This window comes from Nuphar pumila, chromosome 15 (assembly GCF_984573655.1).
Source record: "Nuphar pumila chromosome 15, dmNupPumi1.hap1.1, whole genome shotgun sequence".
Taxonomy (NCBI): domain Eukaryota; kingdom Viridiplantae; phylum Streptophyta; class Magnoliopsida; order Nymphaeales; family Nymphaeaceae; genus Nuphar; species Nuphar pumila.
The window spans coordinates 11,131,792-11,203,880 of NC_143263.1; the positions used below are offsets into that span (position 1 = coordinate 11,131,792).

The 72,089-nt window shown below is 38.0% G+C and overlaps 2 protein-coding genes across 2 annotated transcripts; both read right to left on the reverse strand.

The window, feature by feature from the left end:
* Positions 1–8,653: 8,653 nt before the first annotated feature.
* LOC149814477 (glucan endo-1,3-beta-glucosidase-like) lies at positions 8,654–10,773 on the reverse strand. The gene is made up of 2 exons (XM_089989917.1): positions 10,701–10,773; positions 8,654–9,847 (listed from the first exon to the last, which is right to left on the reverse strand). Exons 1-2 carry the CDS (start codon positions 10,702–10,704, stop codon positions 8,901–8,903), a joined length of 951 nt encoding a protein of 316 aa, XP_089846043.1. The 5' UTR covers positions 10,705–10,773; the 3' UTR covers positions 8,654–8,900.
* Positions 10,774–14,464: 3,691 nt separating this feature from the next.
* LOC149814478 (cytochrome P450 93A3-like) lies at positions 14,465–19,471 on the reverse strand. Its single transcript, XM_089989916.1, has 2 exons — positions 17,484–19,471; positions 14,465–15,263 (listed from the first exon to the last, which is right to left on the reverse strand). The coding sequence occupies exons 1-2, from the start codon at positions 18,381–18,383 to the stop codon at positions 14,640–14,642; spliced, it is 1,524 nt and encodes a 507-aa protein (XP_089846042.1). The 5' UTR covers positions 18,384–19,471; the 3' UTR covers positions 14,465–14,639.
* Positions 19,472–72,089: the final 52,618 nt, after the last annotated feature.

Sequence of the window (72,089 nt, forward strand, 5' to 3'; positions counted from 1 at the left end):
TTGAATCCACCCCACATTGATTTTCTTCAAGGTCGACTCCTGCCCTAACTAAAAAATCGGCCAATTTTCCCTTGAATAGACAGAATTGAGCTGAAACGAGCCTAGTTCTGGGTTGAATTGACCCTCCTTATTTTCTTGTAGTTTTTTTCTCTTTTTTAATGATTTGTAATTTTAAACGGATCGATTCAGCCCGATCCGAGCCCAGATCAGCCACTTCTCTGAATGTTTTTGTAAATAGATTCGGTTCAAAAACCGAATTTGACAACATTGGACGATATGTGACCTTGCAACAGGCAAAAAAAAAAAAAAGAATAGTGAAAAAACGGGAAGCAATGCAGAGTGCAAAACAGCAACAGTAAATTAAGAGGACTAACGATGTAACATAATACGAGAGAGCTGCAAACCGAGTGCTCTGGAGTCCGGATCAGGTGCAATACGATTGCACAAATATTTGTGCCTTAAGCACCTGATCACCCTCCATCTTGAGGATAAGGACACACACACACACACACACACATATATATATATATGTGTGTGTGTGTGTTCTCAAGGTGTGGCCCATTGTACATAGATATATAGATGAAGAATTATGTTCTTGACGAGTTTTCATTAAAAAACTTTTATAAAACATTGCACTTATAACTGGAAATAGTATTGACATTTTCTCAAAAAATGAAATAGGGTTTTTTCCAAAGTAGTCCCTAGTAGTTATAAGCTAATCCCAAATCCGTCTCTTGGCCCTAACTAATGTCAAAGTCATCCCTGCCCTTTACTCAACCATTCCAAATCCACCATCCAGGTTAACTCCCATGAGTGAAGTTCACGGAAGTTGTTTAGGCATCATGAAGCGACTTTGTGTTGCACTGGAGTGATCCAATATGTGGTTCCGCACATTTCATCACTTCTCTATTCATTTTTAGTACTAATCGTGAAACACCTTTAGCAGTAGGACGTTGAAGTTTGGAATTTGAAGAGAATTTCTTGATTTGCCTATTGTAAGCCATAATCACAAATGATTGGTTTACTGTAACGTCTCAAAATTTTAACTTAAATTTTTAGATTTTTTTTAATACATCATTTAAGACAAGGTTTCATCTAAGGCATTGCCTTAACTAAATCAAGCTCTAAGTAGTCAGTGCGCAAACACTAGCATTTAATAGCTCCTTAGAATAAAATTCGACAAAATACACGAAAGATAAATTCAAAAGGCATTGTTCTATTGAACTAAGTTACAAGGATTTAGCTTGTATGCAAGCGCTTATTCTACCCAAGAGGAGCACCGTAGAACTTAATTCATGTAAGGAACTACCTTAGACAAATAAATTGACAGAAAACAATAGAATATATTTTCTGTAAAAAATTGGCTGCAAATCTTCGGCAAGTCACAAGTAATATAACACAAGAGAATGGATCTTAATTCTTTGGACTTCGATCCATATCCCAACTCAGAATCCAATTCCAACTTGAAGAACCAGAGTTCAAAATATAATACTAACGTATGAAACATATCATATGCCAACCAATTCAACATTAAGCAAATTCAAGTAAGTTTTTACATCCATCAAATGTTTAATGATTTAAAGTCTAAAATCTAAAATTAAACTAATGTGAACCCAATTAAGGACTTGGTTCAATGGCCTCCCATCCTTGCACTCTGCCACCGCAACTACTCCTCATCTGCAGAATTGTTAAATAAGGGGCCAGACTCATCGTGTAACATCTACGATTTTTAAAAAAAATTAAATAACCAAAAAAATAGTTTTTTAAATATTTGATTTAAGTAAAATTGAGATTTTATTTAATTTCAACTTGAAATTTAATTTTTATGATAAATTAAATTACCATTAAAGTAGGGTTTGAAATACAATTTAGATTAAATTGGACTTGAATTACACTCAAAATTTAAATACAATTTAATTTTTGGATTTTGATTTTTGAAATTGAGTTCGGATAAGTTTATGGATTTTGTTGAATTTCTTAATTGGGTATGGATCCCAATTAAATTTGGAATCCAAAAGATAAACCCTATAAAAAATAGATTCTAATTAAATCCATAGAATGAAAAACTGTAATAAACTAGGTTTAATGGGAAGATTGGAGTCCATAGGTTGGAGATCCCCCTATGTGGGCCCAACCCAATTGATGCTCTACATTTCCAAAAAAAAATGTTATGCTTAGTTGGTTCAGTTTCCTCGAACAAGAGACATAAGTAATTCACGAATTTGACCCACTTATGGGTCAGTTCTGAAACCTCGTGGGAACTTGTTAGACCAGCCCTGAAGCAGGCTGGGCCTATTTTGTTTTGAAAAAAAAAAGAGCATGTTAAATATATATATATATATATATATATATTACACATTGGAAGAAAAAAAATATGGTGCTTAGATCATTGGGTTTGATCTATTTATGCATCAGACCTGAGCCTAGATCTTGAAATGGATTGTACCAGTGCCTATTTGGGGAAGGGTCTGTCCAGTTTCATGATTTCTGGTTCAACGATAAAAAAATAATAATAAATATAATAACATTAACACTATAGGAAATGGTGCTCGAGTACAAGAACATCATTGACTGGGTTGAGAGATCGATGGTGTGAACTTATCCCTTTATGGATCAGTCACATTCAGGTAACATGGAAAAAAAAAACAAATGTAGGAGGCTTTCTAATTAGCTTCCCTTAGGCTATGTTTGAAAAAATGTTATCGGAGTATTTGTAGTGTAATCAAAGACGATTACCTGATGTGACACTCATCTCATAGATTTGATTGTCGTTTGGGACAAGGAGTTGGAGGGATTCAACTTTTTAGACTAGGAGTCAACCAACTTCAACTCCTTTAAAATACCCATTCGAACTCCTCTTAAAAAGAGGAGGTATTTGCAACTCCTTGAATCACCAGGATTCCAGTGAGTTCCTAAATTTTTGATGGTTCAAAATTTTTATCTCATTTACCTCAGTAAATCTTATATTCATCTATTTTACCTCAATAAATAATAGGATTTTACCTCAGTAAATCTTAATTTTTTATGTTATATATATATATTATATATATATGTATGTATGCATATATATTATATATATACACATAATATATATGTATACATAATCTATATAGTATATATATATATATATATATACATATACATAATATATATACATACAAAATATATATGCATACATATTATATATATGTATATACATATAATATATATGTGTATATATATTATAGAAGATATATATACATACAGGCCAAGCTAAGGACTAATTTATAGAGCCTAGCACAACCCAAATATCATGCTACGGGTTCTCAAACATAGTGAGGAGTCAGAAGTAGTTACAAGCTTGAACCTTCGAAGGAAATGTTTATGCTTCCAAACAAAAGAGGGAGTCCACAAATCCTCTCAAATCCATTTTTCTTGAATTCCGGTAGTTCTACTCTCCCCGACTCCTTGAAATTCCCTCCAACATAGGTTCAGTGTTTTTGGCTTACCTGAATTTTATTTCTCTGAACCGTTATTTTCAATATGGTCCAATTTATGGTTCTTATTTAATTGATTCCCATAGTTGTTATGTTGCTAGATTTTCCTCTTGTCAAGTGGCTGAAAGGTCTTTATGTCATTCTGTTACCAATTCCATTTTTGCGTTTATGATTCAACCATGCTGATTCAACTCTTCATTTTTTCAATAATTGTTGAGTGGGCAATGACATATGAGTGAGCTTGGTGTTAATGCTCTCTTAAGCCATCTACTTGAGCATCTGTTTGTGCCATAAAATATTTTTCTAATGTGGGTTCAAAACAAACATTTTTTGCTGCAAAAAGAAAAATTCAAATGTCATGCATGGACTCATTGATCCATGATTGCTTAACACCACATCTTATTTTTGGGTCTAGTGATCTTAGTTATATTCATTTGCAAAGCTGTTTGCTGAAGAATATCTCAAACCAATGGTTTTTATTTTAAAAAAAAATGAAACAAGGTTATAATGATTCTTGGGACTGATCCAGTTATGGATCAGACTCAAATCCAAATTTGATATGGGACAGACCAGTCGCCAATGGGACTGGGTCTGTTTAGTTTAAATAATAATAATAATAATGAGCAACATATATAGCATGGCCATTAGGAATCGGGGATTGATCCAATTGTGCATCAGACCTGAAACAAATTTCAAACATGGACCAGACCAATCCTTCATGGGGCTAGGTCACTCTGTTTCCAGAAAAAAAAGACAGTTTTATAAATATGTTTTAGCAAGCATTTTTGGGTAAGTAGACATGCAGTTTACTACCGACCCTCACCCGATAAAACACTTGTAACTCCCTCATTCTAAGAAGTTTTTACAAACGGTTTGCCACGTATGAAAACTGTTAAACACGTGCATTTGTGATAGTAGGATGAGCTCAAACTTCATCCCGTATATAGTGTGGGGTTTGCTATAACAGCAGAGCAAACCTCGCCTAACTGGTCCCAAACTGAATACGGGCCGGTTAAGTTATACAAAGTATGAACCTATGATGTTTATACATTGTTTTGAGTGATAAATTAATATAGATTTGTAACATGTAATGTTATGTAAATGCTTGTTTTAAATTTTACTGAGCATAACATCAGATGAATTGTTATTGCATGCCACTGAATGAATGTTTTTACTGAATTTCAAATGCATGTGCATTAAAGTGTGTGGCATGTAACAATGTATAGATGCATGATATGAATCATATTCAATGTCTATGAAAGAATGTGTAAATGAATGCTAATGTGTTACATTTAGCATGCATGGTGTGAACATGATACTAGCATTGATTCGTGTATCAAGGTGCCCAAATTAGAGGCATGAAACTTTGATATAGATTCATTACGTGTGTACATGAAAAATAATAGAATTAATGTAAATAAAAGAGTAATATGTGAACATTAATTCTATTGAAGCTTACAATGAGAGAGTAAGCAATACTCTAGGCTTCGTGAGACCAAGTTTTAAGCACGAAAGGTTAGTTTTTTCTAACCATAAAAATAGAAAAAACCTCCACAGTAGTTATAGGGTAGTAGGTAAAGAACTCATGAGTAAATTCTTATGCATCAGGTTAGAGATGTTGAGAGCTCTCTCTTAACTATGTCATCCCTCATTTAGTACTGGTGAAAGGTATCCGGCTAGGGTTAAGCAACAACTTGTTTAAAAATATTCCTCTTGAGTTGTTGCCCTGATCCAAGTTAAACATGTGTTAGTACCCACAGAGCTAAGAAGTTGAACCCTAAGTATGTGTGCATTAACTTAGTCATGGCATACATCATTTAAAAAGAAAAGTTAAATAAAAAAAGTTAAAGTCACTCATGCATGAAAGAGTTATTGTTCTGCATTGGTAAGTGCATGCATTATTTACCTGCTCATACATAAAGTTATTATTTGCTTCTAAAGTTATTTTTGTTATGCAATTGTGATATAAAGCATATCTAAAATAAATATTTGCTTAAATTAGTGTTTAAAATAAATTAAGTATGTTTCATGTATATTAGTTTTAGGTTACCTATGTTAGTCTAGTACCTTCTACTGAGGCTCAATGAGATTGATACTAAAATTTTATAAAAGTACTGATTGAGGAGTCCTTGAGATGGTGGGATGTTGTGGTGAGTCGAGAGACAATCTTTTTCCTTTCCCAGAGATTTTTGGAATGACATTAAATTTAACTTTGATGTTATTTTAAACTTATGAGACTGAATTAAATTATTTATGTGATTGATAAATTTAATTTAATTTGGTGAGTGGTTTGATAGGTATGTAACCCGCTCAATTTCTTTAACCGGCTTTGTTCTTAAATGATTTTCTCTATTAATGTTTTAAAACATGTTTAAAAAAATTCTCATGAATTTCGAGTTAAAATTTTGAGGTATTACAGCTTTGGTATAAGTGCGGGAAGAAAATTTTAGCTTAAGACACGTCCAACAGACTGACATCACTTGGTGAGTGCGTTCTTTTTTAATTTTTAATGCAATAATAATGATGTAATTTGTAGACTATTTTTTTCAAATTGTATAAATCAGAACTTAGATGCCAAGTAGGAACATCACTTATAATTTATGCCAATGAACGTAGAATTTATGCAAATATATTTTTATTATTATTTTTAGATGATTGGATGACAACCGTAAGGTTGAACCTCGAAGAGTGATTTTCTCTTGGAAGCTCTTAATGTGTTGACCACCACATGTCAGAATCTCACGAATAACAGGGGTAATGGTAATAACGACCACAGTGGCAATAATGTTAGAAACTATGGAGCGAGCTACAAATGCTTTATGGACATGGATCCCCCATCCTTCTTAAGGAATGAGGACCCTGACACAACAAAGGAGTGGATTTGTGCCATTGGTGAGATTTTTCAAATAATGGAAGTCCCCGCCAATAGATAGGTTACATATGACGTCTGTCGTCTCAAGAGAGATGCCAAGAGTTGGTGGGAGATTATATAGAAAGTGTGATATACTTTCAAGGAGGTGCAATCACTTACCTGAGCACAATTTTCTAAGGTGTTTATAGACACCTACTTTTTGTAGTATGCTAGATATCTAAGATGCCGAAATTCTTGGATCTCAAGCAGAGTGGTATGAAGGTGGTAGAGTATACCATTCTATTATGATACCTTGAGAAGTATTGCACTCATACCTACACCACTGACGAGTCCCACACAAAGAAGTATATCAACAGGCTACGAGATGGGTTGGGGACCAGAGTTCTGACGAGCCACCAGTAGAATCTGAACTAGGCCATCGAGATGACTATAATACTTCATGTGAGAAAAAAAGAAGACTTTCAGAGTAAACTTAAGATGACCTTATCATGATTGTAACAAATGTTTATGTATCACAAGATGATTAGGAGTCTTCCAAAAAGACACAACTCAAGCGATTCCAGAAGTCAAAAGGCACTAGGAACAAGTCCCAAAAACCCACTGCATGTCTGAGCAGGACATCACTAGCCAAGATGCCTCATGTACAACAAGGTGGAGCTAACCATCCATAATCATCCACCGGAATATGTTCGAAATGCAAGATGCAACATAAAAGTGTCTGCTACAAAGATACAGGAGCTTGCCTATACTGTGGCAAGATGGTACATTTCATCATGGAGTGTCCCAAGAGGTTGGCACTGAAGGGACTGAGCATGGCACAACGAGGACAACAATAGGGACAGAGGAGAGCCTCGGGGTGCGTATACGCGACATCATAGAAGTGTTTCAAGAGGATGTTGATGTCATCGAAGATACTATTTTCATTGCTAAATATGATGATGAAGTACTGTTCAACATTGGTTCTACACAATCTTTTGTGCCAACATGTTTTGCTACTATGATAGATTTAATACCTGTTATGATGGGATACATTTTGGAAATGGTCATGCCTTCGAGCGATAGAACCATCACTCACACCTACCTGCCATACGTGGAAGTTGTTATTTTTGGTCAGAACCTCTCTGTCAACCTGATCATGTTAGACATGATTGGTGGGTACAATATTATTTCGGACATGAATTGGTTATATGAGCAATATACTTGTATGGATTGTCATGAGAGGTAGATAAACTGCCGCTAAAGGTCCGAGACCCAGTGAAAAATGAAACCTTTAGCGTCAATAAAAAATTATTGCTAAAAATGCTAAAATACCTAAAAAATGCATTTTAGCATTTTTTTAACGTTTTTTGCATGTGATGGATGGCCGTGCTATGCTACCACTTTATATATATATATATATATATATATATATATATATATATATATATATATATATATATATATATATATATATATATATATATATATATATATATATTGGTTCACCCAACAACGCAACACAAAATCATTAAGGAGAAAGCCATCATAGAAGAATATTGAAAGATCTTCCTAACAAGAACCTCCATATTCTCAAAATAGTAGATCGAGTTGTGAGTTTTTGCTATTTTATCATCCTACCAACAACTTGAAACCCACCAATTATTTAAGGGTTTTTGTTGATTTATTGCCAACTTTTTTATCGATTTGGCACGCACAGAGAGGGAGAGAGAGCTTTTACTGGTAGTGCACTTCGATCAGAACTCTCTAGCAAGCCCTGTAAAGACGAGGTTCTGGCTGGGTGGAGCCTTCAAACCCTTGATTTTACCTAGGGACGCAAGAAAAACGAGAAAAAGCACAGATGGTAATTTATCAAGTATAACTACAGTTGGACCATGGTTAAATTACCTAAGATCAAGCACCTATTTGAGAATTATTTTCTAAACTCAGCAGCCCATTTGTAAATTAACAAACGTTAAGCGGATGTTTGTAATTAAGCCGAGGGTTAGGCATGTATTTATAAAATTTTCTTTTAATTAGATACTTAAGCCATATCAATGGAAAATAAAAAGATTTTTTTTCTGATGTGGAAAATAACAAGATTTGGTTGTAAAATAAGGGGTAAAATTTGCTACCCCTAGTCTAAAAATGTAATATTTTTGACTTTTGCAGTTTTTTTGCACATCTAACTGTCCAAAAATGTAATATTTTGAATGTATGGAGCTCCACCCGAGGGTTTTCCCTTCGGTGAGGGTTCCTCAAAAAATAAAAATTGATTCACGCATGTGCACTCACACACACAAGAGAAAGAGAGAGAGAGAGAAGACAGAGAGCCGAAAGAAGATCAACATTACCACTCATGAAGATCAACAAAAAGTTGAACCCCATGAACCGAACAATATAGAAAACAGAGAGAGAGAGAGAGATCTTATTCAACCACAATCCTACAAGCAAGATCTTTTTCAAGGACTTTTGCTGATTTATAAACCATTGCTTTATTTACTGATTAGCAATGTCTTTGGACCCTGACATGAACTTCATCATATTATGTACTTAGACTATGTCTGTTCAACACCCTAAGTGAAGCTGATCGGATAAACTGGCTGCTTGTTTGGATAGAAGAGGCCCCAATTCTGCTCTATACCAGCTGGTTTCTGGTTCTCATTGAACAAAGCAAACAAGTAAGTTTCAAGCATCCCTGGCCTCTTTGGTGTACCTTGTAACACATGTGCCACCAGGTTCTGGTTGTAGGTTCGCGCGTTGTCGATTGTGGTGACATCGAGGTCACCACCGGCAGACGGCCATCCGGTCTCTGAGACTACAAGCCCGACACCAGCACCACCAACCTTTTCCATGGCCGAATAGACCGCATCTACCATGGCATCAAACAGGTTCCTGTATCTTAGTTGTCCATCAGTGACCACATCCCAGTTAGCTGTGAAGAGGGCATAAGAGGGGTTTATTTGGGCACGGTTGTCCACATAGCTAAAGTAAGGATACACATTGACCATGAGTGGGGCCCCGGTGCTAGCAAGGAATTGGACGATGGGGCCCATAATTGGAGCAGATTGCTGAGAAAAGGAACCTTGGGAGGGTGGGAAGGAATTGCCAAGGACCCCCATGAAAACGGATGTGGATACCTTGATCTGGTCTTGGAGACCCGCGGACCGTATGGCATTGAGCATGTTTTGCATGGCTGGGAGCACATACTGGGCCAAACTGCCTGGTATGACTTCATTGCCAACGGTGACATACCGGAAAGTAACTTCCGGCATGTAGGCCTGGATGTTTGCAGCAACCCAGGAGCTCGCGTAAGCTGGATCCGATGCGAGGCCGGGGAGATCTTGGTTGAAGGTGCCTACATTGACTTCGATGCTGGTGCCCCTTAGAGCATTGAGCGCATTTGGGTTCGGATCATACAACCGGACTTTTCTGATGCCCAGGGACTGGATGAGTTGCACAGTTTCCGGTGGCGACGGCAAATTGTTTCCTTGCATCCCGTAACAAACTCCAAGTTGATTTCCTGTGATGTTTGAGCAGCAATGTTGATTTTGAGAATAAACGTTGGAATTACAATTTGGCTTAGAGTTTTATCTGAATTTTAGCATTAGATCTCTTAAGTTATTGTTTGTTGCCAAGCCTTTCCTATCATTTGGCTTGGAGGGCCTGTTTGTTTCATTCGCATTCGCACGGATGGGAAGGCTCTTTCGTGGGAAAGGGCATGAGTTTTTTTTAAAACTCCCAGAATTTCTACTTTCCCATGGACGTGCTTTTGTATAGGTGAGGGGAGGTTCAGGAATCCCACAGATACATTTTGTGCGGTCCATTTGCTGTAATCGATTATTAGATCATCGTAATTGGATCAACAAATGTGATTTTTTATGTTTGAATATTTACAAAAATTTTAGGCCATTGATTTTCAAGCATTAAAAGATCTTTCTTATACATTGTAATCGGATGATTTAAGATTTGTTTCTATAAAACCAAACATCTAGATCTCATCCGTATGGTAAAATTTTAGAAGAAAAAAAAACTTTGAAAATCTCTATTCATACCAGTTTACATATTTTGCTAGTTTACTATATATATATATATATATATATATACTAGAATTCACATTTTTTTGAAGGTTTTTTATTTTTATTTATATTTTATCCTTTTTCTTATAGATGTGATCTATGCAGTTTATTCAGTAAAACACAGGTTTTGGATCATATTATTGCTAACAAGTTAGTTTTACAAGAGCTTAAAAAATTAATGGTCTACATTGTAGAGAAATTTCATGCTCAAAGAATCATATTTTTACATCTAAGCGTGATCCTTAGCAAACAAAACATTCATAAAAACATCTTGAGAGAGAGAGAGAGAGAGATTACCCATGACTTGAGCAAAAATCCTGGAGTCGTGAGGAAAAGTATAAGAGGCTGAAATGTGGTGGTGGTGGTGTTGAGCTCTTGAACCAGATGCCCGTGGCCGCTTTAAATAACTAGTTGGAGGAAGTAGCTGAAATTTGACTTTTTTATTTCTCCAACTCTTTTCAAGAATCTGTCATTGTCTCCGACAATAAAGTCTTCAACTTATATATATATATATATATATATATATATATATATATATATATATATATATATATATATATATATATATATATATATATATATATCACTAAAATACGAGAACTAATGTGTGAACAATTATTTTTATGAATTTTTTATTTTTTTTTCTTGAATCTAATCGTATGAATGTGATCAAAATAAAAAGCTGCTCATGAATCATCCGATTTTGATGCATAAACTTGATTTTTTTAGGTTTTAAAATCAATGGCTTATAATCTTCAAGCATTCAAAATTCATTTTTTATAGAAAATACACGATTCAATGGTTGATTCCTAACAAATTCATTATGTGCACATCCATATGGTTGGATTTGCAAAAAAAAAGTGTTAGAAATGTTTATATTTCTGGTTCTCATATTTTAGGTACTATATAAAATTCATTATGTGCACATCCATATGGTTGGATTTGCAAAATAAAAATGTTAGAAATGCTTATATTTCTAGTTCTCATATTTTAGGTACTATATAAAATTCATTATGTTCACATCGTTGGATTTGCAAAAAAAAAGTGTTAGAAATGCTTATATTTCTGGTTCTCATATTTTAGGTACTACAGATATATAGATACCAACTCAAAGGCAGTCGGTGAAATTTGACTTTTTCATATGTCCAATTCATTTAAAAAATGCCACTGTTTTCACATCTGCGGCTACAAAGTCTCCGACTTTTATAACATATCATGACGGTTGTGCATTATATATATATATATATATATATATATATATATATATATATATATATATATATATATAACGTTCCGACGACCTCCTAACTAATTAAATTGACAGCTTACTTTTTCTACGAGTGCAACCTACGTGTCAAGCGAGCCTCCACAATTTAGTCGTTGGTAAGAAAGAGCAGTTCAAGTTCTAATATCCGATCATATTCGGGTGAGATGCGGTTTAAACAGGTCGGATCTGGTTCGGATCTAAGTAGGTTCTGACTTTAAGGTGGAGCTGGTATTGAGTTCCGATCCATATTTGATCTGACCCATGATAAGAAAAACCATACCCGGTTCTTATAAGGATTACAGGTAAAATACCCTACAAGAAAAATAGACTACACCGGCCGAAAAGTAGGTGATATCGTTATATATATATATATATATATATATCTTTTTTACACAAAATATGTAGATCGAAAGCGAAAGTTTAGTCAAACCTGGCCTGGTATGCAATTTCGTAAACCGTACTCGGTTCCATCAGTTTTTTGGGGTTTAATACAGATTCTAATCGGATCTCTTTAATTTATTACCAAATCTTACACTATAGGGTTTGGTATGGGTGAGGTTCAGGTCATACCCAACCCATTGACACCGGGGGTAAACCCATTCAATAAGAAATTCAATCCTTTCCAAAACTTTTTTTTTTTTTGATAACGAATGAAAACCCCATGGACAACCGAGTAACTTAGGTTCAGTTTGAGAACCCGTGTTGGAGGGAGTTGCAAGGAGTGTGAAAAAGTATAACTAACAAACTTGCAGAGAAATGGATTTCAAAGGAGTTGTAGACCCTTTTTTGTTTGGAAGCATGAACAACTCCTTTAGCTTTCAATTACTCCTGATTCCTCACTATGTTTGAGAACCCTTAGAATGGTATTTGAGTAGCAAAGAATGTAGAAACTACTAAAATCATATTTAATTATATCACTGCTGCACAATTGGCGTTACATACTCTCCATCACTGAAAAGCAGTAGCAAGTTTCAATTTCAACTAATTAGCTAGAGTTATTTCTGATTTAATGGGACTTGGATCTTGTATTTTGTATTACATAAATTTTGATTTTTTTTTTCCTTTTTTCTGTCTTTCATTTAGAAGATGTGTTTATGATACAATTCTTTTTATTGCTACAAGATGAATTTATTTTGAACTCGTGTTTTTTGGTATAGTAATGACCTTAATATTTCTTACATATTATTTTGTTCCTTGTCTGTGTAGGTTGTTGGAATGCTTAAAGACCAGCACCAAGGACGGTTTCTTATGGCAAATGATAAGGTGCTGGATCCGAGAGATGAGTATAACATCGGATAACCATCTCTGATTACACTACAAATACTCTGGTAACGTGCTCCCAAACAAAGCCTTCCTACCTACAAGGTAAACGTCCTCAGAGGCATGGCAAAAAATAAAATAAAAAATAAAAATGCTCAAATTAAAAAGGGAATCATAGGAAACAAGCTTATTTCAATAAATATGAAATTTAAGATAAAAGAGAGAAATAATACCTATTACATGTAATAAGAATAGTAAAAATAATGTTTATTTAGTCATCATAACTAGGGCCGGACAACATGTCTGGCAGCCAGTGGGCCCAGCCCAAAAGGGTAATTTTTGGAAGAAGGCTCGGACCCAACCCCAACCGAGCCTAAACTGACCTGCCAAAATCACAGGTCTGGTCCAGCCAAACTCAACTTTCATCAATGAAACTAAAATTCACCTATACGCCAAAATATTGAAACTCACAATTTTTACAAAACTTCACTTTTGGTAGTGAAACTAAGATTCATCTATATTTTTGCTAAGCTCAGTTGCAGAACCTAGTTGCCATGGAAATAACGAATCTCAATTGATAGACCTATTTTCTTTTTCACAACTAACTACTTTTCTTTTGCTTCACCCCTCATCACCATCACTTTTTTACCATCACCTACTTTTAACAGATTCATTTCTCTTTGGCCTAGTTTTTGAGTCTTTTCAACTTAAACTATATTTTTGGCTTTCAAAATAAAATTTTCAAGATCTTTTTTTTTACAAAATTAAAATCAAATAAACCAGAGACTCTCATCTTTCAAACAAGATAGAAACATGAGACAAGTTGTGATTGTGATTGCTAGCTGTGATTGTTTTTTTCTTGAATCTTCTGAAACTTGTATACAAGATTGATGTCATTTGTACTTTATCAACAACTGTGATTCTTCGTTCTCACTTATGACCATAGCAAACATGCCCTTCACGCATTAAATTCTGTCTATTCATGCTGAAATAGATGGCTTCATGGAGGCCTACCCATGCAATTGGCCTCATAGGTTCTGGATATAAAAATTTATTTTTAATTACTCACTCTTCCCATACTAACTTTTCACATTCTTATGCACTTTTAACGGACCCTTCACATACTAGCCTTTCACATGCACTATAACATTTTTATATACATTAAATAGATTAACATGCTCATGTTACCCACACACATAATTGTATAAATATCAATTTTACCCTTAAAATCTGAACACTATATTCAGGCTCCCGCAGAGTACTTGGATTTGGTTCTTCCTCAGTTCTACACCTATAAATAAAGGTTCAGTCCCCCCATTTTAGACCATCTATAATCCAAGTTTCTCTCAAATTAATCTCAGCTTAGAGCACCCATACATAAAGAGTCTGGGGCCCTTACTCATAGATCTAGATCCTTGTCTGATCATCATAGTGCTCGTTATCTTTGTAGAAATGGCTACTTAAGCCCAAGGTGAGACTCATTGGATCCCAAATATTCACAATATGCTAGTAAAAATAACAATAAAACTAACATGAAATCATGTTTTTTATTTAGGTAACAAAGATACTTCGATAGATTTTATCACAATCATAAATATTAAAGTACATCACAAGACATTATTACGGAGAACATTAATACAAGGTTTTTCCCATGCATCCATTCATTCCCTGGAAAATGCAATTTAAACAAGCAAATGTTGGTAATTAAACTAGATATAATCATTTTTCACAACACCAACGAATGGATTGCAGCGTGGAATAGGACGACAGATCAGAGGATGAGCCATGGGCATCGTCAAACCATGCCCTTCCTCCATGTCAATTCTGTCAACCTTCCAATCAAAGCACTGGACCAAACCAGCTAGCGTACTATGCACCACATGCAAACCAAGAGTGGCCCCCGGGCACATTCTCCGGCCGCTTCCAAACGGAATCAGCCCAAAATGCTGTCCCTTGACATCTATGTCACTGCCAACAAATCGTTCCGGTCGAAATTCCAATGGTTCGTCCCATTCATTGGGGTCTCTCCCAATCGCCCACACATTGACAAAGACTCTCCAATTAGCTCCAATGTGGTAGTCGCCAACCTTGCAGTCTTCAATGGTTGCCCTATACAGCAAAGGCGCCACAGGGTGAAGTCTGAACGTTTCTTTGACAATTGCTTGGAGGTAAGGGAGGTTTGGGATGTCTGATTCCTGGACGACTCTAGATCTCCCAATCACAGAATCTATCTCTGCTTGAGCTTTCGCCAAGATGGCAGGGTGGAGTATGAGTTCGGCTAGAGCCCATTGGATTGTCATGGATGAAGTGTCCATACCTGCAACATACATATCCTAGATCCATATACTAAATAAGTCAAAACGTGATGTTCTAAAGAACAAAAGGGACTAGTAAAGACTGTATCATACCATGAGATTAAACTTTAATCAAGCAAATAGTTATAGAAGAGACGAGTGAGTGATGAAAGGTGCATGCATGGTTCTAGTAGTACCTCTAAACATGCACGCAGACAGTTTATTTACAAACAAGAACAGTTTAGAACTAGTTGTTGACATGTTTTGGTTAATTATGAGCTGTTCATTTTAAAATCCCTTTATAACATTTTAAACATCAAACTAACCCAACATAGTATGTGTTTTCTAGTAAATGATCAATTATGGAGATCACCTGCACAATATGATTAAGAAACGGTTTATTAAATAATTGAAAAATTGATGGAGATACTAGGTAGTAAGGCATAACCAGTTCAAAATATCATAATTGCAGTTATTTTTTTGCCTAATCTGAACTGCAGATGCCTTTATCAATGCTTATTTACTCAAAATATGTTTTGGATCAAATCTACTTAAAAAGACATGAATTTCTGATCACAAAAGTTTTAGTGCAGTATGAGCCACCATTCATTTCATTGATTTTGGTCTCTCTAAAAACACATTTCTACATGAGAGATTGTACTTGGTAAATGATTTTTGCTAAGTTATAGTACCAAGTCTAACGTTTGTTTGAACTGTACTCTGATGACGATGTTCAGACAACATGGAGAGTCATAGATAATGGGTCAGATTACTTTATTTTGGATCGTATGACCCGATTTGTTTATCATTTTACATGTTTTGACAAGTTTATTATGGATTATTTATTCGGATATAGATCGAATTACTAAATTATGTCTAAACCTATGATTTTTTGCCTCGAATATAGTTTTTGAATTGAATTTTTGCCCCGAATATGGATTTTGAATTGGTTTTTTGCCTCAAATATGAATTTTTGCCCCGAATATGAATCTTGATATGGATTTTTGCCCAACCATATGGGTGTTTTAACATGTTTATTATGGATTTTAACGTCGGACAAACCAAAAACCTTAAAATGCATATTCATATTAATTTTATATACAAACCAAAATGCAACATATTTATATACAAACCAGAAACCAAATAAATAACCTCCCTAATCAAAGAAAATCAATGAAAATCAAAGAAAATAAAAATAAGAATTCATATTTTTTTATGTACAAACCAAAAACCCTAAAATGCATATTCATATTCATTTTATATACAAACCAAAAACCCAAAAATGCAAAAAAATAAATCATATTCATATTTTTATATAGATTTGATTTAAAGCCTTAATCAATGAAAATCAAAGAAAAAAAAGCCCTAATCATTAAAAATCAAATAAAAACCTCCTTATCAATGAAAATCAAATAAGAAGAAGGACCTAATCAAAGAAAAAAAATTCAAAGAAGAGGATCTAATCAAAGAAAAAGAAAAGCCCAAATAAAAAAGAATAATAATAATAAAAAGAACGAAGAAGGGGAGAGACAGAGAGACCCTTTAGAGAGAGAGACCAATCCAATCACCAAAAACCCATCCAAAACTATGCAAAAACAAATTGATTAGGCCTCACGCCACTTCTCCACCTGTCTAAACAAATCCAAACATCCATTTTTCGTCAGACACTTGGTGGGCACTTCATTCATTCATCGATGCAATATATCATCAATCCTTGCTTCTCTCAGAGTCTCTGAGGGTGTTTCAAAGAACTGTTTTTGGGTCTTGGATAACCTGTACAAACTAACAATTGAGCTCATTGATTTTACGTAATGAGCGGATGATGAATGAAAACATTGGGTTTTCGTGTGTCTCAAGACAAAGGGATCATGAGAGAGAAGAGAGGTGGGTCTCATCATACCATGGGGTGGATGGTGGAGGAGGAGACCATCTCTCGTTGGGAATGGATCAACATCGATGGTAAGTACAGCAAGCAAAGCCAGAGGGTGTTGCGCGTGCATCCCTGACAGTACGTGTTCTAGGGTTCTCACTGAGTGCCGGGTTTGGGTCCCTGAGGGCGCACTGTAGCTACAGTGCGTGCGTGTTCCTGGAGGAACATATAACCTGCCCGCGTTTTCTGAGTGTAAATATCTAAAGAAAAGTTCTGCCGACACTTGGAAGAATCTGAACCGGCCATTTCCTACGTTACTGCAAGATATTTTAAAGCTTATTTAAGTTTATTATGCATAAAATGAAAAAGTTTCATCATCATATTTTTACCTGGATGAAAGCCTTGATATTATCTCTGCTCAGCTTGACGTCAGCCTTGTCGTCTGCCATCGCAGAAAGGAGGACATCGACGATGACTGCTTTGTCGTCTTCCGTCCTCATCCTCCCTCTCCTTTCCTCGTGCTCCGCGAGGATCGCCTCCGTGAGAGCATCGAACCTTCGGTACAGGGCACGGCACCTCTTTTGGTAACCCCAAGGGTCTAGCTTTTTCAAGAACCCCAAGAAATCACCAATATAGAACTCCCCAGTGATCTCAAGGCCTTCCTTCACCACGCTCCACCACTCCATCGCCTCGTCCAGCCTCTTGTTTATGGTCATCCTCGACATTACGTTGCCAGACATATGGCTCAGCCTCTTCCCCATGTCCAGAGGCTCTCCGGCACTTTCCATGATGGAGAGGAGGAAGGAGCGAACCTCTTGCTCCCTGATGGGGCGGAAGCGCTCGAGCGAGCGGGCACAGAAGAGCTCGGTGACGCAGAACCTCTTCATCGACCGCCAGAAGGAACCCATCGGCGCCAGGACGAAGCCAGCAGGGACCAGTATGTCGCTGGCGGTGAATCTCGGGCGGGTGGAGACGGCGTAGTCATGGGTCTTGAGGAAGTCGCGCGCGAGAGACGGGGAGGAGACGATGATGGTGGGAACGGAGCCTAGGCGGAGGTACATCAGGGGACCGTAGCGGGAGGCGAGCTTCTGCAGCGAGCGGTGGGGGAGGTCGCCGGAGAGGAGGTGCAAGTGGCCGAGGATTGGGAGGGAGGGTGGGGATGGTGGAAGCTTGGAGGTTGAGGAGGAGTTGAACAAGGTCCTTATTACGAGGATTATGAGAAGAGAGGCGAGGAAGAGGATGAAGGCAAGGGTGGGGGAGGACGCAAGTTCTTCGGTGGTGGTGGCCATTTCCTTCGTGGAAGAAAAGGAAAAATGCACAGTGATGATAAATGAGGCAAACGATACAAAAAAGGGTTCAATTCGCACAACGCTACCTAATTTGTATGGAAAGCAGATCAGGTAATGCTGCCAACATCGTGGCCGTTAGTTTTGTATTTTGAAAAGTTAAAAAAAGTCAATAGAACAGTTATATGCTACGTGGCATTCAGACGGCCACGATGTTGGCTTTAGCAAAAAGCTCATGTTCAGCATGAGCTGATCTGCTTCCGGGGTGGTGATGGGAGTAAAGAATTAAGAGATCCCATCGTTTGACATAAGATGAGTTTTATTCAATCAAATGATCGATTCATATTTTGTTACGGACCAAATGGAGGTTGGGTAATGATGGAAGAGCCAGGGTGAAGAAGGTGATGGAAGACAGGAGGGTCGGCTAGCTTGGGAAGCAAGTAAGGGAGAGGTGAGTAGGGGCAACTTTGGGAGAGAAGTGGAAAGTTGGGAAATGGTTAGGGGTTTGAGCGCTTAGAAAGAGAGGTTATGTTATTTCACTGGCGCAGCAACAACTGTGCCAGTAAAGCCCCTCCCTTTTTTATCGCTCACATCTATCTTCCTTTTTTTCCTCTCACAGCCTACTCCCTCTTATGCCCTGAATCTTCAACAATAGCGACGAGCAAGAAGGTGTTGCTCCTACACGCTCCAGGTCGAGAAGATCACGAAATCTGGCGATCGAAACACTGGCGGCAGGCAGAGGTCTGGCCAGGTGGCAATGATCTTAACCCTGGTGGATGAGATCAAGGGATGGATGGAGGCCTCGACAGCAGCTCATTTATCTGATTGCTTCGTCCTGCCAGGAGCAACGCGTGATGGTGAACCCTCTACTCGCTTCTCTCCGTCGATTCTAGGGTTTTGATCCAAAAAATTGAGTTCTTAATCGCTATTCCTAGGGTTTTGCCTTAATTCTTGGACAATATCTATGCTTAATTCTGGTTTTTGATGGATTTTGCTGATTTTGGCACATCTTAGTAGCAATTTTGTGAACTTTCCGTTGATTTCTTTTAAATTTAAGGTTGGATTCATAATTTGTAAACCTTGGCTTCGTTTTTCTATTTAACAAGTCACTTTATTTAGTGTCTGATTGAATAGTAAAAAGACAAAACTACCCCTAAAAGAGATATTTATGTTGATGTATACATGTTGTTGTAGTCAACAAGAACGATATGGATGATGCCATATATTGTTGAGCAAGAAGTATGTTGGTTATGGATTTTGTTATTTAAAGATTAACCAAATGAAATGAGAGGAATAGGAGAGCTACACGGTAGCAAGGTAAAATGATAAACATATCTCTATATGAAAAGACAATAACATGCATTCATAATGCAGTTTACGACAAGATGAAATGTGAATGTCTTTGACAATTACGTGGCCATATAAAATAAGAAAAATATGAGAGCTACACGGCATTATGACAAACCTATCATTATATGAGAAAACAATATCAAGCCATTCATAATACCATCTTCAACAAAATGAAATGTAAAAGTGCGAATGACAAGATATGATCTTCAGTTACTTATTATCCTTTAAACTATATCTATATGATGTTTGTGGGTTTTTACATCATTAGCAAACTTAGTAGGTCGCTCGTCTCCAACAAAGACTACAAGATGGTCAAAGAAAAAAAAGACAAAACTCCCCTTAAAGTAGATATATATGTCAATGTATACATGGTGTTGTGGTCAACAAGAACGAGTGTGAAAATGTTGATGATATAATATGATATTAAGCAACAATAACATTGGTGGTGTAGAAAGACAAACCTATCCTTATGGTGGTGGTGTAAAAAGATAAAATTATCCTTATATGAGAAAAAAATAACAAGCCATTTATAGTGTCATCTTCAACCATATAGAATATAAAAGTTTGAGTGACAAGATACGATGTTCAGTTACTTATTATCCTTGTAACTCTAACTATACGACGTTTGTAGGTTTTCACCAAACTTTAATTATCATTAGCAAACTAAGCGGGTCTATCATCTCTAATAAGGACTTCATGATGGTGGGTGTAAAAAGACAATACTACCCCTAAAATAGATATCTATGTCGATGTATACAAGGCATTGTGGTCAACAAAAAAAAGTTTGAAAATGTGGATGACACGATATGATATTAAGCAACATGTACGTTGGTGATGAATATTATTAGAGATGATCAGATGAAATGAGAAAAATTAAAAAGCTACACGGTGATTGGGTAAAAAGATAAACTTATCCCTATATGACAAAACAATAAGAAAGGCATTCATAATGCCATGCACAACAAGATGAAATGTGAAAGTGCCATTGACAAGGTACGATATTCAGTTACTTATAACTTGAAACTCTAACAATGTGGGTATTCACATACTTTAATTTTAAAGTGATTGTTTCCAATGAGTACTTTTATTGCTGGCTAGTATGAAAAAAAACATGCGAAAAGTGATAAATAGCAAGTCTACACATCGGTGGAGTAAAAACACAAAACTACTCCCGAACTGAAAAACGATGTTGATGTTTACATGATGCCATGTTCAACAAGATAAAGCATAAAAGTGTAAATGATAAAAGATGATGTTCGAGAACAAGTACTTTGGTGATAGCTATTGTTAGTAATTGATCGAGCAAAAAGAGAGAAATAAGGTGGCCACACGAAGGCAGGGTAGAAAAACAAATGTACCCTATGTGCAAAAACAATGATAAGGTATTCATGATATCTTCAACAAGACGGAATGTGAAATTATGTGTGACAAGACATGATATTTTGTTGACGAAATGTGAAATTGTGTGTGACAAGACACAATGTTCTGTTAGTTATAATCAATGAAACTCTAACAATATAACACATGTAGGTTTTGAGTATACTTTAATTTGGTAGTGTGAATTAAGTGAGACTTTCGAATCCAACAAGTACTTTTATAATAAGTTGCACGTGAAAAAGGTCTGCAGAAAGATATAAATACCACAACTACAGTGTAGTGGGGTAAAAAGACAAAACTACCCTTGAAATAAATATGTATGTTAGATAACCTTTATTGTCACCCATGAACTTGTTCGAAAATAACTATGTATATGTATTATGATTGTGTTGCTCGGATTAATTTGCACCTCTTATGGAATAGGTCAAGGTCTCGGTCACAGAGCAATAACTCAACAAGACCCGGCCTATCCTTATATTTAGACCATCTTAGCCCATATATCATAGCCACAAATCACATTACCAAATTTTTCTATGTAAAGGAAAGTCTTGTGATAAAAAGAATATTTGTTGTTCTAAAAAAAACTTTAAAAACATCTATACATATAAAATTTAAAAAATATAAGAAAATATATTAAAATACAAGCATAACATCAAGGATATTAAAAAGATAGATATTACATAAAAAAACATGTTAAGAGATTATATTTTCAAAATAAATAATAATTTGAAATAAAATATTTGTTTTTCTTGAAAATTTTACAAAAATAATCTCCAAGCCAAACATATGATATAAGGAATTTAGATAAATAATTTCTATAAATATAGCACCCTAATTCGAAGAAATATTAAACACCATGAAAGCCAAAGAAATGCATCCATAGATGCACTTTCAAAAGCGAAATGGGTCTAAAGAGATAGTCATGGCAAGTATAGGTAATCCAACCAAAGAAATAGAGCAATTGGGAAAGATCAGATCACCACTTGTGATAAACAAAATATTTGTTTTTCTCAAAAGTATCTAAAAATATCTATACATTTATTAAAATATAAGAAAATATATTACAGATATAAGAAAAGATAAATATTGCATAAAAAATATCTAAAAATCGATATATTTCTTAAAATATATAATAGAATATATTAAAATATAAGAAAATAGTGAAGATATAAGAAAAGATAAATATTGTATAAAAAACATGTTAAGAGCATGATATTTATAAAATAAAAATACTTTGAAATAGGATTGTAGACACTCATTTTGACCAAGTTATCTTTTGTCAAAAGCCTTTTGCCAAAATCCAATGTCTTCAATACTTTTTCAGAGTTATTCCAACTTCAACTTTATCTTTAACCATCAAGACATCCTTAAGACTTTTGTCCAAAAGTTGACTTAAGATAGAGGTTTCAACTTTCAAACAAGATAAAAATCAGATCAATCTGACATCAAAATTAAAAGTTATGACCAAAATAAGTTGACTTTTTCAAGATAAATCTTGTTTTTCAAGTTGGCCTCACTTTGAGTGCATTTTTTAGCACTAAATAATTGAAATGGTTTTGCACCAAAATAAATAAACTAAAATAGAGAACGTTAGCTTTTCAATTCATCTTAATTTGTCATCCATATATGAAGTTATGGCCAAAACAAGTTAACTTATTAATACAATTTATCTTGTCTTCTAACAACAATTCTGAATTGTCATTAAGAGTACTGAATTATCATTAAAGCTACTTGTATTATTGTTAGCAATTGTTTAAATTGTCATTAGAATGGACAAAAAAATAATGAATTATCATTAGGAAAACCTTATGTGTTGTCAACATTTTGGATTATCATTATCACTACTTGTCGTTAGCATAATATATCATTAGCGAACCATTTGGCTCATTTTGTCTAGATTCACATGCAAAGATAAACTTCCAGAAAGTCACTATTCTTATCCCTAATCTTCAAAACTTTTGACCATTGAACTTACCTTTAACTTAGGATTTCAGAAAATCATCCTATCTCTTTATCACAATTTCTTAGCTCCTAGGCTTGGTAACTCTAGTCAATCAGGAGACCTTAAAATCTCCAACTAATAGCATTTCATCATGTTACCCTAACTCAGATTTGGATTTTTATACATCAAATCTATAAGATTGAGACCTAAATCTATTTTTAAAAATATAAATGGGGATTACCTCTCCCCTAACCCAGCATGGCATATGAGATCTAGAAGCAAAGAAGCCTTGATGCATCCATTACCCAACCTAGCTTTTTAGAGGCTAACATCCTGACTCTACCCATAAAAGTCAAGCACAACTGAGCCTACTAGGCCTAGTCTGGGTCTTAATCCTTTGTCTCATATGTCTTCATAGAGCATGTTCCTAGTCAAAGTGCTATTAGAGACTCCACACGCTCGTCATTGTCATAGGAAAGAGCTACCTAAGCCCGAGGTGATATTTGATTTTCATATACTTTTTATTGTATTTAGTTTATTTATTTATTATAAAAGTATAGATTTACCTAGTGATTTCATATTTGTTTGCTTTCGTATGTTTTTGAGTCTTGATGGTGGCTCTCTAATGCTCCAAAATTTTACCTCAAAAATAAAATAAATTTTTTATGTAAGGCCTTATTGAGGACAATGTTCCAAATAGACCAGACACTAAGAGCTCGCTTGTGCGAAAGCGCTAGCATATATTAGCCCACTAGAACTAAGTTCAAGAAAGAGACAACCAAGAACAAGAACCATTTATCAAAGAAAACAAAAATTTAGTGGAAACAATCATTTTGGTTTTTGGTTAGAATTTCAAGCGGGTTACAGGTATGGTAACATAGCATGAGACTAGATTCAGTTTTTGTATTAGACTTGGGTCTAGGTCCAAATCATGGGTTGATTCCAATACAAGAATTCAAAATTCAAGATAGAAACAAGACAATACCATTTGTGAATTAATTAAATTGTTTGAAAACATGATAAATAAAAATAACAAGTCTTAATACATCATAAATTGTTTCCAAAACAAATATCAAATCTAAATAGTTGGTTATTTAGCATCACCCGCAGTATCTCGCCATCACTCTAGCTAATTACTCATTACTTGTATAGATGTTATATAGGGGTCAAACTCATCAAGTCTCTGTAAGAACATGATAACATTGTATGTATATACATAAGCAAACATATATAAAATCATGCATATTTCAGAACACATAATCATATCATAAATAATTCAATTTGACAAGTACCACAATTAAGTTCATGCATTCAATTGGATAAGTATAGCAAATCAATTCATGCAACATGCTACCTAACATAATATCCATGATTAAACATTTATATTATTAGGGCATGTTTTCAATACAAGTTTTCACATAAAATAAATGTGCTCAAGTGTAAGACTTTTGTTTTTCTTTTTATCGTTCTTGCAGGCATGCACAATACCATCGTCGAATAAGATGAGACCACTCAGGTGTTTGTTATGTTATGTATTTTAATTCCCTGAGTAACTTGCTGAAATGTTTCTGCTAAGGGTGGTCTATGATCGAGAGAAAACCCATAGTGGGTGAGTTTCTCAAGATGCACCCTAAACTTTGGCATAAGACATGAACCTAGCACCTATGACACAATTAGTAGTTTGGTGCCCTAACTCTGAGGACCAATGAGATGCTCTTGCTCTCAAAACATATAATGGTCAAACAAAGCTTTATACCACCTACCTTCTCCAAGGTAAGGCCAGATATGAATGGGTTATTAGGTGTTTTTATTAAAGCAATAGTTCATTGTAATTCATCGCATGTGCCTTTAATTCTTCAACACTCTCTAACTCAATAGCTCAAGTACTCCTTTAGGGTAACTTTCCACATTGCCTTTCATGGCATGAACATCATACTACCCATTCATAGCAGTCACACAATTATATAAGCTCATTCATATTGATAACTCATTTGATATGTTCTTATTGCCTTTAAACCAATCAAGTATTTGTACGCCCTGGTACCTTTAAACCAACTAGACATTTATTTTGTTATGTGTGCATATATTTTTTTTTATAATTTTGTATACTTTTAGCACCCCATTGGTTTCTTTTAATCACTTACTTAATCATGAGCAATCTCGTGCGCAAGCATGCTTTTCATGGCTTATAGCAAATTTTAATCACATGCCACACAATATATTCGTGCACTATTGACATCACATAGGTTCCTTTAAACCTCAAGCTCATTTATGAGCATTTACATGTGCATGCAAACATTTCATATCTTATAATGTATTATAACATCATGTTGCATATCATAACATCATTCTTCTTATCAAAACATCATGCTTTATACTATCACATTATGACATGAATTTACAATATAACATTCAAAAGATATACACAAGTGATTGGCATAACCCCACAACATCACTAGGCCCACCTACTATATATTAGTAAGTCATGGGTCCATCTTGTTCACGTCTGAAACCATGCTATGTGCATTTGGTTCACTTTTAAAACTATGACATGTATTCAAACACAAGTTTTCAATTCATGACTGTTATCACAGAATTTACCAGTCCTTATAAATTCTATCATAAATCAACCATAACGATTTTAGATCAAAGAATTTTAAAGTAACTTCATACACATGTTAATGCATACTAGAAAAAATTCAAACCTTAACTCATCGCAGATTAAGAATTAAAAATTTAGTAAGCATAAACTATTTTCTTCTCATAGAATAGTCTTGCCCATAAACTATTTTCTTCTCATAGAATAGTCTTGCCCAAATCAGTCTTTCCAATGAAAAAATAGTCATAAATCATACATAATGAATTAAATGTTGAGATTTTTATAGTGGGTGACTTGATATGTTTGATTCAAGTCTCCATAAATGTAGACTTAAATTTCACTCCAGAAGAAAAATAAAAATAATGTAATATCTATTGTTTATGTTATTTGATAAAACATGTTCTAGAAAAATAAAAAATTTAAAGCAACTTCCTCGAATTTTCATTTCTAAACCATGAGGAACTAGCCTCAAAATTTTTAATCATGTGTTGTTAGATATCCAAACCAACAAATACTTAAATTCCATCCATAGATCCTGGGTATTCTTAGAGATATGATTTTTACAAAGCTTTTTTGTCTCTACAGAATCTCTATCGTGACAAGATTCTTGTGTCCACTTGCAGAGGGCATATCTCCCAAACCACGACTCATTTGAGTATGAGATTCAAACTGAGATCCCATATGTCTAGAACATCTTTGAAATTTTACAAGATTTACGGGTTCATGATTTTGGATAAACAAATTTATCATTAATACTGGTCAGATTAAAATACATAGAACTGCATGCAATTTTCAAGAATCAACAAGAACTTCATTATTTTTATCAAAAACATAAAGAAAATACATCCAATGATTTTGATTCTTCAATAACACATTAGATTTATGCATACAAGCATCTAATCAGGTTATAACCATAAAAATATCATACATAATAAGAATCTACATATGAAATCACCTGTTATCCCAAAGAGAACACATTTTTCTCAAAATTGATTTTCGAAAAAGGATTTCAGATTTTTAAAACCTTCATATACAAAATAATATCAATACCTATGTGAATCTAAGCTGATATGTATGTTGATACACATCCGGAGATCATCTCATGACATGCTCATGTATCTAGCCTTATGAACATGTACAAAGTTATAATGTACCTACCTCAAAATTAGTAAATCTACAAATACTCCTCCCAAAACATTTTCACCGAACAACTCCTTCCATCACAACTGCAGCCTCTAATGAAGTTGTAGCCACCCCCCTAGACCACCCTTGGGTTTCTCTCTATTAAGGAGGGGCGTGAGGGAGGAAGAAAAAAGTGGAAGAGAGAGAGAGAGGGGAAAAACGAAACAAAGAGAAGGGAGAAAGAGAAATAGGGAAGAAGAAAGGTTAAAATGTGTGGGAGGGAGAGGAATGCCTTCATCTATATAGTTTTTTCAAAAGTCTTCCAAAAAGATAAAGAAACCTATCTAATTTGGTTTTCTAATTAATTAAGGAAGCAAACTATAAATCCTTGCTAATTATGATTTCTATCCAATTAAGAAATTAAAACAAATTAACAATCTTAGCTAACTATGTCTATTAATTAATTAGGGAACAATTAGACTAATTTTGACTAAGCTAAATAGGTGAAAAAATGAAAGTAGGTGGGGACGTCCGACCCTCCTTTGGGCATTGACTTCTCATTTCAGAGTGCCCACCTCCTATTGGGCGTCCTACCTTATGGGTCCCAATTCCATATCCAAGGTCTATTTATGGATACAAATACCAAAATACAATAATTCAAATTCAAATCCAAATATTAGAATTATAATTATCTAAACCCAATTTGAAATTTAAAACATGAATTTCATCTTTATTATGCAAAAATCTTAGGTGTTGCCGGTTCACACCATCAAGTTTACATTCTTTTAGAACCCACATTCGAAGTACGAGTTACTTGCAAGCTAGCGCCAACCATTGAAAATTCTAAAGTTCCTAAAGTGGTTGATCCTTGCTCATCGAAGGAAGAAAGGTGTGCGGGTTGAAGAGTGGACCCCACATCTATCTCTTGTCATAAATTCAGACCCATTTTTTAATCTAAATTTGTTTTCAAACTTAACCTTATTTCCCTTTCAAAATTTGGGGATCCACAAAATTATTTTTTTCTTGAAAAATATAAAAAACTAATGGTATGTTTAGATTTTAAAAATATATAAAGATTAGGAAAACTTTCAAATACCCCTCAAATGTTTCAACCTAATTTATGCGCACAAAAAAAACTTTTCAGAGTTTGCAAATGCCCACCAAAGTTATTATTTGGGTTAATCAAATGACCCCAATCACAAACTAACGTTGAATTAATCTTGGGTTAAACTAACTCATGTTTTGAAGTTACCATTTTACCCCTATAATTGGCAAAACAAAGTTACTAGTTTACCCTTATTCTAAGGGTATGTCAAAGTAAGTTTGTAGGGCTATCAAGTGTATGTTTTCAATGAAAAGTTATTAGCTACAACAAAACTTTGAACCCTAGACCTACCAGTAAAAACAAGATACTAGCCATTACACTATGAAACTCATAGTTGATTATTTGAAAGAAAAAATTATATAAAGCTTAATTGCATTAAAGAAGAATCGAGTATGGCTCTAGACAGGATCATGCCAAGATGCCTTCAATGGCTTGAAGAAAGTCTTAGTGAGGGAGTTAGTGCTACGACTGCTAGATCACTAGAGACCCTTTGAGGTCTACACAGACGCCTCAGACTTTGTTATTGGCGGAGTTATTATGCAGGACGGTTATCTGATCGCATATGAGAGTCGTAAGCTAAAGGATGCAGAGAGGCGTTACACAGTTCATAAACGTGAGATAACAACCATCGTATATTGCCTCAAGACCTGGCGGTATTACCTTCTGGGTACCCTGTTCATCGTCAAGATGGACAATGTTGCCACAAGCTATATATTTTCAGACATAGAAAAAGCTTATGCCTAAGCAAGCTCGGTGGCAGATATTTTTGGCTGAGTTCAACTTTGCCTTAGAGTACAAGGTTGGGAAGACCAATGTAGTTGTAAACGCTTTGAGCCGCAGGGCTGAACTGGCTACTGTGTATGCAGAGCCTTTCAAACTGCATTTGGAGGGCGATTTGCTGAGTTGCATCTATGAAGGTACGCAACAAGATCTGACGACATAATACTTTATTTCTCTGGAGCAGGTAGGGAAGACTCAACGATTTTGGCTACAAGACGACCTCCTCGTGATAAAAGGAGAACGCATTTTCGTGCTGCGGTGGGAAAGCCTCCGTCGAGAATTGCTTAAGGAGTGCCATGATACATTATGGGTCGGCCATCCTGGTCAGGAGCGAACCTTAGCACTTCTTGAGCGCGACTGTTATTGGTCGTAGATGAGAGACGACGTGGAGGGGGTATATGCGAATGTGTCTCGTCTGCCAGTAAGACAAGGGGACCAACCAGAAGGCAGTCGGTCTCCTTGAGCCTCTACCAATTTCAGAACATCCTTGGAAAAGCATCTCCATTGACTTTATTGTTAGTCTGCCGAAGGTAGATGGCACTAGCTTAATCCTTGTGGTGGTTGATCATTTCTCAAAGTATATCACTTTTATCTTAGCTTCTAAGAAGTGTCTTGCAGAGTTGTTTGTAAAGCATGTGGTGAAGCACTATGGCATACCAAAGAGCATTGTGAGTGACCGCGATGCTCACTTCACGGGCAAGTTCTGGCATGAAGTATTTCAGCTACTTGGTTTTGATTTACTATTTTCAACAAGCTTCCATTTGCAGATCGATGGGCAAATAGAATGCATCAATGGGATACTTGAGTAGTACATTAGGCACTTTGTTAGTGCTAATAAAAAAAATTAGGTTAAGCTCCTTGATGTGACATAATTCTGTTATAATCTACAAAAGAGCGAGTCTTCAGGCCACAACCCGTTTGAAATAGCCACGGAGCAGCAGTCGCTGACCCCACACACTCTTACCGCGCAAGAAAAGGGAAGGTCATCCTTCGCCTATCAGTTTGTTCGAGATTGACACAAGCAAAATGAGTTGGCGAAATCATTCCTACACAAGGCGACAAAGAGAATGAAGAAGTGGGTGAACAAGCATCGTCGGCCTGCTGGGTTCCAAGTTGGGGACCAAGTGTTGGTGAAGCTTTATCCTGGTCGCACAGGCATCTTCTGCGGGCGGCACTGCAAATTGATAAAAAAGTATGAAGGACCATTCACCATCACAAAGAAGGTAGGCAAACTGGTGTACAAGCTGGAGTTGCCCCCAAATTTCAAGGTACACCAGGTGTTCCACGTGTGCAACCTCAAACAGTTCCATATAGATGACAGAGATCCGAAACGTAGCATGCCACAACACGCTACCATCATGCAGAGAGCTCTGGCAACACAACAGGCTGAGAAACACCTCAGTCAAATCCTTCACCACAAGGTCAACTACTTGAACAAAGTGAAGAAATACCTAGTGCAGTGAGAGGAAACAATAGAACCTACGTGGGAGCCATCTTTTCGGATCAACAACCGCTACTCGACTGAAGTCAGGGCTTACCATGAAGCAGATGACACTGAAGATGACACATGATTTTAAGAGAGAAGTATGTTCTCTTATGACTTACATTGTAAAGTTGCGTCTAGAGACTGTTTTGCTTTCGTTAAGTCTAATGTAAGCTGCCTGGTTCAGGTGAATCAATACCCCGAAGGGGCATCCCGTATACTTGAATTGTAAGTGGCCTATGAGCTAAATTGTGAATGAATCAAATGTGTTGAGCTTTCTTTTATTCACCCTCGTTGTGATTGCTTCTTGTGATTACAATTCTTCTCCCTCTATTCTCTCTTGCACTCTGATTACAAGCTTCCGTAACTGGCAAGCGAGCGATACCAAGGCTTGTGACGGTAAGAAAGGACCATCACGTTGCGCTGGCCTATTGAAGGAAATAGGCCCGTGACAGTTGGGTCATGAGCCCAACGATCACTGGATCCACCAATAGCACAATTGGGTCATATTTAAACTTTTGTCAATAATAACCAAATTGACTTTTGGGTCAAATAAAAATGCATTTAGTTTTGGTTCGCCCAAGTGCAAGTAGAGCTTGCATAGTCACCATCATGGAAATAGCTAATTGATTTTGATTCTTGACATAATAAAACATTTTCCAATTATAACCATATTAACTTTTGAGTTAAATAAAAATGCATTTAATTTTGGTTTGGATATTTAACGGGTCAGCTATTGACGGACCAAACAGACCCAATTGTGCTATTGATGGGTCAGACGCATCAATGAGGGAGTAACCTTCAATGAATCGTCGATAGCAATTCATCAAACAAAGAAACGACCGCAACTCTGACACTTTACTTGGCAGAACCCATTTCTAGATGGCTCTTATCTTTTGCCCATCCATGCACAAAACACCACGCGCCCCAATGTGGTCGCGAAAGTTGATCTCCTCCTAACTGAAGAGACACTTCTCTCATTTAACATAGAGGTCATTCACCTTTAGCACCTGAAACACTATTCACAAGTGCCTAACATGTTCCTCCATGTTGTTGCTATAGATCACGATGTCATCCAAGTAGACTACCACGAACTTGTCTAAGTAAGGGTAGAAAATCTGATTCATTAGGGTCGTGAACTTGGTTGGAGCATTCGTCAACCTGAATGACATTACTAAGAATTCGTAAGCACCATAGCGGGTGACACAAGTTATCTTCAGCTTATCGCCATCTATAATTCTCACCTGCTAGTAACCCAATCTCAAGTCTAGCTTTGAAAAGACTCGGGCGCTGTCCAACTGATCGAACAAGTCCGCTATTAGTAGCAACAGGTACTTGTTCTTTACCGTGACCTTGTTTAGCGCACGATAGTCCACACACAACCGCTTAGAGCCGTCATGTTTCTTCTGAAATTGAACTGGAGTGCCAAATGAGACTTTTGATGGACGAACAATGCCTGCATCCATCATCTTGTCTAGCTGTCTGCGCAACTCTTTAAGCTCAGTTGGCCCCATACGGTATGAAACTATTGTAGGAGGCTTCGTTCTCGAGGTCACCTCAATCTTATGGTCGACCTCGCATCTTGGTGGTAGACGTTTCGACAATTTCACATGTATCATCTCCCCCCTCCCGAAACTCTGTCAACAGTGGAGCTAAGGTTGGCGGCACTGTTGCTTGCACCTTCCCTTTTTCTGTGCGCATGGCGACTAAGAATGTTTGCTCCCCACACTTGACACCCTTCTTCAATTGCATTGCCGATACTAAAGTCTTGCCTTTCTGAGTAAGACATTAAACTGTGTGTGACAGGTTTGGCCCCATAATCGTCAACGAGTTAAACTTTGACAACATCATCATATTCTGGCTGCGTAGAAACTCTATACCCAAAATCATCTTAAAATCATCCAAGGGCACTATAGAGAAGTTGGCCTTGTCGACCCAACTTCCAATTTGGATAGCCACATCTCTTGCTTCACCAAGGATGGGTTTGGCCTCAGAGTTCACCGTTTTGATGGTCCTCTGCTTTGGTCTGGGCTTTAAGCTCAACCACTCTGCCTCTTCTCGCGAGACAAAATTGTGTGTAGCCCTGGAGTTTACCATTGTTGAAGTAGACTTTCCATTCATAATAATTTTTAGGTACATGAGTTCTTTACTAACCTGCATATTTTCAGCTGCGCAACTTCTAGCTGCGTTAATAGTTCACATGACCCCTATCCTTGGTTGCATGGTCTCAATATCACTGCATTCTGCATGCACTGCATTGGCTTGCCCATCATCCTTTACAAGATGTTTTAGACACTGCCTGACGATATGCCTATCACCATAAACCAGCAAATAACAAATCCCTTGTTGTTGTTATACTTCTTGAAGTTTTGTTTCTTATCAAATTGGTGGGATGTCAATGCCTCACCTTTGTTGTCGCATCGCTCATCATTCTTGCCTCAGTGGTCAGGCTTCTTCTCTACCTTGGTTGATGGGGTGAAGGGCTTGTGCTGAGTGTCAGCTAAATGCTTGACCGTCACGTATGCATCTTCCAAAATACTGGGATTGCTCCTTTCCACTTCGGACTGTGCCCATGGCTGAAGTCCCACAATAAACTAGTTGAGCTTGTCCTCATCTAGCATGTTAGGCACCTCAAGCATCCACTTCTGAAACGTTCTAATATAGTCTTGCAACGAACCAATATGTTTAAGATCTGACACCATCCTGTAAGGTTGTCTTTGCGCATTCCTCGACATGAAGTAGTTGCGCAGTTCCATTTTGAAGTGGTCAAAGGTATCTATTACACATTGACCTCTCTCTATGTCACTGCGCTTCCGCCTCCACAAAGTGATAGCATCTCCATCCAGTAGAGCTCCTGCAACCTTAATCCTGAGATATTTGACTGTCACATTCTGAATATCCAAGTAGTCTTCTACTTGGAACACAAAGTTCTCAATAGCCTTGCTCTCACGAGAACTATTGAACTTTGTTGGTCTTGGCACATCAATCCTTGATGGCCTCTCACCATTTCCCCCATTTAGGGTCATTGTCCGCTGCAATGTGCGGTTCTTCAACTAAAGCTCCCTTACTTCAGTCTGCAAGTCAGTCATTGTTGTCATCAACGAAGTGACTTGTTTTGTCAATAAAATCACCTGCTCTTTCAGGTTAGCCACCACATCATTCAGTCCACCGAATGATTTAGCTACGCGTGAAATCACTTCTTCGTGCGAAGTCACATCTTCCACCAGCTTGTTGATAGTTGCAACCATTTGCTCTTGGCATCGAGGTGAACCCATCTCCTCAGCTTCAACAACTGCCTTGCCTTTTGAGTTATGCAAGTTTTGATTGGGCGCCACGATATCTTGCTCACAAATCGTAACCTGTTGGTGTGTCTGTCAACACCGACTCCAGAGTCCCTTTCCCATCATGAGAACGAGCTCTGGTACCACTTGTCACGAGCTTATTTTCTTCAATAAGCCAATGCAACGTGGCAATCCTTCCTTATCGCCACAAGCCTTGTTATCGCTCACTTGTCAGTCACGAAAGCTTGTAATCAGAGTACAAGAGAGAATGGAGAGCGAAGAATTGCAATCACAACGAGGGTAAACAAAAAAAAACTCAACGCATTTGATTCATTCACAATTTAACCCATAGGCCACTTATAGTTTAAGTATACGAGTTGCCCCTTCGAGGTATTGATTCACCTGAACCGAGCAACTTACATCAGACTCAACAAAAGGAAAATAGACTCTAGATGCAACTTTATAATATAGGTCACAAGAGAACAATTGCAATGCGCCAATCAACCCAATAGTTGATTGACCCATCAATAACACAGTTGGGTCTGTTTGATCCATCAATAGCTGACCCGTTAAATATCCAAACCAGAATTAAATGCATTTTTATTTAACTCAAAAGTTAATATGGTTATAATTGGAAAAAGTTTTATTATTTCAAGAATCAAAATCAATTAGCTATTGCCGGCGACTATGCAAGCTCTACTTGACAAAAGTTTTACAATGACCCAATTGTGCTCTTGGTTGATCCAGTGATCGTTGGGCTGATGGGCTTATTTTTATTTAAGTTTTATATACATTAATAATGAGTTTTATGTTATGGCGGTTAGTGTCTTATTTTTTATTGAGGAAAAGGGTTCAAGGCTTGATCTGCTTGAAGAAGCGCACGTCCGGTGAAGAAGAAGGGGAGGCCACCTGCTCCATAGTAAACCTTGCGCTGAGGAAGGTGCTCACCCTTCCTCATGTTTCCGACCCCAAGGACGTCGACATCATCACCTGCACCATCGTGCGCGACCCTTCCTCTTCTGATCTCTCATCCTATAAGCTCGTCCGCGTCTTCAACCACATTTGGCAGATCTACGCGCTTGGCTCGTCCTCCTCCTCCTCTTCCTCTGGGAGGCAAATCGTGGGCAAGGAAAATAATGTCTACCCCTGCACCAAACGTCAGCTTTCTCTCCCTGTCGTTCGTGGTACTGTCTACTGGGTCTATGACAGCTCTGACGAATGTGAGGAAGAAGAACGTGACGGTGCTTATGGTTCAATGTTTAAGCAGCAGCGGCGATCGGAGTTCGTGGTTGCTTTTGATATCCGCCAGGAGAGGTTCGAGCTCGTTCCTTATCCGCAAAACTGCTGCGGACGCGAGAAGGATAGATTCGTTTATCACAACGTGCACGTAACACGGATCTCTTTATCTCCTCTACACCGACGCTCGTAACACACTCATGGATCTTTGGCTGCTCAAGGAGGGGGATTCGGCCAGTAGGGCATGGGCCAGAGATCGCCGCGTTGATCTGACTCAAGCGGCAAAGGATGTATTGGTTTCCAAGAACCTATTGCATGGGAAAGTGCTCTACCCGATTGGCAGCATCAATGGTGAGATCATCATGATTATTTGTGACAAGGAAGAAAGTGAACCGGATGAATTTTGTTCATGGAATTATATATCCTACCATCACTAGCGGAAGAGACTCAAAGTGTTCAACACATATCTGGAAAGTGCCTTTCTTAATTGTCGGATTATGGGCGCTCATGTGGAGAGCCTCGTTTGGTTGCCAACAGGGTAAGTCTATGTCCAGCTCTCTCTTTCTCTCTCCCAACACTGGCACTAGCTTCTTCCCTTTTATTATTATTTTTTTTTTTAATTTTCTCCTCACCAAGTTCTGAGCATGCACGTGCATCCACAGAAAATATACCTACCTTAGGAAAATCTCCATTTGAACTTTTGTGCTGGAAACTACATGTTTAATCGTGGTCCTATGATAATCACAGCCTTGCATCCTAGTAACTATACATTGTAGAAGCAGTTGCAGCACTAGGTGCCAGAGGACCAATTGTTCATGTTATTCATTTATGCTCTTTCTATGGCATTGATCGGATTCCGCTCCTTGTGCTGTATGATGCTCTGGGATTAGTGAAAGCTTTTGAATTTCTTCGGCTTCAATTCTTAATACATCTGAAGTTTGTCCCATACTTGAGTATCAAATGCGATGCCTTTGCTGCTATTCGAGATCTGCCATTTATTACTATTGTTATTTTCTTTTTGTTTTGGGGGATTCTCCTGTTGTGTGAACTCGATAACTCAATCTCATTGTGGTTTCACACACTATAGCAAATATGAAATTGACTTATATCATACTCTACATTTTGAACTTGTCATAACTTTTCCATACTGACGAAATACTAGGATTTCCTTGAGGTTACCTACTTCTATTATCAACCCTAATCAAAGAATATTAGTGATAATAATAATAATAATAATAATAATAATAAAACAAAAGATAATAAAAGAATGATATAAGACTCAATACTATCTAATTCTTAAATTGTTTAGCTTTCTCACAGATACAGTTCATTCTTTGAATGTGTTGTGTTATTAAACACAATTAAGGACAAAGAGTACAATATGTTCAACTAGTCAGCTTCTTCCAGTTTGTCAAGACTTTATGACTATCTGATTTTGAACAAAATGATGATTTTACAGTTGTAATGGACTATCAAATTGTTAGGTTTTATGTGACTTTGGTGGTTCTTTTATCTTTCTGCATTCTTAGTTCATCTTCTTGTAGATTTTGAACACCTATCAAGACCCAGTCCTTGGCTACTCTGGCTGGTACTTCTCTTCTTCTCCTCCTGTTTTTATTTGTACATGTTTTTTCTTTCTTGCTAAACTGTTTTAAGATCATGTCAATTTACTAGAAAAACAAAATGCTTAACCATCCGAGCAACCCATTGGTGAGAATAACTCAATAGTCATACTTCTGACTGAAGTATTCAAGAAAGCAAGTGAATAGGCAAAACTACAAATTCATATAAATGCTGAATTGAAAATGGAATACTTGATAGCCAATCTTTCATGGAAGGTAATCATGAAAACATTTTTGTCTTTAGATATCCTGTGCATGCAATGAGGTTTTGGGTTGTATTGTTGCAAGCTAATGCATAAGTTGGGTTACTTTGCAACTGCATTCTTTTATATTATCTACTATGGAAGGTAATGTGGGCAAAGGTATATTATAATTGTGATCATGTTGAGGATTATAATTACAGAGAAACAGGACTAAGCTAGCAAACAAAATGTTGATTTCATTGAAACAGGATTTATATATATATATATATAACTTGGGTGCGGGGGGCCTGAGGAAACCCTTACTTTTTTAATAAGGTGGAGGGCTTGAGGTACCCCCTTATTTTTTAAATTGGGGTGGGGGTGGTGTTTGAGGTACTTCCATTTGGTTGACCGGTAAGATCCTCTAGGAAAAGTGAATTTGCTTCTTTCTATGTTAATTCGATGGTGACTGAAGACAGAATCTTCATGTTTAATCCATTCCTAGCTTTAGATAGTTATTTGTCTGTCTGCTTTTCCACTTTTTTCCTTGTGTAGATGAGTGTAAGGAAACTATTTTTTTTCCTGGCAAGAAGAAAGCACTGCCTAACACTCTCTGAAACACATAAAGCACTGATCTGCTGGTTCTAGGCATTTAATGTGCCATGTAACTCAATGTGATTTACTATCTAAGAGGGAAAGCCCACTAAGTGAATCCTGTTCCTGGGCAGGTTCCTCGTCATAGAAGAAAAAGCAACTCAATGGAACCCTTTGAAATGCAGTTTCTGTTCATATTCCTTTCGCTTTTATTATGAGCTTAAATTCCTTTATTTTTTTCTTCTTATCACCATAAGTTTCTACTTTTGTCTAAGTGGCAATGCGACCCAGTATATCCAAGTATCAGTTTTAAGAGAATGGTAGCAGAAAAATACTCATGCAAAACTAGTATCCTTGTTGACATAATAATATTTAAAGATGCTAGAGTATTACCTTTTTCTGTAATTTCATGGTGCAAGGAAGGCTGTCCTACCTGCCTTTGTTGAGCCTTTTTGTCTATTTTTCATGTATGTGCTATAACATACTAGTTCCTCGTATCTTATTGCAAACAGTTGGTTTATGAACTTGTGTGGTAAATCTAAATTGTGCAGTAAAAGACTGCAGTTCTGCATCTGGCAAAGATAACTAATCCAGCTATGATTCATAATGTAACGACCCCAACTCATACCTCTTAAAAATGTGATTTTTTTTTAAATCATTGCGAAAACTTTCTCAGAGATCCGGGGCCTTTACAGTTCTCCTCACCATTAGATAACCCAACCAACCACAAGGGATCTTACTGTTAAAATGTATCATTCAACATTTGTTATATTATATATATTTTACATATATAAAGGATAATACATATTCATATATGGTATATATGCATATGTATTATCCTAATTATATATATAAAATATATATTTCTCTATTTATAGGCATAGGGGTAGTTTAGACATCTCACAATTTTACGCATATTCCATTCGGAATATGTTTGTAATTTAATTTTATTTTTTTCTTTTTATTTTTCTCTTTTTTTTGGGTTTGCGCCACCTAGGGAGGCTCCCCAAAGAGTCGTTGGGGAGCCCCCAACGGTCACAAATGTGACCGTTGGGGGCTCCCAACGACTCCTTTGGGAGCCCCCTTTGTGGCTCCTCTCTTGTGTTATAAATAGGAGTCTCCCCCTTGTATTTCTTTACTCCTTGGAGGAGCTTATGCTCCATTGTATAGGGTTTTTACCCTCTTTCTTCAATAATATTCAACTTATGACTTTATGTCATATTTACCCCTTTTATGGGTTTATGTATTAGCACATGATGTGCTTGTGTTGTTCCCTTGAGTGGGTATTTTCGCACTTAATGTGCATGTGTATGGGTTCATTATCGAACCTAAAATATTCAAAGTCACTTTCTAACATGGTATCAGAGCGTGGTCACGATGGGGTTGTTCTTTGATGCAACGGAAAGCGTGTTGATCAAGAAATGGTGAAGTATTCATTGTCCTTCTCTTTTTTTCTTAAGTTTTCGGTATGTATCTCTTTTCTTAACATATTATGCATTATGAAATTATTTTTTGCACATGAAGTGTTTATAATAGTTGAATCACCTCTTTTCATATTTCGCATGTTCAAAATTTTAAAAAAAAAATATCTCCTTTTAAATTTAGTAAACTTGTTTTGCTATTCAAATATATAAATTCTTGTTTATATGTTTATCGATTACTCATCACATATAAATAGTAATTTATGTTCTTTCTTAAAATTGTCTTCAATTATGTGGGATTTATGATGATTACATAAGTATTTCATAAATTAACTTTTAAAGATTATATATGATCTCTTGATTAATGATCTTTGTTTAAAAAATCTTTTCTCTCATATAAAGTCTAATTGGTTTTGAGTTTTTCTCTTGTTTATGGATTTTAGTGCATTTTTTTTTGAAAAATCTTGATATAATTCTTGTATAAGAATCTTTCACATCTAAATGTTTGTTATGAATCCTAAGTAGTTCTTGTCAATGATGTTTCAATGGTTTTGGTTTAGTTAAAGGATTTTGAAAAATTATTTGTGATAAATATGTTGTATGAACCATTGTGTTCATTAGGAAAGATCTTTTAAAATCTTCTCACACTATATAGAATGCATAGTATATCTATTGCATCCTTTGGTATAAAAGACTTCATTAATTTTTGAGTTTTCTTCTAATGATACAACTTTATAAACATGTTTGTTTGTATTTTTCATATAAAGTTTCAAAACCTCTTGATTGTATCTCTAAGGATGCCTACATTGGCCATAATATGGTCTTCTTTGTCTTAAATTGCATTTATCAAGCATATAATTACATAATTAAAGCTTGAGAGTCTCAAGCATTTGCTTCAATTTTATGAAATACATGCATTATCGCATGTTTATTATTTATACATTTTTTTTTTGTATTTTGTTCAAGTGTTGTGTGAGTGCTTTCGTGCACTTCTTCTATAAAGTATTTATACTTGTATGTGTATTGTCTCTTCGTAGACATTTTCACATAATACTCGTTTTTCAATAAAGAGATGTTTTTATTGCCTCCTTTAGGGCTTGTGTTTATTTTTTATGAACTTGTAAGATTGTTTCTTTTATCATTATGAATGCTTCCGCAATATCTTGGTACATGTTGTCCTAAATTTACACATTTAAGATTATTGCCATTTTACATCTTGATATACATATAATTGCAAATTATAAAGGCTTGATTTTTTTTTTGGATGATTCCAATTCCTTTCTCACACATGACATAGCTTAAGTATTTCATGTTGTGTTTATTGAGTCTTTTGATAATAATCATGATGTTGCTTAATATTTCATAAATTGTGTTAGTTGCATAATAAGTCTTTTTGTATAAATGACTTCTTTTGAAGATTAAGCATAATTCGGATTTATGATTGATTATATTGGACCTTTGATTCAATTTTTAATCAGTCCTCTTTTCTTTGAAAAATGATTCCTAAAGTGTTTATTGCCTTTTTGTGGCATTTATATTTGCCCATCACATGTTATTTAATGCATCATTTGTTTGGCCTTATTATTGTTTTATTAGAGATGTTTGTTGAGGTAAGTTATGGGCACCTCGTGTTATATCATTCTAGATTGTCCACTTGCCATATTATAGATGGTGATTGAGGTGAGTTATGAGCACCTTAGGACTCTAGAATGATTTGGTATATGATCTCTAATTATGAGTGTGTCACTCATTGTTATGTCATTTTAGTTTGTCTACTTACCATATTATAGATGGTGGTTGAGGTGAGTTATGGGCACCTTGGGACTCTAGAATGATTTGGTATATGAGTGTGTCACTTGTTTAATGTTGGCCATTGATCTTATGGATGCTCTTATTTATATATAAATGTGATGGATATATGATGTTTAAAACCTTAAATGTTTTAAGGTATATTAAAATCAAGGTTTTGGGGTTATTGCCCAACCTTTTATTGTTTATGAATCATGTGAGTGCATTTGCACATTTATGTTTTGTGTTTTTTTGCACAAGTGTTCTTGGTGTGTGTATATTCACACATTTTATTTCAAAATGATATTGTTATGGGTATTCTTTTTTGAAGAATATTGTTTCAAGGTTTTATTTATATGTTTGTCATTATAAGTTTTATTGCCTCAAAAGTCTTCTCCTTTTATGTCCCTTATCTAAGTGTCATCATATGTAGACAAGAATTTTATTACACCTTCGTGTGTTGGTAACCCTTTGTTGGCTTTTGCTCTCTTGGTCTAGTAGCTGAACACACTTGTCTTGAGTGTTATTTTATGTAGACAAGGCACGTTGATTCACACCATGGTGTGTGATTTTAGTCCATGTTGGCGTTTGTGTCCTTGTTCTAGTCGCTGAGATGTATGCCCATGGTTGGCTTATTTCACTCATTTCAAGTGCCATTTTATGTAGACAAGAGATGTATTGTGTTTTAACCCATGGTTGGCTTGTTACTCTTGTTCTAGTAGCTGAACATACTTGGTTTTAAGTGTATTTTTACGTAGACAAGAGATGCTTTTGGTCCATGTTGGCATGTATTCTCTTGTTCTTGTCGTAGATACACTCATTTCAAGTATTATTATATGTAGACAAGAGGTTCTTTTGCACACCTTTGTGTGTGTCTTTGGCCTTTAATGACATTATATTTATATTCTTGATCTAGTAGCTTATACACTTGATTTATGGGTTTTGGAGGACTAATGAGGTAGTGGTTTGTAATGGATGAACTATTGTTGAAATTTGCAAAATTTCATTTATGACTTGTGTTTTAAGATATTCAAGTGAATCATATTTTTGATATTCATATTTTAAAATCAAGTTGATTTTTTGGCATTTAATTTATATATTAAGTGCTTATGGTTCTTTGGCCACTTTTGTATGCAAAATGTGTTTTTTGTCAATTGGGTGAGATTTTCCTAAATGGGTAAGATTCTCTATTCAAATAACACTCTTCGTTTTGCCTCGTAAATGGATTTAAGACCTTGTGAACTCTTGTGTTTATTTTGTCTAAAGTATGCTTGGAGACTTCGTTTCTCTTGTTTGGCACTTCATTACATGTTTGAAGCATGATTCATTAATGATTCCTTTAAGTATTAATTCATTTCATGATAATATATGCATATGCTCTTTATGGCCGTTTAGGATCTCATTCAATAAAGCATATGTAATTTATGCCTCTTTGTAGGCTTATTGTGGTGTCCCTTAGGGGACCATTGTGTTTTTCCCCATTATGGGGTTATGTTTGTCCAATGTTGGACCTTATGAATGCATTATGCATTCTTGCAATTCATTTCCGCATAATTTGCTTCCGCTCACTCTTTAACATGATATTTGATTTTTGAAACTTTGGTCTTCTAAATTTTCTTTTCATGCTAAAGTAATTATCCTATTATGCATAATTTTTGTACCTTGTTAGGAATGTTCCATTTTGAGTAAAGTGCAAAGATAATTTTTACTTATTCTTTGTTGTTGTTCTTCAGGATCTTGAAGATAAGAGGAAAAGAAGTACCTTGGATAGATCATGGAAGGTGCTCATCGTTAAAGACGTTGGAGGAAGACATTTGCAATGACATTCGTATTGATGGCTCTTGAAGCCTTGAGATTCTTCCTCTTGCTTTCTTCAATCTTTTCGTTCCCCCACGCAAAGCTTGAGGGGGGGTGTTAAAATGTATCATTCAACATTTGTTATATTATATATATTTTACATATATAAAGGATAATACATATTCATATATGGTATATATGCATATGTATTATCCTAATTATATATATAAAATATATATTTCTCTATTTATAGGCATAGGGGTAGTTTAGACATTTCACAGTTTTACGCATATTTCATTCGGAATATGTTTGTAATTTTATTTTTTTTTCTTTTTATTTTTCTCCTTTTTTTGGGTTTGCGCCACCTAGGGAGGCTCCCCAAAGAGTCGTTGGGGAGCCCCCCAACGGTCACAAATGTGACCGTTGGGGGCTCCCAACGACTCCTTTGGGAGCCCCCTTTGTGGCTCCTCTCTTGTGTTATAAATAGGGGTCTCCCCCTTGTATTTCTTTACTCCTTGGAGGAGCTTATGCTCCATTGTATAGGGTTTTTACCCTCTTTCTTCAATAATATTCAACTTATGACTTTATGTCATATTTACCCCTTTTATGGGTTTATGTATTAGCACATGATGTGCTTGTGTTGTTCCCTTGAGTGGGTATTTTCGCACTTAATATGCATGTGTATGGGTTCATTATCGAACCTAAAGTATTCAAAGTCACTTTCTAACACTTACATTTATCATCCATACCAAATCAAACTTTTATTGAATAATTAGTGATAGTCTCGAGACAATTGCATAAAGAAATTTAGAGTGCATAAACAATTAAATATAAATAAAAAGTAAAGAAAATTAGAGTCACGTTGTCCATCTGTGAACTGTCAAGCAAAAATGTAACACTCGTAACTCTTGCAGAAGCTAGTCGCTTCATTGATCCCCTGTAGCTGCGAAAAACCACAGAAGTAGGGGTGTCAGAACCGAAATCCTGAGTACAAGTACCTCTAATGAAACAAATGAGCAAAAAAATATAAGAATTCATGCAATATTTTAGAGGAATATAAATACAACACATTCATAATTTAATTAATCATTCATGCAACAGGGAACAATTATTAAACATGAGGGAACAATTGAATAACAACATGGATCACATTTTAAGCATTAAAAACATTTATCATGCATTAAGGAACAACATCATGCATTCACAAATATATCATAGTTAAAGGAACAAGTAAACATGCATGATTTAATGCATAGCAGGAATATGCATGATTCAGTGCAATGCACGAATAAATTATTATCATTTTATCAGAGTTTTCTTTTTATATGCATGTTCTTATTAAATGCACACAATTTAAGTTCTTCTTTTTAATTATCACTGCCCGTGGATACTCAAAACGAGTAAGAATTCCCGAGATCAAGTAGGGTTTTTAAGGTAACTTAGTACACAAATATTTTATTACTGGGTTCCAAATTTAGCCTTCGACTGATATCAGGAAACAACATCATTCATCGGAACATTAGAAATCAACATCTAATGTCGGGACACCAGGGACATCAACATCCATAAGTGCACTTTTCTTGGTATACCAAAACAACAACAACTGTGTCTACACACCACCCCCAGGTAAAGTGGCGGATTCTCCCTAAAACCGTGGTCAGGAGAAAAAACATCAATATCGGGTTCAGGGGTAATAAGTAAAGCACACCGGGTTTTTGTATCCTCATGGTCCCCCAAAATCGAATCTCTAAGATTCTCATTCTTTTGATGGGAGATCCCAAAATGTATATTACACTGTTTTTATTCATTAACTTTTTATTAAAAGTCAATTATTGAGTTTTGCAATTCAGCATGCAAAAGAAAAGGCAAAAGCTCGCATCTACCCTTACGAGAACCATTACAGGACTCCCACCCGTGGAAACACATAGAACAGTGCAATACAGTGCAATAACATTAATGTGATTTTCGCGATGCATTTGAAATAATTAAAGAAAGAGCAAATCAAAGCTCAAAGCTCTTCAGGCCTGTGATGATTCATTTATACTACCGATGCATCATATGCAAAAGCCATAACAACATACCACAATGCATTACTTTTGAATGCTTCACGATGCACATTCATATATGCCATTTAAAGATGTGCATAAAACAATAATATGCATATACATGTGCATTGATTCACCACTTCATATTCATTGCATGCTTTCATTTGATCCGCATACTCTTGTCAAATGCATGACTTCATTACATGTACATATTCATTGCATGCTCTCACTCAATAACCAAATTCATGTCAATGCATACGTCCATTCACGATTCACACATGTGAATATTCATACAACTGCACACATACAAACCCACGTAAACTTCTTATATGCTCATGCCTAGAAACAAGCTTGAAATAACACTTTGCGTAGGCATGTCAAAATCAGTCGAAGCATATAAACAAATTCCGATCTTAACATGTATCAAATTACATTCACCACACATTCTGGAAATTCACCTGCATGCAATGAATGCTGTGTTTTTTTTTTTGTTGTTGAAAGTATTCCCACCTACCCAACCGATTGGCAGTCGGTTGGGGTTTGGGAAACCCCTGCACAGGCCGGACCTGTGCAGGTCTGCCCGGGGCCTGGTATGCCAGCTGGGTATGGCTCGGCTGGGCTACCAGCCAGCCCAAAATATTTTGTTAAAACAATTTTTTTTCTCAACACCCAGTCGGTTGGGGCTCGACTGCTGTGGGCCTGGCAGTCACCACACAGGCCCAGACCAGCTGTGGGTTCCCTGCCAGGGCCTGGCAGCCAGCCGAGTACCACTCGGCTGGGCTACCAGTCAGCCCAGCTTACACAAATAAAAAACCAACCCCTTTTTTTTTGTAAGGCACGCCTGCTCAGCCTATTTGTTGGGCCTGGTATAACCTGTCAGCACCCACCATGTGCTGCTGGACCAGCCCCCTTTTGCCCAGCCGACTGGCTGGGCTAAGCAAAGACTGATCCTGCCCAGCCAAGCGCAAGTGTGCTAGACTAACAGTCAAAACAGTGATAAAGCAAAAACTAGTTATGCTGAAAAACAGGTTTAGCATTCACATGTGCCAGATCAACAGAAAAAGGATTTGTATGACACGTGACTTTCATTTAGGAGTGTATGCATACAAGGTTTTACATCTCACGTGAGCATGGATGTGCACACTTAAAATCAGCTAAGTATGTGTGGACAGAATCATGATTTCAGTATGCATTCATATGCATAATCTTACTCAATACTATAAGCATGCCATTGTATAGGTCCAAAAGGCATTAACGATGCTCATGCAGATTTTTAAATTTTGCATGCATTAATAATTATTCTACCCTAAGTTTACATACATCTAATAGTCCGAGACATGAGCCATTCATGAAAATCGATTTTTATCTAAAATAAACTTCAAATGAACACTTATACAATGGTTAAAATTCTGTTTTAACCTAAAAAAAATAACTATGTACAATTTTTTTTTTTTGAAAGGATGAAAAGAATCAAAGACGCATACATGGAAGAGGGATCCATGGATCCTCTTCCGCATATTTTAGAGTGATCACATGGATCTACTTTTTTTTACCATAGTTTACACCAAGGTATAGCATGAGAATCGAATCGATAATCGATTTCTCACTTATATCAAAAGAGGAGACCCGTACCTTTGATGTAGATCACCCCAAAAATAGTGGTGAAAGCTAAAAAACGTAGATGGATTGTGGAAAATAGCTTTTCTTCTCCTATTCTTCTTCCATTTTCCTCTCTTTCTCTCTCCTCTACCTTTCTTTCCTCTCTCCTTTCTCTTTCTTTCCTTCTTTTTTTTCTTTTGATGTTTAAATAGGCCAAGAGGGAGGTGATGCCCTCCCCCTTCTCCAGCCCCTTTTAGATGGGCTGGAGAAGAGAGTTTCCTCTTTTGAGGATTCTCTCTCCCTCTTTCTAAAAATTTTCCAACTCTTTTGCAACTTGACTTTTCAAAGTTTCCAAATTTTTAAAGTCTTTTCCAAAACTAACATAAGTCTCTTTAGGCATATACAAGGACTCCATTTAGAAGTCCTTCTCAACCCTAATTAAAATTCGGAATTAATAAAAATTAATTAATTAAATATTAATTAATTAATTAAATATTAATTAATTAATAATTATCTAAAAGCTTCAAAAAATACCCAAATTAACTTAAGAGGCTTCTTAACCTTATTTAACTCCAAATTAAAGTTTTTTATTAAATTTAAAGCTAAAAAAACATTGAGCATGGATTTGGATTTGGATCCGGATCTAAGATCTAAATCCAACTCCAAAAATACAAATAGATTTTGGACTGGATCCAGATTAATATGGGTCTTGGTTAGAGTTCAGATCTATATTAATTTGGATCAAATCTATTGGATTCAATTCGATCTAAATCCAGATCCAGTTCGACAAACTACTCTCTTTTTGGAAAAATATGATTTTCGGGCCAACCGTAGCTTGAATTTAGAAAAGTAAAATATCGTTGTGCTCAAAATTTTGAGACGCATCCAATGACATATTACATGAATATCAAATTCCGAATTTCGCTCGAAAATAACCTGAATTTCGCTTGAATTTAAAGGTAAAAAATAAAACTCTTTATCTCGCTTCGATTGGCTCGTTACGACCTTGTCGATGGGACCTGGGCCAAGCCCAGACTCAAAGACATCAGTCTAAAAACCGAGCCCCAAACGATTTTTCTCCAAGACTTAGCCAAATTTTTGAAAATCTTCAAATTAACTAAGCGTGAAAATATGCGATATTACACATAACTTAAGACTGATAAAGCTTGTGTTATCAAAATTGCTGAATGAGAACGTTAATGGAAATATAAAGCATGCTAGTCCACATGTTAAATATGGAAGGAACTAGCTGCTACTGCAAGAAGTCCTTCTTAGGTCATGATTCCTTGTCAGCATACAAGATGACACATGGCCTATGCAGCTAGGGATTGAGGTTGTGAAAATTCAAAAATCTTAACTATAAAAAGAAGATGGTGCTTACAGGATTGCTGCAAATCTGTGAGTGAAAGCACAGTGAGATCAACAATGATTTTGAACAATTTAAGATGCACCGAATCTCATGAGAAATAAACAGATAAGGAATTGCTAGATCCCCTTGGAAGTGTAATCCTTGGAACCATATTCTTTTTCCATGTTTAAGAAATGTGAAGCATCCATCACTCTGCTATTAATCCTTTTCCATGTTTAGTGATTAGGGTATCTGATATGTTGCGACTATTGCTTGCCATTAGATGGATTTCATATAGGCCTTGTGTTTGTTAAGGAATTAATTAATACCGAAGGCCTATTATCTGATATGCAGCTGTTTGACAGGCTGTTATTGCTTGGGGCAATGTTGTAATTATCGTATAAGAACTCGTATTGGATGGGCCCAAGATACGGGTGTATTGTACCGTATCATATCAGATACAGAAAAACTCAAATTAAAAATCACAAAAAATAAAAGAAATACCAAAAACAAAGAAAATCTCTAAAAAATTCAGAAAAATGATAGAATGCAATAGAAAAAAAAGAACATGAATGTATGCACTATGAGTAATTAAACATAAACATGCACTAACAAAACATTCAAAATGAAACTGATAACTATGCCAAAAGTGACAACTCACAAGCATGATTGTTTGATATCAAAGTCATACTTTACATAATAAAACAAAATAAGAATCATTCTATGTTATCTATGTTTGTCAATCATGATGAAAGCTATATTCAAATAATGAATCTTCTTCTTTTGAGTCATCTTCTCCTCCTTCCTCATTCAGCACTGGGCCAACATAATTGTTATTTTTATCAATGTTGTTTGTATCGTATGATACGGTACGATACGTATCATATCAATGCAAGAGATTGATAGGATACACACCCGTATCTCGATATGGGTGTGTATCATAGGTGTATCACATGTATCGTACGATACAGTGCCTGCAGACTTAAAAACGGGCAAAACCATGCTTTTATGTTTTTGGGTTTTAAGGAGCTTTTGAGGGCTGAAACCCTCATTCGTATAGAACATACTGGAGAGGTTCTCACGCACCCTAGGAGTCGTGAGATCGTTTTGGGGTTCGATCTTTGCATCGGAAAGAGGGCTTTCATGATTTTGTCAAGAGTTTATTTCCACTGTTTTTTCACCCAAAGAAGTGGGCTAAGCTAAAAAAGTGCATTTTCACCATTTTTATATTCAAGAAAATGGGTTAAGGTAAAAAATATTTATTATAAGTAAAATTATATGGCCACTCTCCAAATTTTTTTTGCCTCGGAGGGTGCTGCTCCCCTACAACCCTATGCCAACTTATTGCAAAATTGGATCCGCAAAAATTGAAGATTTATATCAAGGTAGAAATCAGGCTCCACACTCTTCCAACAAAGATGGCATCAGATGATCCGACATGGCGATATAACACTCAAGTAATGAGTTAAAACTGATTGAAAATCGAATGCTAACTATTGCTAATATTTTTGTTTATTTAATATGAAAGTTTAAGTCTTGTGAGATGTTCTTAATTGCAAGATATTTAATATTTTGCATTGTTCTTGTGAGATAGTTGATGGTTGATGATGTCTTATGCAGCTCATAGAGACATAAATGCTTCATAATTTACTATTTTGTGGATTTCATCATTGTTTCATGTGATGAGTTTTTTGAATTTTTGCTATTTTTTCTGATTTTTAAGAAATTTTTATTTTTTTTCAAAATTTATGATGTTTTATGATACAATATGATACTATCTTATTTTGGGCCCCACCGATGCGGGTTATAATACAATACTTAAAACCTTGATTTTGTTCATCCACCTAAGCCTCCATCTCAACTTTCAATTTCTTCCAATCCTCATCATCATCCAAGACATCAAACTCTTCTTCTCTACTGTCATTGCTGATGAAGTCATAGCTGCTCTAGCGTCTTCTCCTCGAGTCACTATAATATAGGTTGTATAAATTAAATTCATTGACATATATATCTTAGTGTTACCTTTGCTTCAACCTCATGTTGTAAGCGACAAATGCAAGATCATTAAATCATGAGTGCTCCAATCTATTTATTTTCTTTATTACACTAAAAAAATCTTCAATTTCTTTCGCATCCACTTGTGCTGCATCCCTGGCTCAATATACACTATGCAAACTGATGCAACGAGGGGGAATCAGAGCTATCGTGTTAATGGGTGCCGACGCTGAGGCTGAGCTTCCAATGCACGATCAGTCGTGCAACAACAAATAACTTAATGGAAATGCTAACGCAAGGAATTAGATCAATCGATCCGATCAATAGTTTATTAATGATTGAGAAATACTACAATGAATCAAGACAACGTAACTAACAAAAAAATATTCCAGATTGCCCTGCGTATCCACAAAATAGTGGTTGGGAGCCATCTGCGGCCGGCGTTGAGGTACTGGTATAACAGGAGGTACTACTAAAGGTGGAAGGGTTGGTCGGTTCACGGGTTCTAAGTTGGTGGGAATGGGATAATATGGGGTTGGATTATGGGTTGGGTTAGGGTAGAGGTAGTGTGTCGGGTAGGGTATCGGGTTCTGGATTGGGGACGGGTTAATGGGTTGGGTCTGGTATGGGTATTGGGTCGGGTTGGTGTAGTACTGGGATGATTCACCCGATTAGATCTGGATCGGGTCAAGTCCTAAACTATTCGAGGACCAGGGATCGAGTTGTGGTGCAAAAAGGCCCGGTTAGAACTCGATCCTTGATCCATAACAAGATGGGTCTAGTTTTGACCCGACTCAATTTCAAACTGGAGCTCCGTCCAGGTCCGATATAGGTTTGGGTCGGTGTTGGATCTATTTTGGGGCTCAAAAGTATTGGGTTGGGTCTGATTCGGGGTGAACCGCGAATCGAACCCAACTGGGTAGGTCAGGTATGGGGTTTCGAGACTTGGACCCGCTCCCTGGGACCCAAAGGATGGTCCCCGAGATCCGGGTCTGGGTCCCACTGTCACACAGTCTGGTCTGGACCCTCTAGGGTTCGGACCCATCGACAGGGTTCCACCATCCCTTGCACGCTGGTGGGCTGCAGCAGCGCCCCCACGTGCAAGCTCGGGAAAGTGGACCTGATCAGTCCCTGCTCGGGCTGACACAGCTGCGCCAGCAGCCTGGCCCAGCGTTTCACTGGGACCTTGCAAACCAGTTTCAGATTGCGGCACTAGCACCGTAGCACGAGACCAGGCCTGCGCACCCGAGCTGACACTGGGAGGCACGGCCAAGGCTCCTTGGTTTGGCTGGCAAGCACCGACGACCTAATTAGCGGTCGTGACCGAGTCCATCGTTAGCAAAGGTACCAGATGCGGGATGGGGGCACGACCACGAGAGATCGGTTGACTTGGTTCGGCTGCGGTAGCATCTACTTGACTGTTTGCGCCGTCACCCAATCCCGCGCCCGTGTTCAGCATAGAAGTCGCGCACGCCTCCCCGGACGACTCGATGACCACAATTCGATCTTCGATTCCATCCAGTCGTTTCGACATGCCAGCTACGTCCTTGCTTACATGTAACATGTTTTCTTGGATCTTTGTCATCATGTCGATCATCTGCATCATCGGATCTCCGTTGCCGGTTTTCTCGCGCTCCTTCCCGCTCGTAGGATCGTTCCTCGCCTCTTGCGCCAGGAGGAGGCATGGTGCTCTGATACCACTTTGATGCAACGAGGGGGAATCAGAGCTATCGCGTTAATGGGTGTCGACGTTGAGGCTGAATGCACGATCAATCGTGCAACAACAAATAACTTAATGGAAATGCTGACATAAGGAATCAGATCAATCGATCCGATCAATAGTTTATTAATGATTGAGAAAGACTACAATGAATCAAGACAACGTAACTAGCAAAAATGAAAACTGTTGTAACGACTGACAACAAAACAAAAGAACATAAATGCAGATATCCAAAAGGCTGCTATAGGTTGAACGTGATAGGAAGAAAATGCAGAGAAAAAAAATATTTCAGACTGCCCTGCGTAACCCTAAGGCTCGGCCTATATAGGCTGTGTACCGGGTTTGGATCTCGGGTCTGAAACTCGGGACCGAGACCTGATGCTCTCAACTCTTGTTGGGGATGTTGACGTGCGCTGCACTGTTTCTATTCTTCGCTCGCCGAGAGTATGTACGCAGGGGTGTATCCCTGCATCGTGGCACCGTGTTCGAGGTTGGATCCAGTACTTTGGTCTGATCGTCGATCCCATCTTGCGGGTCCGATCCCATGCCTGGGTCATGCTTCATGGATCTGGGTCGGTCCTGCTCTGCATCACAAACCTAGATAATACAAGATCATCGCCACCAAACCTATTCAACCATTGATCTAAACCAACAAAAGAAAGTAACATATCATGAGAGAAAATCCTTGCAACACAAAAATACATAATTAAATATAATAACATTGAATTTCAAATGCATACCTAGCCGAAATGAGCTACACAATTGGATTGTGTTTCTTTTTCCAAAGTACCCATCGTGTTATTTATATTTAGTTAACTCCAAATGAATTTCTTTCTGTACACTATGATATGCATTTAGTTTCTCAATGAAATTCAATATGCCCTTTGCCACTTCTCTATCATATGTGAATGTGGGGGAGAATTTGATGACAAGATTCTAGTAACAAGCAGCAACATGAATGTCTTAATGGAGCTATCCAGTTGATCTTCTACCAATCACCTTCAAACTGACATATAATATTTTTTCTTTCCCATGAAATTTTCTCTAATATGCTCTTTTGCTTTGTCGGTATCATCATACAAGTAGGCCATAGTTGGGCTCTCATCACTTTTCACTCTCCTCAACACTTTCACAAGTGGCGTTATCATCCTCAAAAACATACTGCACCTCTTCCAAAAGTAGAAGACTATCTTCACTATCTCAACCCCAATAGGTTTCTGCAAAATCTTTATAGCAAACCATTCATTTGAAACAAACATTTGCTTTAATTCATTCTGTACAATTAAAACATTCGTAGCAAACCTTGTCAATGCATGGCAGATCAACTCAGCCACCTTGGTAAACCTTCTCAAGTTTAGTATTGCTGAATGATTATAGATGAATTTTGTTACTTTATTGCACATCTCAATGCACTTAGAAATGCCTTCCTTCTCACTAATATTTGCAAGTATGAGAGGACTTCCTTTAACCAGCTCCTATGCTGGCTATTGCATCAGTCATAGCCTGAAAACGATGTCTTGATGGACTATGGTGCACTCAAGGTAGTGCAGTCTGGCTTAGTTACTGCACCGGTGATCGTGATGGATAAATCTACAGATGTTGTGCATGCCATGCCGAGAGGGAACAGGATGGTTGTGGATAATTATGGAGAGACTGAAGGTTGGAAATGCAAAACTTGTGGAGATTGATATGTTGCAGGAGGTGACAAAACAAATAGAGGGTCATACTAATGCTGCTGCTGGCCTATCCAGGGTTCATCTGCCATTTTAGGCCAGAACTTGAAAGGAGAATTAAAGAGATAGAGAGCAGAAAGAGAGAACTCATGAAGGCGGTGGCTGCTGTGTGAGTTGAATAAAACTGGTGGAACTTTAAGACTCATAATCCTTGTTATACATCTCTTTTGCTGCCATTTTGACACATTATGTGGAACAAATGGAGATAATTTTTTCTTCTTCCTGATGGCATTCTTGATGCAAGTACAGTGCTTATTATTCCTGTAGTTTTTCATTTTCTGGATTTGTAATTGCTGATGCAATTGATCAAATGCATGTGGAAGGGTCGAGTCTTGATGCCTCTTTAATTTTTCAATGTAAAGTCCATTTTAACTATTTGTAGCATGAATGCACTTTTTCATATTTGAAAAGCTAAAACTATGAGAGGGCAGTTTTCAGTAAGATAGACATGTTCATCATGATTGTTGATACTATTATGATTTATGAGTTGATACAGCAACACAAATGATCTGGTTCATGCTCCTTTTTCTTCATCCTACTCACTGAAAGAGAGGCACACAGTTTGGGGAAGCTGGTTCTCTCTCTTGTCCACCAAGAGATACGAGATATTCAATTAATATAAGAAATCAGATTACAATTGGATATCTTGAAGGATTCCAGATTGATATACACGACTTGATATACATAACAAATAACAAACAAGAGACAACTCAATTAACGCCTAGTGTGGAAATTAGAGGAGACGTTAAGAGGTCAAGAGAGGAAGGAGATCATGCCCTCTTGCGCTTCCTAAAATCATGTTGAGGTTGTTGAGAATCAAGTTCATTTCATATAATTGAGTGAGTTGGTTTCCTTAACACTCACAACCTCTACTAATTTTATTGCCAGGAAAATTTAGCTTTAAGCTGCACACAAGCACCATTTATGGGATTCAAACAAAAGAGCCCCCTGCTGAGTAGATATCTATTTTACAGCCACCATGTTCGATCTGAACATGAGCTTTACTATGTTATTGTCTTTGGAATGTGTAGAATGGTTGATTGGCTGTCATCATGGTCATGCAGTTCTTAGTTGTTTAGAGACTCAATCTACTTGGCAGGGATTAAGTTCGATTAAGAATTCCACATTCATGCTACTAGTAGAGTGAGCATCAGGTTATTCAGTCTGCCGTTGGTGTTTATTATGATTGTGAAGTTATACTTTGCCCTCTGTTTGTTACCTACTCTCATGTTAATATTTGAGAGGTCCAATTTTGGGATGAGTTTTGATTAGGCAGGTGATGATGATAGCTCATCCAGTCATCAGTTTAATGTGGCCTGACTTCACTAATCCTTGATGAAAAAATAATTTGATCATCTCATATTGATGAATATTAAGATAATGTTCTACAACAAAGGGATAAGCATGTTGAAATCTGAGTTCTCAGTTATCACAATATGAAAACAATTAATTGTGAAAATTTCTGTGAAAAAGATAAATGAAGAGCGTGGGCATAATCTCTTTTCTTCCTGTCACTTGATCTAGAAATAGTTTAGGCAAACCAACAACATGACACTCAATGTTATCCATCTTAGAGATCAGCCATGTCTGAAAGTGATACTCCCGACCCTGTGCACATAACTCTACTGAACCACTTCCATTTTTTAGAGAGAAAATACTGGTGGGGCTAACTGTGAAATTACCAAGATATTTACGTTATACTAGTGAATGTCGATAACCATCCCCTACATTATAAGGATATGGTAACTAATATTGTGGAGGATAGGGGTTACAACAGCATCTGAGAAGAGGGATGAGCCTTACTCTTGTCCAACCATTCAAAACACATTTGAAGGTGTGTTTTTTTGGAAAACCGATTCGCCAATGTTGAAACAATATATCCCTGCTAGAGAAATGAGTTAGTAGTTCATGCATGTGCAGTTGCTTAGATCTATTGTCAAGGTTCTACATGGCACAGGAGCGACTCCGATTACGATAGAGATTGTCACAAGGAAGTGCTTGATGGTGTTTGGTGCATTTTTCAAATCCACCATTTGCTTGAAGTTCTATCCATTGGCAAGAAAACCATGAAATAGCTGTTGGTCATGTGTTTTTTTGTTGTGTAGAAACCCTACTTTTTTTATAAGCCCTATGGGATTATAAAACCCGAGACCCTTTGGTTATGATAGTGTGGCTTGACCATCTAGCTATCTCGTTTGGCCTCATGCCCTGATAATTATTAACCCATATTTTCCAAGTTCTCAAAAACTTTTCCCACTTTTGGAAGAAGAGTAGTCGGATATTGAAGAGTAAGTGGAACTTTAAGTGAGTTTCCACTTTTGGAACTTAATTGATGCCTTATATATTCCCAGCCGATTAGATGATAGGATTTCTGTGTGCCCCACAACAGAATGCAGGCTCCACTGGAAATGCTGTCGCGATTGGCTGGGGGACATAAAAGATCTGTTAAGAGAATCTCTGGATCCCAAGTTGTGTTTATACCAGAGTTACCGGAAGCACCCCTACAGCACCGATATGCGTTTCGGAAGCGCGAAATGTCGTGCTTCCGAAATGCGTGGGGAAGCGTCTCTTTTTTTTGGGAAGTGCGCTTTCCCCCACGCTTCCCTTTTTTTCCATTTTATTTTTTTATTATTTTTTCGCTTCCCCCTCGCTTCCTAGGTCGCTTCCGAGACGGTTCATGATTCGCTTCTAAGTCGTTCCACGCTTCCCGCTTTCTAAATTTTTTAAAGTGCCTCATTTTCCACTCCCGCTTCCCGTATCGCTTCCCGCTCCCGCTTCCTCGACTAGCAACCATGGTTTATACATTCTAAAATTTGGAAAAGGGATAAGACCCTTGTTAAGAATGGGTGGTCTAGCTTAATTTGATTTTGGCTATGAACAAACTTAGAATTGCATTGGACTTGAACTTTGGGCCCTAATTGAGGTAGGACAAGCCAAGACTTCATGTGGTGTTTGATTTGCGGACAAGGACACCATGTCCTGTCCGCAGATGGCCCTGGATAAGGACCCCCGATGACACTTTTTTAGTTTTTTTTTTAAAAGGTGTCCAGGGGTATGTGTGCCCCACGTATTGTCCTGCATTTGCATGGGTATGTGGGCCCCACGTATTGCGCCGACACTGCCATCTGCACAATCAAATACTTCCCCAAGGATCCAATGCTTATTAGGTTACATTATTGCTAAGGATAATGGGAATCTTAATAAATCTTATTACTCAGTTTGGATAAGATTAAGAGAGACTTTTATTTGTTCAACATATTTTGTTTGCTAGGAATCAACAGTTGGATCATGTTTTTCCATAAAAATATATATATGTGACTGATATTTGAAAATTTTGGGTCATTGATTTTTGAAACTTTATAAAGACGTGCTAACATTTCATATTCGGATAATCCAAAAGTCGATTCCTACTAAACAAACCATGTAGATCATATCTGTAAGGTCAGATTAAAATAAAAGAACCAAAGAACAATTTTTTTGAAACATCAAAGCTATCCTAAGACCAACATTGAACTTTAAGCTCATTTCATAAGTCAGTTTCACTCATCCCTTATGTTATCCCCGTCTTCATACCCCTCAAGATTTTATTGGTGCAAATTCTTTTTTATCAAATCAGACTCCATAGATGTGATATACACCATTCATTTAGTGAAGATCAACATTTAATCACTGAAATATGATTTGTGTGCAAGATTTTTTGACGATTCAAAAATCAATGGTTGACAAAACACAAAATTCTATGATTGAAAAATCATATTTTTTTGTTAAAAAATGTGATCCAAGGGTCAATTCTTATTAAATCGACAATGCTGAATCCATCTTTAAGGTCAGATTTGATCAAAACAATATGAAAACTAATACCAAATAATAAAGATAATGATGGATGAAATCTCATCTATTCCATCAAATCATTGAAAGGCTAAACCGAAAATCTTGCTCCAGATTTGAACATCTCATTTCCATAGTGTTGTAGATTAAAAAACTTCCTTCAAGTTGGAGGGTGAACGAAGAGAACTCACAATTTGCAAACATGAAAATATATGATGAAATTGATGCAACTGATTAAAGACATCAATGTTTCTGTCACGGGCCTATTTCCTTCAATGGGCCAGCGTGGCGCGACGGTCCTTCCTTACCGCCGCAAGCCTACTCGTCAGCTCGCTTGCCGGTCGCGGAAGCTTGTAATCAGAGTGCAAGAGAGCAAGAGAGAATAGAGGGAGAGAAATTGCAATCACAAGAAGCAATCACAACGAGGGTGAACAAAATAAAGCTCAACGCATTTACTTCATTCACAATTTTGCCCGCAGGCTATTACAGTTCAAGTATACGGGTTGCCCCTTCGGGGTATTGATTCACCTGAACCGGGCAGCTTACATCAGACTCAACAAAAGCAAAACAGACTCTAAGCGCAACTGTACACTGTAAGTCGCAAGGGAACATGCTCCCCCCTTCAAATCATGCATCGTCCTCAGCGCCATCTGTTTCGTGGAAAGCCCTGACTTCAGTCGGGTAACGGTTGTTCATTCGAAATGCAGGCTCCCATGTTGGTTCTGTTGTTTCCTCCCACAACACCAAGTATTTCTTCGCTTGTCCCAAGTAGTTGACCTTGTGGTGAAGGATTCGACTGAGGTGCTTCTCGGCCCATTGTGCTGTCGGGGCCCTCTGCATGATGGGAGCGCGTTGTGGCACACTGCGTTCTGGGTCTCCATCATCTGGATGGAACTGCTTGAGGTTGCACACGTGGAACATCGGGTGCACCTTGAAGTCTGGGGGCAACTCCAGCTTGTATGCCAGCTTGCCCACCTTCTTTGTGATGGTGAAGGGTCCCTCATACTTTCTGAGTAGTCCGCGGTGCCGCCTGCGGAAGATGCCTCTGCGACCAGGATATAACTTCACCAACACTTGGTTCCCAACTTGGAACCCTGCGGGCCGACGGTGTTTGTCCGCCCACTTCTTCATTCTCTTTGCCGCTTTGTGTAAGAATGCCTTCGCCAACTCATTCTGCTCGTGCCAGTCGCGAACAAACTGATAGGCGAAGGATGGCCTTCCCTTTTCTTGTGCGGCAAGCGTGTGCGGGGTCAGTGGCTGCTGCCCCGTGGCTATCTCGAACGGGCTGTGGCCTGAGGACTCGCTCTTCTGCAGATTATAACAAAATTGTGCCACATCAAGGAGCTTCACCCAATTTTTCTGATTGGCACTAACAAAGTGCCTAAGGTACTGCTCCAGGATCTCGTTGATACGCTTTGTCTGCCCATCAGTCTGCGGATGGAAGCTAGTTGAAAACAGCAACTCAGAGCCAAGTAGCCGAAATACTTCACGCCAGAACTTGCCCGTGAAGCGAGCATCACGATCACTCACAATGCTCTTTGGTATGCCCCAGTGCTTCACCACATGCTTTACAAACAACTCTGCAGTCTTCTCTGCAGGGCACTTCTTAGAAGCTGGGATGAAGGTGGCATACTTTGAGAAACGATCCACCACAACCAAAATAGAACTGAGGCCCTCTACCTTTGGCAGACTAACAATAAAGTCCATGGAGATGCTATCCCAAGGACGTTCTGGAATTGGTAGAGGCTCAAGGAGACCGATAGCCTTCTGGTTTGTCCCCTTATCTTGTTGGCAGATGAGGCATGTCCGCACATACCCCTCAACATCGTCTCTCATCTGCGACCAATAGTAGCCGCGCTCAAGGAGTGCTAAGGTCCGCTCCTGACCAGGATGACCGGCCCATAGTGTATCATGGCACTCCTTAAGCAGTTCTCGACGGAGGCTTTCCCACCGTGGCACAAAGATGCGTCCCCCTTTTGTGACGAGGAGGCCATCTTGTAGCCAAAATCTCCGAGTCTTCTCTGCCTACGTCAGAGAAACAAGGTGTTGCGCGGTCGGATCCTGCTGCGTGCCTTCACGGATGCGGCTTAGCAATACGCCCTCCAAATGCACTTCAGAAGGCTCCGCACGCGCAGCTGCCAATTCAGCCCTACGGCTCAGGGCATCCGCCACAACATTGGTCTTTCCAACCTTGTACTCCAAGGCAAAGTCGAACTCCGCCAAAAACATCTGCCATCGAGCCTGCTTAGGCGTTAACTCCTTCTGCGTCTGAAAATAGCTCGTGGCCACATTGTCCGTCTTGACGACGAACTCAGCACCCAAAAGGTAGTGCCGCCAGGTCCTGAGGCAATACACAATGGCGGTCATCTCACGTTCGTGCACTGTGTAACGCCTCTCTGCATCCTTCAGCTTACGACTCTCATATGCGATCGGATGACCGTATTGCATAATAACTCCGCCAATGGCAAAGTCTGAGGCATCAGTGTGGACTTCGAAGGGTCTCGAATGATCAGGCAGTCGCAGCACTGACTCCCTCACTAAGGCTTTCTTCAAGCCGTCAAAGGCATCTTGGCAAGCTCCTGTCCAGAGCCATACCCGATTCTTCTTTAACAAATCTGTGAGGGGCGCAGCAATGAGGGAATAGCCTTCGATGAAACGTCGATAATAGTTTGCCAAACCAAGGAATGACCCTTATCTTCTGCCCATCCATACGTAGCACACCACGCCCCACAACGTGGCCAAGGAAGCTGATCTCCTCCTGCCCGAAGAGACATTTCTCTCATTTGACATAGAGGTCATTATCCTTCAGCACTTGAAACACTGTTCGCAAGTACCTGACATGTTCCTCTATGTTGCTGCTGTAGATCACGATATCATCCAGGTAGACTACCACAAACTTGTCTAAGTAAGGGTAGAAGATCTGGTTCATTAAAGTCGTGAAAGTGGCTGGAGCATTTGTCAACCCGAATGGCATTACTAGAAATTCATAAGCACTATAGCGGGTGACGCAAGTTGTTTTCGGCTCATCACCTTCGGCAATCCTCACCTACCAGTAACCCGATCGCAGATCTAGCTTGGAAAAGATACGGGCACTGCCTAGCTGATCGAACAAGTCTGCTATCAATGGCAATGGGTACTTGTTCTTCACAGTGACCTTGTTCAAGGCACGGTAATCCACACATAACCGTTTAGAGCCATCATGTTTTATCTGGAAAAGGACCGGGGCACCAAATGGGGCTTTTGATGAACGAACAATGCCTGCGTCCAACATCTCATCTAACTGACTGCGCAGTTCCTTCAGCTCAGCTGGCCCCATACAATATGAAACCATTGCAAGAGGCTTCGCTCCCGGGGTCAACTCAATCTTGTGGTCGACCTCGCGTCTTGGCGGAAGACGCTTTGGCAATTCTGAGGGCATCACCCCCCGAAACTCCTCCAACAGTGGGGCTAGGGTCGGTGGCACTGCTGCTTCCACCTTCCCTTCTTCTGCGCGCACTGCCACTAAGAATGTATGTTCCTCATGCTTGACACCCTTCTTTAGTTGCATTGCCGACAACACTGAAGACTTGCCTTTCTGCGTAAGACACTGCACTGTGTGGGATAGGTCTGACTCCATGATCGTCAGCGTGTTGAATTTTGGCAACATCATAACATTCTGGCTTCGCAGAAACTCCATACCCAAAATCATCTTGAAATCGTCCAGGGGCACCACAGAGAAGTTGGCTTTACCGACCCAACTTCCCACTTGAATAGCCACATCCCTTGCTTCACCAAGGATGGGCTTGGCCTCAGAGTTTACCGTTTTAATGGTCCTCTGCTTTGGCCCATGCTTTAAGCCCAACCGCTCTGCCTCTTCCCACGAGACAAAGTTGTGTGTGGCCACGGAGTCTATCATTGCTGAAGTAGACTTTTCATTCATAATAACTTCAGTGTACATGAGTTTCTTACTGACATGCACAACTTTTGGCTGCATTAATCGATCGCATGGCGCCCATCCTCGGTTGCATGGTCTCAGTGTCACTACATTCAGTATCGCTGCATTCTTCCTATGCAGCATTGACTTGCCCGTCGTCCTTTACAAGGCGCTTTGGGCATTGCCAGGCGATATGTCTATCACCACAGAACCAACATGTCACAACCGCACCCTTGTTGCTGTTGTTATGCTTTGTGTAGTTCTGTTTCTTTTCGGATTGATGGCGTGTTGACACCTCACCTTTATCGTTGCGCTGCTCATCCTTCTTGCCTCCGTGGTCAGACTTCTTCCCAACTTTGGTTGATGGGGTGAAAGGCTTGCGCTGAGTGTCAACTAAGCGCTCAGCCGCCACATATGCATCTTCCAAAATACGGGGGTTGCTCCTTTCCACTTCAGACTGTGCCCATGGTTGAAGTCCCACAATGAACCAGTTGAGCATGTCATCTTCTGGCATGTTAGGTATCTCCAGCATAAGCTTCTGGAACGTTCTGACAGTCTTGCAATGAACCAGTATGTTTGAGCTCACGAACCATTTGGTAAGCCTGTCTCTGCGCATTTCTTGGCATGAAGTAGTTGCGCAACTCTACTTTGAAGTCGTCAAAGGTGTCTATCACACATTGACCCCTCTCCATGTCATTGCGCTTCCGCCTACACCAAGCGATAGCATCACCATCAAGTAAGGCCGCTGCAGCCTTGATCCTCAAATCTTCGAGGGTCACATTCTGGATATCAAAGTAGTCTTCTACTTGGAACAAGAAGTTCTCAATGGCCTTGCTGTCGCGAGAACCATTGAATTTTGCGGGTCTGGGTACATCAATCTTTGACAGTCTCTCACCATTTCCGCCATTCAGGGTCACCGTCCGCTGCAACGTACGGTTTCTCAACTCAAGATCGGCCACTGTAGTCGTCAACGAAGTGACCTGCCCCATTAGTAAGTTCATCTGCTCTTGCAGGCTCGCCACCACATCATTCAATCCATTGAATGATTCACATGCACATGAAATCGCTTCATCATGCGAAGTCACATCTTCCACCAGCTTGTTAATAGTTGCAGCCAACTCTTTTTGGCCCCGAGGTGAACCCATCTCCTCAGCTTCGGCAACTGCCTTGCCTTTGGTGTTGCGCAAGTGTTGATAAGGCGCCACGATGTCTTGCTCACAAATCGCAGCCTGTCGGCGTGTCTGTCGACACCGACTCCGGAGTCCCTTCCTCAGCACGAGAACGGGCTCTGGTACCACTTGTCACGGGCCTATTTCCTTCAATGGGCCAGCGCGGCGCGACGGTCCTTCCTTACCGCCGCAAGCCTACTCGTCAGCTCGCTTGCCGGTCGCGGAAGCTTGTAATCAGAGTGCAAGAGAGCAAGAGAGAATAGAGGGAGAGAAATTGCAATCACAAGAAGCAATCACAATGAGGGTGAACAAAAGAAAGCTCAACGCATTTACTTTATTCACAATTTTGCTCGCAGGCTATTACAGTTCAAGTATACGGGCTGCTCCTTCGGGGTATTGATTCACCTGAACCGGGCAGCTTACATCAGACTCAACAAAAGCAAAACAGACTCTAAGCGCAACTATACACTGTAAGTCGCAAGGGAACGGTTTCAGCCATGATAAAATATCAGTAAAGTATCGCCATAATATAAAACAAAGTCGTCAAAAAATGCACAATGTGAAGATTGTGGTACAAACTTGCTGATAGAGAGAGAAAACTGTAGCCTTCAAGTTAAATCCCGCTCTAATACCATGTGAAAAAAATAAAATACAGATTGGATAAAAATAAAAATCAGAAGAAATTCAAAAGGTGAAAGGGAGAAAAATACATGTAAGTGGTTTGGCTAATGGCCTACATCTACCGAAAAAAACTCAAACACCCTTTTTCTTTCTTATTTTATTTAATTCCTCAAGTTACGTATTTAAGATCTAAATAAAAAAAAAACTTTTTTTCTTTTGAAATAGAAGTGAAAAAAACAAAACAGGAGACTTGTGAAAAGCAATCACATCCCACAAGCCACAAAAAACTGAGAAAAAAAAACTTTTATCTACAATTCATATGAAAACAAATGATAAAGATAATGATGGATGAAATCTTATCTAATCCATCAAATCTTGAAATAGCTAAACTTAAAAACTTGCTCCAGATTTGAACAACTCATTTTCATATTGTTGTAAATTCCAACAAAGATGGGGGATGACCTAAGGGACGAGTGAAACCAAACTGCATTGCATTGGAGGATTCATTCTTATGTGGGAAAACTCACTTTGAATAAAGCGCGTCTAACACATGCCTCCAAGCCATAAGTTCCTAGTTCCCACTATCAACATCTAATTTTCCAACAGGTTTTTCCTGCAATTACAAACTTCTCATAGAATGCACGGAATGACGACTGGAATACGTTAAGCTACTCTGACAGGTTCCATGTGACAATGCAACCTAAAATTCATCTATAATATCTGATATCTGACCAAAGGAAATATTTCCAAGTTGGATTTGGAAGAATGTGAATATACCCATGAAACCTACTTGTTAAGCAGCAAGAAGCTATACTTGACGGAATGAACCCATTTTCTCAATTTGTGTGCTGCCAGAGTATCCTGGAAACCTAAAAGGCTAAAAGCAATACGATCGGTTGAAAAGTCAGAGAGAGAGAGTGAGAGAGCATGGCATCAAAATGATGCTGGAAAAAAATGTATGATCATGTGATAAGCTTGATTTAAGAAAAATTAAACATGCTAAGATGAGAGTATGGGACAATCTGCACTCCGTACCCATTAGAATTCTCAAGCTAATTAAACGCGCTAAGATGAGAGTACTACATGGATGGTCTCTCTCTCTCTCTCTCTCTCTCTCTCTCTCTCTCTCTCTCTCTCTCAGGTTTGGTATCCCAACGTGGTATGTTGCATTCTCACACCCCTTGGTTGAAGCAAAAGATACGCATATCTTAGTTTCTGACAAAGAAGAATACCTAACATGCAATGAACGCATTTTGACTTCCCACATAAGCGACTCAAAAGAATGCAAATGGATGAATGGATGGGTATGGGACAATCTGCACTGAAAAAGAATCGTTAAAGCTGATTGTTGATTAATCAAATTGTACTATACATGTGACCTGCAGTTTAAACGAATAATAATGCCACGTTTAACTTATGAAGCCTCTCAGGGAGTACGAGAATAAAGGAGTCTTATTATGCTTTGCAGTATTTTGGTCAGCTACCATCTTCACAGGCTTCTTTTTCACTCACAGAAAGCAGTGTGGGCTCACAAATTATTTCTGGCCAAGGAATTTACTATGAGCAGAAAAAATGTGTGGCCATAATCACTGCACCAGTCTTTGAGACAGTGTGTGCTTCTTTTCCTGTTCTATCCTTGATTTCGTCGGTGCAATACCTACAAAAGTTTAGTCTCATTTACCACAAAATAAACATGATAAGCCAATCATGCATTATGGGCAGTAACAAGTGTACCATCTATCCGTAGGCTTGGATATGCGTCTAATCCCACTAAAAGTTACTATTACAGTCACTTCTATTCATGTGATACTTTTGTTAGGACTTTGGCAAGTTCAAGAAGCTAATCATATTATCATCATATGAGTGGAGCTGGGAAATGATATGAGCTTCTTGTTGTATAGGTTGTGCTTGGCTTATAAGGAGTTCATTCATACTCATACAATGGGCTTGGCAAGGTGAATACGAGCATTTAGGTGTCCAACTCGGCTCACCCCACACAAGCTCGATATATTTTATTTCACATAATATAGTGTAATTAGTCAAAGTATTTAGTTTGCAAATAATAGGTTTAGAGTTCAAATTTTATTTCATCGAGCTTTGAAACAATGTTTTCTTTCCTTCTTTTTTTAAAATGGGTTAGCTTGAGCTTGACACAATAGGTTGAGTTCAAATCCTATTACTTTCAGCTTTGATTTTTTTTTGGTAAAGGAGCCAGCTCAAACTCAGCTAGTTTAGCTCAGGCTCATCATAAGCTCGAGCTCAGCTCCGTTCACCACAAAAATAAACTGAATTTGAATACCTAATGTTAGGTTCGTTCGGTTCATTACCAGCCCTACACGAGAGAGAGAGAGAATCATGTCCAAGAAACTTTTTATCTTTTCCAAACTAGGAAGGGATTGCTAAGTGCGGTGTTATGATTGGACTGAAGTTAGGTACCAACATAAAGGAATGTTAGTACCTGTCACACGAAGCCTCTCTTGGGGATGGCATCTTCCTTCAAACTATTTCAGCAAGATCGATCTTCCCTCCAGATGACTTTCTCCCTTAGGGCCTATCACCTTTAAAGGCCCTAGGCTATGATGGTTTCCCTCTTGATTTTTTTCAAAGTCTTTCGGATAACACCCAATCCGATTTGATCAATCTCTTCAAAGATTTCTTTCTCAATGGTCGGCTCCAAAAGGAATTCAACAAAACTTTGCTTGTTTTGATCCCCAAGAAATCTGGTGCAATTGGCATTGCAGACTTTTGGCCTATCTCCCTCCTAAACTCAACAGATAAGCTTGTCGCCAAGGTCTTCCCCCCCACTCCTTTAAAGTGGGTCATCCATTCACTGGTCAGCGACACCCAAAAGGCTTCCATTCATCTCAAGTAGAAAAATTCAAGACTGCACAATGTTGGCCAATGAAATTGTTCACAGCATGTCCACCTCTCGGAAATCATGGTTCATGCTAAAAGTAAATTTTTGGGTCTGACTCTCAGCCATACAGGTATCACATCACAACATTGGCAGCCGGTTGTAGATCAGATACAAGGGAAACTACAAACCTGGAGGGCCTGATACCTATCCTTTGCAGGCCGAATAACTCTTATTAAACATACTCTCTGTTCGATCCCTAATTACTTCATGTTTGTCCTTTTCATGCCTAGGAAAGTTGAACGCCAGATTGAGCAAACCATTCAGACTTTTCTTTGGAGTGGGTCTCAACCCAAACAATTGCGCCTTAAGAATATTGCCCTTCTCTGTAAGCTGTGGTGGGATATTATCAAGGATAGCCCAAACTACCCATGGATCCTATTCTTTAAGTCCAAGTATAACTTGCTGGACCATTTTAGCAATTGGCTTGTCAACTCTCGTAGACCTATTCGGAGGAGTTGGTCTCAGGTTTGGTTGGTCTTTATTAAAAGAATCTCTAATGACATCAATAATGTTGATATTGCTATTTGGGACTGTGCTGTAGACAAAATATTCACCGTAGCTTCCTTCTACTTCTCTCAAGTTCAACCCATGGTCTCTCCCTTTCCTAACGGGTGCATATGGGCCCCGGGAGCTCCTCCTAGATCCCAAGCCTTTGCCTGGACTCTTTCCCATGATACAGGACCCCAACCCAGTCTAATTTGTGTTCCTTAGGTTTTCAATTGGCAACCCAATGTGTCCTCTGCTATGACAATGAGGACACATTCACATAATTCCATCTATTTTGAGAAGTTGACTCCCTAAGCCAAGTCTTCAAATGAGGCTCTAATTTTTTTTTCAAATATAGCCAATATTTTGAACATCGTATCGAAAACGCAATATAAAATATTAAATGATATATTAAACATTTTTTTCGCAAAATCTTAAAAATGCAAGAATAAATTGCTGCCATCATTTTGATGGCGCAAGTCTTTCTTTAACATAAACAGCATTCAATACAAGCAGCAAAAGCTGCATGGCAGTTTAAAAAATCCAATGCCATATGGTAAGCAATATTGATTGCTGTCCGCCCTTTAAAAAAATGACTTGTTAGGCCGATGTTTGAGAAGGAGAGCCTACCTCTTTTTATAAGATGTGGGAGGCCCTCTCCCGCACCTTCTTTTATATTGGACTATTTTAGGTTCTTTGAAAAACCATGTACATGTATTATGTATTATGCAATACCATTATTACCGAGATTTTCTCAAATTTGAAAGTCCCGGAAGCCCGCAGGGGCTTCAAAACTCAAAGAGGCCAGCCGGCTCTGAATGTAACTTACTGTTTGTATCCTACATTTCGATCTCTCATATGGGCCTGAACTCTCTTTCTGTTGTTCCTTCTTTGAGGGAAACGTTTTCCAAAAGGGTGCACAAGGTTAAATGGGCCGGCACTATTTGTTCTAATATCCAACATTTTCCAAAAATATGGACTTTTTTTTAGTTATTAGCCAGCATCACAAAGTTTTTTGACATCCACTTCTAAACCTTTTTTGCTTGTTCTTATTCAGTGCTTTCATTCAACGGTGAAGGGATGTTCTTGAGAGCCAAACCATGAACTTTAGTGAAAGTAAAGAAGAAAGATGACAAATCGATTGCACACTCCACGTCAAAACTCTACTACTTGTCCATTAGTAAGAGGTTGTCATTGAATCCCTTGTGGGACCCAGTTGTCCATAAACAGCTTCACTTAGGCTTTTTTCTACAGAAAAAGCTGGGGTTAGGCAGACCCCTACCAGTTTAAAAATCATGGGATTCGAACTTGCAACGTCCCAACACAAGGTGACATGCACTAACTGTTCCTGCCAGACAAGCGGATCCCCCCAGTTGGTCACTTAGGCTAGACCATTGCCATGTATAGTGTGTGTCCTTTTTAACTTATTGGTTTGGTGGCATACTCTATTGCTAGACAAGTGAGTGAACATTACACCTTCTTTTTCAAAAAAAATTGTATATAGTCCAATCTGGGCCGGATGAAGACCTGTATGGATGGATGAGACCTGGACCCACCTAGATCCAAAACCTGTTGACTGACTTATTCATTAATGGTAGGGGAGGAATAATTGAGAATGCATCAAAGTTTCAAAAAAAGTGAAAGATATGCAAAATCCAGACAGAGAATCAATGGGACCCTCCTGAAGAAACCAAAGCAGCAAAGTTGAGAACCACTCAGAAGCGCACCAATGTTGAGTTGCCAAGGCACTTCTTGATGACCAACGGGAGCTCCGCCTGGTTGGTAGGAGCTGTCAGTGCACATCTCCTTGTGGTGGATGGTTGCAGGTTCAAAACCAAATGGTACGTTGAATAACTGGTGGGGTCTGCCTAACCTCAGCTTGCCTTTCAAAAAAACAAGGCACTTCTTGATGGATGTTTTATAAGGTACAATAAAACAATAACCAAATGTAAAAACGTGTCCCAACAGCTCAAAAAGAAGTAACAATTTTAGCTCACTATAATGAGAACCATGGCCTTTGGAAACTTAGAACAGGTATTTGCATTACCATTAGTAGTAAAACATGACTTTTTTTTTTAAAGGCAAGCTGGGGTTAGGCAGATCCCTACCAGATATCTCTTAAACCGCGCGCATGTGGCAGAGGGATTCGAACCTGGGCCTTCAGCTTGGCACAGGACCCCGCTTACCACATGGGATACAACCTCGGTGGTTAGTAAAAACATGACTTGATACCAATGGGGGCTCCGCTTGTCTGGCAGGAGCAGTTAGTGCACGTCACCTTCCATTGGGACGTTGCAAGTTCGAATCACAATTGAAAAAAAAATGACTTTGACACATTAGGTTGTTTTTGAAATCATGCATGGAAACCTAGTTCATGATCTCCATATGTTGCAACTGAAAGAGGACAGCAGATGAGTACTCTGTACTCGGGCCATGCTAAACACAGGAAACCTCAACTTGCCTTTCAAAAAAAAAAAATCTCAATGGAGCAGCGATTTTCTGTAAAACACAAAATACAAAAATCCTTACATACTCAACGATTTTCTATGTTTTTTGTGGCCCGAGTACTTCTGAATCTGCTCTGGTCAAACGGGTGGATTGGTGGCATCCAGTGATTGAACCGAGCACCTTGCAGGGTACTTGGTCTGGTCAATAGATCTTCTGAAAGAGAGTCCAAAATATGCTTCTCTTTTGCTAGCCCACTATGGAGACCCATAGTAATCAAATGGTTTCGGTCTTGGAAATCATGCAAGTGTTCTTTGCCAAATAATTACAACAAAATTTTCATGAACTTTGATAAATGTTTCAGATTGGCATTACAATAGCTTAGACCACAAAAAGAAGTAATAGATCTCCAAGGGACAGATAAAATCAAACATAGGTTATATAAACAGAAAATAATCATATTGTTCTCCAAAAGTGACATTTATTCATAAATACAATGTGTCAAAATTCTCAACATACAAAAAATTACTGACTCTTAACTTATTTACTGATGTTTGGACAATTTTCTTGCAAACATTAAAGTCAAATTAAGGAGATTTGAATGATATTTGTGCGACCCTCTTGACATTTGTATAAAATTTTTGTGAACATTCACAAAGATTAAAATCCAACTAAAGATATTTAGACGATATTTTGTGCAGACATCCAAACATTCACACAATTTCGTACAAAATTTTGCAAAACTTTGAAAAATTAAAATTCAATTAAGGAGATTGACATGATATTTTGTAAGAACCTCTTAACATTCACACAAATTTGTTATGAACCTCTAAAAAATTAAAATTCAACTAAGGAGATTTACATGATATTTTGTGTAAGCCTTTTAACATTTATACAAATTTACATATATTTTTTGTGAACTTCAAAAAGTTTAAAATTACAAAATAAATAAATTCACATGATATTTACGCAGATGTCCGGACAATCGAACAAAGTTCTTGCGAACCTCTGAAAAGTGCCTGTATCATGGATGTCACAATCGGATATGAAGTTCGACACATTTTAGTGCGCAACATGCTCATGACACGATAAAAGACATGTTTCACTCTGTCTTAGACATTGCATAAAAAAAAAAGATGGTATGCTTGTGTGAGTTTTTGACAAGTTAGTTTTGAAATAGATCCGTATTTTTTATTGAAGGTGATGCGGGATCCCGCCTTACAAGTCAAGTGTCTTTCCTTCTCCGTCGAGAAGGGAACGACCTCGTCAGGAACTTCGACTCTCCTTCAATTCAAGCTTTAGCGTGCAACAATATGTACCTCGTAAATAGTCCTAAAAAGTGAGCTTGATAGTGTAGGAATACCACCAAGGATCGAAAAATAACCAAACATGAACAACATGCGAAGTGTTAGACAAATTCATACTTAAGCAAAATAAGCAAAAAAAAAAATAGAGAATGTGCAAAAAATTGAATCTCACGTCCAACTTAAGTAATTCTTTCTATGATGACAATGACAAGTACGACGTGATCTTTCACTAAGTCCAAACTAAGAGGGGGTTCTCTAACTTGGTGGCTTAAAGGTTTCAAGATAACGAATGTAGGTTTGTTGGAAAATGCAAGGTGGAAGAGTGGAGGGGGTTAGGAAAATGTTTCCTCCTCTTTTTCTTTTCTTTTGTCACTCTTTCCTCTTTTGTTCTTTTTTAATTTTTCCTTGTGTCCGGGTCTCTCTTTTTTTCTTCTCTCTCGTTTCTTTCCTCTTTTTTCTCTGCTTGCTTTCCTTGTAAATCGGACCCCTCTTTCATGGGGGGAGGGGGTTGAGCCTTTTTATAAGGGCTGAGAGAAGCATGTGGCCATGCACAGCCGCACAGGGGTGGCAATTTCTGACACGACCCACCAACCCGCTTCTTAGCCGGGTTCGGGTTTGGCTTAAACGGGTTCGTGTCGTAAACGGGTCAACCCGCCTAACCCATTTATTAAATGGGTCGGGTTCGTGTTAGGGGTATGCCAACCCGCCAACCCGTTTAATAAACGGGTTAGGCGGGCGGATCAACCCGTTTACCTGAACTCGACCCGCCAACCCGCCCGTTAACCCGTAAACTTTTCAATGTAAAACCCTGAACCCGACCCACCAACCCGCCCGCCAACCCGTTTACCTGACTTGACCCGTTTATTAAACGGGTTAACTGTGTCGTGTTGGGTTACCCGTTTAATAAATGGGTCGGGTTTCGTAAAAAAAAGAGAAACTTAATTGCCCCTTTTTTCCAAGGGGTTAGAGAAAGGGTCAAGAATGACTCAAGGATCATGGTTAACAAAAGAAAGTGGTCAAGAATGTCCCTTTGAGTACTATTAAAGATTTGGTCAAGAACGACGCATTTATCTTTGGCCTTCTCCTATTAGACTGATTTAGACTTGGCTTTGAGGGTGTTTGCACTTAAACTAGTTTTGACCTAGGCTAGTTCAAGGTTTTGACATGGGGTTTGGGAGGTTTGACCCAGTTTAACCTAAATTAGGCTCAATTTGACTTGGTTTCTACCTAATTTGATTTTGACTACGGGTTTTGGAGATTTGACCAAGTCTCTGCTTAGGTTAAAACCAAGTTTTTAAACCAAATTATGCTTGATTCTAGGTTTATGACTGGACTCGTTATGCTCTGTTCAAAAAGTTGGTTCCAAAGTTTTTAGTAATTTTCAAAATAGTTTTTAGTGAAATTTTGGAGTGTCTATAGATGCCCCTCTCTGTCATTAAGCATGTGAAACTAGTGGATGATAAAGATGTACACACCCAGAAAGAGTTCAAAGTTTCTTTTGAAAAAGCCTTTTTAAAATTAATGTTCAACTTTCTGGCAAGTTCCTGGCCTGAGGAGGCATCTTACTTCTAACTTTGACGAGGGTCTTGCCGAATGAGGTTGGGCCGGTGCGCTGTCCCAGGTTTTCAAGACAAAGTTTGATGGTTTGTTCTACACGAGGGTCTTCCTTGTACTCTGTTTGAGTGGGAGGTCTTACAGACGAACTTTCATTATACTCAAGACAGAACAAATGTTTTTGGGCAAGAGTTGCTCAAGTTGAGAAGTTTTGAGAAAATCAACAATAATACTTTTCTTGGAAAGATTTTGAAATTGTTTTGATTTTTTTTTCAAGGATCATTTTTTAAAGTTCCCTTTCTTCTTGAATCAATCTTCTTTTGAAGAGGCTTTTAGATCTATGATTCTAAGGAGGGTTTTAGTTCTTGTGCTAGCCAGTGGGTAACGGGTTGCTCATTCAACCAGGATGAGATGGTTCCTAAGATGAGTTCTATAGGACAGACATGAATTCTTGAATCTAACAAAGTTTTTTTTACTAGATGAAGCTGCAAAACAGAGCAAATTGGTTAGAGAAAAGTCACAATATATACATATTTTTTATTTTCTTTTTGAAGTTTTCAAAGATTTTTTCATTTTTTTCCAAATTTAACAATGCAATAATAAGAAATGACAAGTATGCACATGACATGAAGAACATGTAAGTATATTTTTTGGTATTTTCATGAGACGCAAAACATAAAGTATTTACATAAAATAAAGCAATGTTGACATAAGATGATAAAGAGAAGATTTTTTGCCTGAAGTAACATGGTTTTGCCTTCACACGGTATGAATCTGCATGAAATGCCAAAATTCTCATGTGAAATGTTTTTCCAAGATTTTCTTTTGAAATATTAAAAGTACATGAACATCTATTTTAAAATGGAACCAAAACTTAAGGAAAATAAATTCTTTCCCTTTCGAAGGCCTCACAAAGTGAGGGTGGGGACAAATTATAAATGACGGGAAAAAGTCTTTGTGGGAGATGATATAAACCATGCCCATTCATCCCTTTGCCCTTTTTTTCTATTTTTTTAGTTTTTTTTTTGAAAAATTTGAAAAAAAAACTTTTTTTTTTTGAGAAAATTTCTGATGTATTTATTTTTTCAATGGGACCATGGAGGACAAGTGGTGCATATCTAAGGAGAGATGTCCACAAGGATCCATACAGAGAAATTCCCCTCTAACAAACTATATACATTCTATGAGACATGTGACCACGGAAGGACATGAAAACGGGGATTGAGGCAGAGATGGAGGTTAAAATCAAACCCGGGCAGGGATGGACTTACACTTTCCCCCGCCCTGCTTTGTCCCCGCCTTGCCCGGTCCCTACCCATCCCCAATCCTTCTTTAGGGATGGCAATGGAC

Bases quoted from the DNA above. Each gene is read 5' to 3' on its own strand.
- LOC149814478 (XM_089989916.1), bottom strand. From the start codon at position 18,383: ATGGCCACCACCACCGAAGAACTTGCGTCCTCCCCCACCCTTGCCTTC. The intron at 15,264-17,483 runs GTAAAAATATGA...ATATGGATCTAG, and splicing joins ATATCAAGGCTTTCATCCAG to GATATGTATGTTGCAGGTAT.